Source organism: Humulus lupulus, chromosome 8, assembly GCF_963169125.1.
Source record: "Humulus lupulus chromosome 8, drHumLupu1.1, whole genome shotgun sequence".
Classification (NCBI taxonomy): domain Eukaryota; kingdom Viridiplantae; phylum Streptophyta; class Magnoliopsida; order Rosales; family Cannabaceae; genus Humulus; species Humulus lupulus.
The window spans coordinates 56,952,743-57,024,831 of record NC_084800.1 but is presented as its reverse complement, the minus strand read 5'-3'; the positions used below and the strand labels follow the sequence as shown (position 1 = coordinate 57,024,831).

General features: G+C 40.1%; 2 protein-coding genes across 2 annotated transcripts; one reads left to right on the top strand and one right to left on the bottom strand.

The window, feature by feature from the left end:
• Positions 1-22,729: 22,729 nt before the first annotated feature.
• LOC133797352 (sucrose synthase) lies at positions 22,730-28,857 on the top strand. Its single transcript, XM_062235231.1, has 14 exons — positions 22,730-22,883; positions 24,849-24,982; positions 25,134-25,260; positions 25,383-25,534; positions 25,655-25,847; positions 25,944-26,279; positions 26,379-26,474; positions 26,571-26,744; positions 26,842-26,958; positions 27,057-27,223; positions 27,334-27,558; positions 27,651-28,214; positions 28,322-28,460; positions 28,560-28,857. Exons 2-14 carry the CDS (start codon positions 24,885-24,887, stop codon positions 28,590-28,592), a joined length of 2,421 nt encoding a protein of 806 aa, XP_062091215.1. The 5' UTR covers positions 22,730-22,883; positions 24,849-24,884; the 3' UTR covers positions 28,593-28,857.
• Positions 28,858-30,591: 1,734 nt separating this feature from the next.
• On the bottom strand, positions 30,592-42,606 carry LOC133797351 (uncharacterized). Its single transcript, XM_062235229.1, has 11 exons — positions 41,492-42,606; positions 40,700-40,973; positions 40,393-40,578; positions 39,733-39,885; positions 38,561-39,028; positions 35,070-37,427; positions 34,606-34,802; positions 34,361-34,516; positions 34,019-34,253; positions 33,430-33,737; positions 30,592-31,328 (listed from the first exon to the last, which is right to left on the bottom strand). The coding sequence occupies exons 1-11, from the start codon at positions 42,253-42,255 to the stop codon at positions 31,022-31,024; spliced, it is 5,406 nt and encodes a 1,801-aa protein (XP_062091213.1). The 5' UTR covers positions 42,256-42,606; the 3' UTR covers positions 30,592-31,021.
• Positions 42,607-72,089: the final 29,483 nt, after the last annotated feature.

The following is a 72,089-nucleotide window of genomic DNA, read 5'->3' as shown; positions in this document are numbered from 1 at the left end:
GGAAGTTTATATTTTTGGGATCCCAATGTATATATTAAATGTTCTAGTGAAATGTTACATCCTAGCCAAAGTTTTTAATCCCTAAACCGCTAATCATACTTAGTTCACGATTTTGGCCAAATGACTCGATTAGCGAGTTTAGCACTGTTTACAAGGCACACCATAATGGTCCCAGGAGTTGGGGCGTTCCACCAAACAAGGTGGTGGAATCAAACCCCAACCCCTAGGTCAAAAACCCTTGCAAACAACCCTAAAATCCCCTTCAGAAGATAGGGTAGCGCTACAACGCTCATGGGAGGGCGCTACAGCGCTACAAACAGAAGCAAAATCCCCTCAGCAAGCTTGGCCTAGCGCTACAGCGCCCAAAGGCTAGCGCTATAGTGCTAGTCACAGGCAGGCTAACACCAGTTTTTCCCCCCTGCGATTTCCTCGAACCAACCTCAACCAAAACTCCTCCAAGTCTTTCCCAAACTCAAAAACAACCTTATGACCATACTCCACTCATCCCAAGCACCCCAAATACCTAGAACTCAAGCACATGCATCCCCAAACTCAAAATTCACCATAGCCACTTCTAGACAATGAAACTCAGCAGAAACCAGTTGAACATCAAAGTTAGAGCTTAGAATTTATACCTTTGATGGGATTTCGACCACAAGTTGCCTCTAGACTTCCTTGACTTGCTCCTCCTCAGCCTTAGGCCTGAATTCCCTAAAGTTTCCATCCAATTCAACTTAAGCACCATAGCTCAAAAACCAGAAACAGAAACTAAAGAACTCTAAGTCTTACCTTAAGTGTTAGTGACCCCTTGCTAAACCTCTGCCAATTCCTCAACCCTAGCTTAGGATCCTTGATGTTCAGTCTATCCCAGCTCTCCTCTGAGCTTTGCTCCAGAAATCCTCAAGAAATTGATGAAGGAAGCTTAAACCGACCTTAGAAAACTCTCTCTATTTTTCTCCCTTTCTTTTTCCTTCGTTTCTCTTCTTTTCTCTCTTTCAGACTTCTACACTTCTCTACACTTCCCACTAACATAAAGTCTCAGTAATTCCATCCTTAGAAAGCCAAATGACCCTAATGCCCTCCCCTTTATTCCTAACCCCTTTAATCCACTTAAGGGCATTCTAGTCATTTTACTCAATTCCCGCTAACTCCTCAAGTGTCTCTAATATTTCCCGCTTAATTCCCGATACCTAATTAATCACCAATAATATTCCTCAATGTCAAGATAGACTCCAGTATATTCGCCAAATTCCCATTTATACCTCTAAGCTCACCCCAAGCCGGGTATAAATCCCCGCCATGACTTTTTCGCTGCTTTGCTCACTAAGATCGTCTCGAGTCACAGATCACAGATATATCCACATAATAATGTGGTCTCGACAATTATCACATATATCAATACAGTTATGCCCATAATGGCCAAAATTACGATTATGCCCTTCTAACCTAATCAGGGCCTATATGCATACTAATACACATTGTCATGCATCTCAAATATTCAAATAGTCATATAACATGCTATAAATCATAATCATGCATCTTAATCATTAAAATCACACATAATTCCCATTACGCCCTCCAGGCACACTAATCAAGGCCCTTAAGCCTTATTAGCGAATTTGGGTAGTTACAAATGCACATTTTAAACTCACTTGGTAACAGCTCTAAGGAAGTAGGGCGTTACACCTGCGACAAATCCTTTCCTACACTGAAATCAATTAATCGAACCTCCTCCGCTTCATTAATAAATTTTTCACTACACCTGTAATGTCCCAAATTTCCTAATAAGGTTTAGGACCTTGATTAGGAGGTTGGGAGGGCCATAATTGATTTATTATAGTATTTAATGATTATATGCATGTTTACGTGACTTATATTATTATATGATGGTGAATGCATGCATATGGGAGAACTTATTATTGTGAGGGTACTCTGGTAATTTGGCCGCTGTGGGCGTAACTGTATATCTTGGGTGCATGATTGTGATTAATTAATATAGCCACATTATAAGGTGGATTGGTTCGAGCTAGTCGACATGAGACGATCATGAGATGCAAGAGTTCGGTCTGGTCATAACAGGTATAAGTTCGGGGCTCGGGGTGAGTCTCGGGGTGAATTTAATGATTAGAGCATTACCGGGAATTAAAGGGTAATGGGATGTGAGTTATTGGTATTTGGGAATACTAAGAATAGCGTTAATTGGAGGGTGTTATTTGTGATTAATGAAATAGGTGTGAAAGGACGGTTTTGCCCTTGGTGGTTGCTAAGGTTTTATTTTAGACCTAAGGGTATTTAGGTCTTTTTACCCTAAGATATATATCAGCTTTTAGGTGTTAGAAAGCTGTGGAAATTCAGGGGAAAAACAGAGCTTCTCTTCCTTTTCTCCCGATGGATTCTCTTCCTCTTTTCTCTTTGGATTTTCAAGCTCAGTTTGAGGAATTAAGCCAAGGAACCAAGCTTAGCCAAGCTAGGGTTGTGCTCCACCATTGAAGAGGGTGTGTTGCCAAGATTGAGGTGAGTTTCTAGCCACTAGAACTCTTGGTTTTGCTCTGTTTTCTATGTTAAGTTTCTGCTGGTTTTTTAGTTGGAAACTTGGGAATTGGTTGGAGTTTTGGCTAGGGTTCTTGGGGTTGTGGTCCTTAGGACATGTGGGGATGGTTTTTGGGTTCATTTGGCACCAAAAATGGGATTTGGAAGCATTGGAATCGAGTTAGAATTGAGGAAGTCGAAGAAGGAAGTTTCTGGGGTGGTGCTGTCTGGGGGTAGCGCTACAGCGCCCATCAGAGGGCGCTATAGCGCTACACAGGGTTTCAGTAGGGCGGTTGTGTTTCTGTCTTGAGCGCTGGGGCGCTAGAAGGGCAGCGCTGTAGCGCTACCCTGTTCCTTCAGAACCCTATTTTGGGTGTTTTTAAGGGTTTTTGACTTGGGGTTTCAATCTTTAAGGCCCGGGATCGAATCGACTCACTATGTGGGCATGTTTCGAGGTCCCGAGAGTGGGGTTTAGGTTAAGACCCTATTTTTGGTGATTTTCATTAATTGGAGATTGTTTTGGTTATGACTAGGTGACCGTCAAAGGATTGAGGATCGATCGTTCTCAGGGGTCGTTCTTACTCTAACTCTCACTCGAACCGGAGGTAAGAAAACTGCACCCTGTGTATATGTGACATGCATGGCTATTATGATGCATGTTGATTGTCTACTGGGCATGACATGCGTGGTTATTATAGATGCATGGCGGTTGATTACTATGTATGACATGCATGGCTATTCTTGATGCATGTTGGTTGGCTATTAAACGTGACATGCATGGCCGTTGTTGGTGCATGTTGGATTGTTGAATATGTTGCACATGATGCATAAGAAACATGTGATTAGGACATGCTTTATATACTGGGTATGATATTGTTCAGAGCTTGAGCCTCTGTGGTTGCGCATGGTCCTATTTGTACTGGTATCTGTTAGTAAGCATGCTAAATACCTTGTTTATGGATATTGGACATGTGATATGTGTTTGGTGGCATGGCTTACTTGTGTATGGCGCTGGCTTATTAGTCAGAATCGACAATAGTGTCAGATCCGTCTGTGAAGCTGTGACTTATTAGTTAAGTTCACCACGGGCTGAGCACTGTTCGTGCTTTACCCACCCAAGGGTCAGAGGTGGCAGTGCGTTGTGAACGCCGGGCCAAATAAAGATTAGATCTAATCGAGGTTGGCATTGAATGACTCATATGGGGTATTAATGCTGGACCGACCGGAAGGTCAATGAGAACTATAAGCGCTTGCCTGGTCTATGACCAGATGTTTGTGGCCAAGGTATATGACCCCGGTGACTGTTGTCACATGGCCAAGGGACGTTGTCCATTGCACGACTCTAGAGTCAGGAGGAAGGTTATGTTGGTGACCATTCACCATGCACCTGTCCTAACCAAACTTATGAAAGGATCACTTACCAGTTAAGCCCTGGTGACCCTATCGTCACATGGCTGGAAGGAGCAATGCTCATTATTGTGACTTTTGGCTATTGTCACCTATTTGCTTGGACTGATAGTCCTGAATGGTTATTATGATCGTTGTTGACATTATAGCATACTTTATTGGGTTTTCTTGCTGGGCTTCGGCTCACGGGTGCTACGTGGTGCAGGTAAAGGCAAGAGGAAGCTGGACCATCCTTGAGTTGGAGAGCTTAGGTGATGATGTGTACATATGCAGCTGCTCGTCCGCCACGGCCGAGGTTTAAAGTGGAACTAGGGTTGAACCCTGTTTTGCCGCTTAGAACGGCCTGTTGTAAATATTTTCTGTAATAAACTCTGAAACTTTATTTTCGGGATCCCAGTGTATATAGTAAACGTTCTAGTGAAACGTTACATCTTAACCAAAGTTTTTAATCCTCAAACCGCTAATCATACTTAGTTCACGGTTTTGGCCAAATGACTCGATTAGCGAGTTTAGCACTGTTTACAAGGCACACCGTAACGGTCCCTGGAGTTTGGGGCGTTACAACTTGGTATCAGAGCAAGCCAAGGTTTATGGTTCCTGAAGACAAGCTGGGCATGTACACTCATCACTGAAGATAGCTTCACTCAAGGACTGGTAACTATTGCTGTAGCTATGTGCATAGCTGTTTGAATAAAATGTGAATGCGTTACCTGCATATTGTATTAGGGAGCATGAGATTCTGATAGAGCCTGGCTCTTGACTATATGATTATATGCTCCGTGAATATATATGTATGTATGACTGTGATCATATGGTTACCTGCTCTGTGAATATATATAATTGTGTTATTGCATGCTGGGGTTAGAAGCATGGTTTGAGTATTGGAAGAGCAGGAGTTATGAGAATGTATGAATGCCATGGGCATGTTTGCAGCACCGCAAGTGGTTTATGATTGTGGTGTGGTAAGGTTTATCCCGTGGGGGAAAGCCCTTGATATGGGTATTGTGACTAATGGGTTAAGTTATTGACTGCAGATTGAATCAGCAGGTTTGTTCAAGGCAGATTATGAGGCCTGGTGATAGTTATACAGGGGTTGGGAGTTACAGCCAGGGTGTCAGTTCTTCGTCTGCATCTATGAATGTTCGGCAGACGCTTACAGATTTGCAATTAAGATTGCAGAGGCAGGAAGAAGAGATCAGGTATTTGAAGCAACATCGGAGTCTGTTGGGGAGTACCTCCTCCTTTCCTATGCCAGGGGTGGCATCAGTATCAGCTCAGCCTAGGGTTGAGAACAGATGGGAATTTCTCTGTGGAAGATTCTTGAGATTTTATCCTCCAATCTTTGAGGGAGGCCTAGATCCATTCAGAGCTGAGCAATGGATGGGCATGATCAGCTCCATTCTTGATAGTATGGGGTTGGTGGGTCACGATAGGGTGATCTGTGCTACATGTGTACTGCGGGATGATGCTCGGACATGGTGGGAGGTAGTATCCCAGACACGAGACACAGCTGTGATGGACTGGAAAGAATTTAGGCAGCTGTTTAATGAGAAGTATTATTGTGATGTAGTTAAGACTGCCAAGGTGAATGAGTTTCTGAGTCTTGCTCAGGGCAATGCATCAGTGACCGAGTATGTTACTAAATTTGATGAGTTGGCCAAGTTTGCCTTGGACATGGTACCCACAGATGTAGCTCGAAAGGAAAGGTTTATTCAGGGGTTGAATCCTGGAATAGCTCAGGGCATTGGAGTTGCCCCAGTGTATGAAGTCTCTACCTATGCTCAGGTGGTAGAGAAGGCTCTTGCTGTTGAGAATATAGTAGTTGGGCAGCGGAGTGCTGGAGAGCATGGAGCCCAGATAGTGGTACCTCCACTTATTGGAGCAAGCAAGAAGAAAAGCTGGAAACCTTACCCAGAGTGCGCTCGGTGCAAGAGGCATCATCTGGGAGAATGCCGAGCAAGGTCATGTTTTGCTTGTGGCATGGTTGGACATCTCAAGAGGGATTGCCCAAGTCGGGGGACAGAGTGTAAGCAAAGGGGGATTCCAACTCAAGTGTTTATTCCATGGCAATCAGAGTCTGAGACCGAGACCAGTTCCTCAGGGATGACAGGTCAGTTTTCTAGTTCTGAGTTCGGGTAATGTTATTTGGAATTGGTGCCATGTTATTCTTCTGTTGGTATGTTCATAGAGAAGGGTATATTGATGGTATATGTAGATCACATGGTTATGTTGTGATGGGAAAAGTAGTACGGTATTGGCAACTTAAGAGATAAGTTGAGTTATGGCAAGGACGTTCCATGAGTTAGTTATGACTGACTATGGTTGATCCAGGGTTGGGATTGGTTTAGTAACTAGAGAGCGGTCTTGAATGGCAAGGAAAGGATAGTAATTCTTGAGCTTGTGAGCGGAAAGTCTTGTGACAATTGGCACTGTGCATGGATTTGATATGTTTATGATACCAGATGTGAGGGCTAGAGTTTGTGCAGGGAGGTGCATGAAACTCTTAGCCAGTGTGGTAGATACCACTTAGACTGTACCGGTGAGATCAAGACAGACTGGATTAGTCTGTGGGTTCTGAGTATGGGTTACCAGATAGTCTGCCAGGCCTTCTTTTTATTAAAAGAAGATTAGATTGGTGATTGATATGGCACCAGAGATGGAATCAGATGTGGATATTGTTTTGAGTGGCTTAGTGTAGTTCAGTGAAGTTATAGGAATTAAAGAGTTAGTTGCTGAGTAAGATGGAATCTTTTAAGGAGGATCTTGGATCTGGTTAAGACCAGTTAGAGATCAAAGTGAGAAAATCAGGTAAAGGGTTGTGTTGGTATCACATTAGAGCACTGAGAGTGCTGAGCATATTTTGAGAATTGCTTGATGCTAAGTGTTTGTGAATAAGATGTATAGCGCATTCAAGGATTTATTTGGATGAGATTTGTGATCGTCTTGGACGATGGTATAGTGGTGTTTTCTCTGTGGAGAATTGCCAAGAGTGAAGAGTGCCTTGGGGACAGGAATGTCCATGGATAGTAAAGATGTTTCAGGTGCCTTGGGAAGAAAGTGGTGGGTCTTTATAGACCAGGATCAGTTTGAGGATTGTTATGATATCCTAGTGATAGAGAAAAGTGATTGCCTATGCAATATGTTGGTTAGAGAATTTGACCAGAGCTGAGGTAGAGTTTCTGGTAGGCCGGGTGGCCAGTTTAGTGTTTAAGATTATTATCTCAAGAAAGATAAAAGGAAAGATGGTTAAGTGAGCCACAGATGGGCAAGGTTGAACGGGAAGCTTTAGCTGGACTAGCTAAAGGTTGTTAAGTGACAAACATGAGTTTATGGTAATATAGAGATCGGACTTGGGATCCGATGGATATTAAGATTAACTAAGAGATTCTGGATGAATCTCATGTTGTTCTTTTGTTCGTTTCATTCAGGCATCGTAAAAGGGTAGCATGATATGGAAATTTTATGGTGATGGCCTGAAATGAAGAGACATATATCGAGGCATGTGTAAAGCTCTTAACCTGTTAACAGATTGAGACAGAATGTCAGCAAGGCCATTACAGCCTTTGGGTATTTCATAGTGGGAATAGGTGAGCATCGCGATGGGTTTCGCAGTGGGATTCCCAGGTTGATGGATCGGTATGAAATGGACATTAAGTCATTGGGGACGGGTAGTCCAAGAGAGTTTATTATATCAGTAAGGACAGGTGAATAGTACAGCTGATCTATAGTTGAGTTTCCTTGTGAGAAGGATAGAGAGCCTTCGTTAACTCAAGGTCTATCTTATCAGATTGTGACTTCCAGGTCTTGGAAGGGTTAGGAAGGCAATGAGTATGCAAATGGAACTCAGTGCAGATTGTTACTCTCAGACTGGTGGCAAATCAGAGAGAGAGGGTTATCCAATTATTATTGGAGGAGCATCTTATAAGATGAGTGAGGAAATATATGTATGTGTCTGGATCCTGAGGTGGTTCAGGGGAGTTGGGAGATTACCAGGAAGTGGAGCTTGGATGCTCACTTCTCAGAATAAATGGAACAGTGTTATCGAACTGGAAAGTAGGAATGTGGAATTCCAAGTAGGAGAATGTGTTCTCTCTAAGGTATTGTAATGCCCCGGATTCCCTATTATGGTTAATGGCTGGATTAGTAGGCCGGGAGGGCCATAACTGTTTAATTATGCCATTAAATGTGTTTATGCATGTTTATGAGAATTATATTATCATATGATGTTAAACGCATGTTTGTGAGTCCACATTTGTTTACAGGGGTATTATGGTAATTTGGCCCGTTGAGGGTATAATTGAATATTTGTTGTATGTTAATGATATATTGTGAGACCACATTATAATGTGGATTGGTTCGAGAACTTCGACATGAGACGATCGTTAAACATGATTTATTGGTTTAGTCATAACAGGTTTGAGCTCGGGGCTCGGGGTGAGTCTCGGGGTGATATTAAAGGCTATCGCGTTATCGGGGATTTTAGGGTAACGGGTTATGAAATATTGGTGTTTGAGGATATTGAGATTAGCGGGAATTGGGAAGCGTTAATTATAATTAACGGGTTAAGCTAGAAGTACCAATTTTACCCCTAGAGTAGTTTGAAAGGCTTTAGATGTCACAAGGGCATTTTGGTCTTTTTAGGGGAGGATATATATAGGGTTTAGTGGCTGAAGGCTGTGGAATAAAACAGTGTAAAAACAGAGTTTTGCCTCCTCCATTCCCGTTCATCACCCTCTTCATTACTCCTTTTGAGGTTTTGAGTTCTAGGAGTGGGATCAAGCTAAGGAAATTGAAAGGCAAGATTGGAGCACTTGTTTTAGCTGGTGTGGGAGGTTTAAAGCTAGTTCCAAGGTGAGTTTTTACTATATATCACAGCTGGTGCTCTGTTTTATCTTTGGTATTTAGTTCATGGTTTTTGATGTGGGAAGTGAGGATTAAAGGGAGTTCTTGGTGTTAGATGATTGGGTTTTGGTGAGGAGGTGTTATAGGTAAGGTTTGGGGGTTCAATTACATGTTTGGAGGAGGTTTTAAGATGATTCGAGGGACTGGTTTGAAGGGAAAAACGCAGGGTTAAATTCTGGTTCGTGTGTGGCCGACTTGCTGATCTGGGCTGGGCGCCGCGGCACAGCAGGGGTGCGCCGCGGCCCTTGGCGTTTGGCAGGCAGGGAGCCTCTCTGTCTGGAGGCGCGCCGCGGCGCAAAAGCAGGGAGGGCCGCGGCCCTTAGAGCCAATTTTGCTAAAATAAGGTTTTTAGCTTGGGGTTTCAAACCATAGGCCTCGGGGTTGGACCTAGTACCCGGTTGGGTAGTATTTGATGTCTCGGGGGCTGGGATTTGGTTTGGGAACCCTTGGTTATCATTTTTATTGATGAATCCTATATTTTGGTTATGCCCAGGTGACCGTCGAGAAATTTAAAGGTTGATCGTTCTCAGGGGTCGTTCATATTATAATACTCACTCGAACCAGAGGTAAGAAAACGGTGTTTTAGTACAGTTGCACCCTGTATAGATATATGGCATGCATGGTTTGATATTTGAGGCATGCTGGTTGATATATGTGGACATGGATTGCATATTAAGTGCTAGTGAACGCTGATTATCTGCTTAAGACACTGACTAGTCAGGGACCGACTCTAAAGTCGAGAATCATGCATTGAATGGCTCTATAGCATTAATGTCTGACCGACCCTAGGGTCGAGAAACTTATAAGCGCTTGCCTGGTCTACGACCAGATGATTATAGCCAAGGTATATGACCCCGGTGACCGTTTGTCACAAGGCTAAGGGACGTTGTCCATAGTTTCGACTCTAGAGTCGTGAGGAAGGTTATGTTGGTGACTAATCACCTTGCACCTGTCCTAAACAAACTTATAAATGAAACACTTATCGATTAAGCCCTGGTGACCCTATCGTCACATGGCTAGAGGGAGTGATGCTCATTATTGTGACTTTTGGCTATTGTCACCTATTCGTTGGACTGATAGTCCTGAATGAATAATTGTGATTATTGTTGATATTATATCATGCTATATTGTGTTTTCTTGCTGGGCCTCGGCTCATGGGTGCTATGTGGTGCAGGTAAAGAAAAGGAAAAGCTTTGCCAGCCTTGAGTGGAGAGCTTGGGCGATGTAATGTACATACAGGGCCGCTTGACCGCCACGGTCAAGGAGTTCTCAGAGGGACTAGGGGTTTACCCTATTTTTGCCGCTTAGGCCGGCGGAGTTTGTATATCTGGAACTGTAGCAACTCTTTTGTAACTTGAACTACTTGTAAACATTTTAAAAGGCTCATGAGCAGTTTATTTACTTAATGAAAAGTACATTTTCCTTTTTACTGGTTTTACACCTTAACCTGATAATAACACTTAGATCACGTTTTTAACCAAAGGACTCGGGTAGCGGGTCAAATTTCTGGTTCACCGTTCTCCGTAACTGTTCTGGGGTAGCCAGGGCGTTACAACTTGGTATCAGAGCAATGCCAAGGTTAGGGTTCCTGTAGACTGGCTGGGTTTGTACACACATCACCGAAGACAAGCTCGACTCATGGTTTGGTAACTATTTACGTGGTTATATGAATAATTGTTTAAACGTGATATATATGTGTTACCTGCGTGCATGAGATATTATGCTGAGCCTGTGCCCTGAAATATCATATCTTCAGCAAATGTGTACTGATTAGTACTGAGATTGCTGGCGCCTGCTTATTAGTATGGTTGTTTATGAGTTATTAAGTGATACATGTTGAGTGCTGAATGCCATGAACATGTATCTGATTGTGAATATTGAATGACTGTGGAATGTGACTATTATCTGTTTGTTCTTGGACCGTAAGGCGGCAAGAGGTTTAGTTATTACTACCTGACTGGCTGTATTGATTATTATTTCAGTAAGGTATCAGTGACAGAATGAACCCAGAACAGACAGGCACCTCAGCTGGCCAGAATGGTCAGGGTCAGAATAATGACAGTAGTCAGGGTCAAGTGAATGACCAATCTCAGGTTCCACAGCCAGCACCTGCAAACTGGCAGCAGTTGTTTAATGATTTGCAGGCTATAGTGTTAAAACAGGGAGAGGAGCTTCGTCTCCTAAGACAGCAACAAGTGCCAGTGGTAGCCAGTGTTGCAGAGGCACCTTCTGTGTCGGTGCCGGTTATTGGACCACTGCCTGGGGTTGAAAACAGATTGGAAACTCTTTATGAGCGGTTCAGGAAACAGCAACCTCCTGTGTTTGATGGCAGTGCTGATCCCACCAAAGCTGAACAGTGGATGAGCATGCTTACCACTATGCTTGACTTTATGAGGGTAGTTGGTAATGAGAGGGTGGCTTGTGCTGCCTATATGTTTCGGGAAGATGCCCGGATATGGTGGGAAGTGGTTGGCCAGACCAAGGATGTTAATCTCCTGAGCTGGGAGGAATTTCAGACCTTGTTCAATGAAAAGTATTACAATGACGCCATTAGAGCGGCGAAGGCTGATGAATTTATGAGGCTACTTCAGGGAAACTTATCAGTGACCGAGTATGCCTTAAGGTTTGACCGTTTGGCTAAGTTTGCCAAGGAGCTGGTGCCCACTGATGGGACCAGGAGAGAGCGTTTCCTACAGGGGCTACAGCCTAGGTTAGCCCGAGATGTGCGCATCACCACTGTGGCAGGAGTCACTACTTATGCACAGGCGGTGGAGAAGGCACTTACAGCTGAAACTGCAGAGATTAAGATCTGGCGTGAGAATGCAGCCAGAAGAGATTTCAGGAGGCCAGATCCTCCATTTATGGGTTCTGGTAGGGGTGTTGGCCCCAGTGATCAGAAGAGGAAGGTTCCTGATACCTTCCCAGTTCCAGGTCCTGACAGGAGACCTCGTGGTGTTACAATAGGTCGTCCTGGGGGCAGTGAAGCCTGGAAGTCCTATCCCGAGTGTCCTAGATGCAAGAGGCATCACTTGGGAGAGTGTAAGGCAAGGGCCTGCTTCTCTTGTGGAGCAGTGGGTCATTTGAAAAAGGATTTCCCTAAGTCAAGAAAGGAAGAACCCAGGAAGGCAGACAGTTCGGCCCCAGCGCGAGTGTTTGCATTGACTCAGGCAGAAGCTGAGGCTTCCCCCTCAGTTGTTACAGGTCAGCTTCTTAGTGCAGGAACTGTTTATAATGTATTGATTGACTCAGGTGCTACACATTCCTTTGTTGCGAGTAGTGTTATTGATAGATTGTGTAGACCTTGTGATTTCCATGCTGTGGGGTTTGGTACTTTGTTACCCACTGGGGAGCTGGTTGTATCCAGGAGGTGGGTCAGATCTTTGCCAGTGATAGTGGAGGGCAGAGAGTTGTCAGTGGATCTTATAGAGTTGGTTATGACTGACTTCGATATGATACTGGGTATGGATTGGTTGGCCAAGTATGGGGCAACCATTGATTGCAGAAGGAAGATGGTCACCTTTGAGCCTGAGGGTGAGGATCCTTTTGTATTTGTTGGTACTGTGCATGGACCCCGTATTCCTATGATTTCAGTATTGAGGGCTAGGGATTTATTGCAAGGAGGTTGCATTGGATTCTTAGCCAGTGTGGTTGATACCACCAAGGTCGTGCCAGTGAGACCAGAGGATACTAGACTTGTGTGTGAGTTTCTGGACGTGTTTCCAGAGGATTTGCCAGGGTTGCCACCACACAGAGAGATTGAGTTCGTTATAGAACTGGCCCCAGGGACGGAGCCAGTGTCTAGAGCACCATACAGAATGGCCCCAGCTGAGTTGAAAGAATTAAAGGTACAGCTGCAAGAGCTGTTGGATTTGGGTTTTATCAGACCTAGCTTTTCACCTTGGGGTGCGCCAGTTCTGTTTGTGAAGAAGAAGGATGGTTCTCTGAGGATGTGCATAGATTACAGGGAACTGAATAAGTTGACAATTAAGAACCGGTATCCTTTGCCAAGGATAGATGATTTGTTTGATCAATTGCAGGGTAAGACGGTATTCTCTAAGATCGACCTTCGTTCTGGTTATCATCAGTTGAGGGTCAAGGAGGGAGACATACCGAAGACCGCTTTTCGCACTAGGTATGGGCATTATGAGTTTCTAGTTATGTCATTTGGGTTGACTAATGCCCCTGCCGCTTTCATGGATATGATGAACAGAGTGTTCAAGTATTATTTAGACCAGTTTGTGATCGTCTTTATCGATGATATTCTGGTGTATTCTCAGACTGAGTCAGAACATGAGCAACATCTGAGGTTGGTTCTGCAGAGGTTGAGAGAACACAGATTGTTTGCAAAGTTCAAGAAATGTGAATTCTGGTTGTCTCAGGTGTCCTTCCTTGGGCACATTGTCAGTAAGGAGGGGATTACAGTGGATCCATCAAAGATTGAAGCAGTTAGAGATTGGCCAAGGCCAAAGAATGCTTCTGAGATTAGGAGTTTCCTTGGATTGGCAGGGTATTACAGACGGTTTGTGGAGGGGTTATCAAAGATTACTACTTCGTTGACTGAGCTGACACGCAAGGGTCAGAAGTTTGTGTGGTCAGAAAAATGTGAGAACAGCTTCCAAGAGTTGAAACAAACATTGATTACAGCTCCAGTTCTGAGTCTCCCTACAGACCAGGAGAAGTTTGTGATATACTGTGATGCTTCTCAACAGGGTTTGGGCTGTGTTTTGATGCAATCAGAGAGAGTTATAGCTTATGCTTCTCGTCAGTTGAAGGAGTACGAGAAGAGGTATCCTACCCATGACTTAGAGTTGGCAGCGGTGGTTTTCGCTTTAAAGATTTGGAGGCACTATCTCTATGGAGAGAAGTGTGAGATTTATACAGACCACAAGAGCCTGAAGTATTTCTTTACTCAGAAAGACTTGAACATGAGGCAAAGGCGTTGGCTGGAACTAGTGAAAGATTATGATTGTGAGATTCTGTATCACCCAGGGAAAGCCAACGTGGTAGCTGATGCTTTAAGCCGGAAGGGTCCGGGACAGATTCATGGTATTAGACTGATAGCCAGGGAATTAGCTGATGATATGACCAGAGCTGGTATAGAGTTGCTGGTAGGCCAGTTGGCCAATGTTACGCTACAGTCTACGCTGTTAGAGAGGATTAAAGAGGGTCAGTCGAGTGATCCACAGCTGATCAAGATTAGAGAGGATGTTCTGGCTGGAGCATCCAGGGATTATACAGTGTCTGATTTGGGGTTATTGAGATACAAGGGACGGATATGTGTTCCGTTAGACACTGCGTTGAGGCGGGAGATTCTGGACGAATCTCATACTACACCTTACTCTTTGCATCCGGGCACCACGAAGATGTACCAGGATGTAAGATCATTGTACTGGTGGCCAGGGATGAAGAGAGATGTAGTAGAGTATGTGGCTAAGTGCTTGACATGTCAGCAGGTCAAGGCTGAGCATCAGAGGCCGGCAGGGTTATTGCAGCCTCTGGATATCCCAGAGTGGAAGTGGGAAGACATCACAATGGACTTTGTGGTGGGCTTGCCCAGGACAGTTGGTCAGCATGATTCCATTTGGGTGATAGTGGATCGTTATACCAAGTCAGCTCACTTTCTACCGGTGAGGACTACCTATACTGTTGACCAGTATGCAGATCTCTATGTGAGAGAGATCGTGCGCCTCCATGGAGCTCCTAGGTCGATCGTGTCTGATCGGGACCCTACATTCACTTCCAAGTTTTGGAAGAGTTTACAGACAGCCATGGGTACACGACTGAAGTTCAGTACAGCTTATCATCCTCAGACAGATGGGCAATCTGAGAGGACGATCCAGATATTAGAAGACATGTTGAGGGCATGTGTGCTGGACTTTGGTGGATCGTGGAGTAAGTATCTGCCTTTGATAGAGTTCTCCTATAATAACAGTTACCAGTCTACCATTGGTGTTGCACCTTATGAGATGTTGTATGGTAGGAAGTGTAGATCTCCCATTCATTGGGATGAGACAGGTGAAAGGAGATACTTAGGTCCTGAGGCGGTTCAGAGGACCAGTGAGGCTATTGATAAGATTAGAGCTAGAATGCTTGCTTCTCAGAGCAGACAGAAGAGCTATGCAGATCCCAAACGCAGGAACGTGGAGTTCCAGGTAGGAGACTATGTCTTCCTTAGAGTCTCGCCGTGGAAAGGGGTGAGAAGGTTTGGGAAGAAAGGCAAGCTGAGTCCTAGATTTGTAGGTCCATTTGAGATCCTGGAGAGGATAGGTCAAGTGGCTTACAGGTTGGCTTTGCCTCCGGCGTTGTCTGCCGTGCATAATGTGTTTCATGTATCAGCTCTTCGGAGGTATGTATCTGATGTGGGCCATATTCTGAGTTATGAAGATCTGGAGCTTGAGCCAGATCTCTCCTTTGAGGAGCAGCCAGTTCAGATACTTGATAGAAAGGACAAGGTCCTCAGGAATAAGACAATACCTTTGGTTAAGATATTGTGGAGGAACAGCAAGGTCGAGGAGGCGACCTGGGAGCTGGAGTCGGATATGCAGAGTCAGTATCCCGAGCTGTTCAGGTAAATTTCGGGGACGAAATTTCAGTAAGGAGGGGATAGTTGTAATGCCCCGAATTCCCCGATGAGTTTAACGGCATGAATAGTAGGCCGGGAGGGCCATACTTGCTTAATTATTTTATTAGTCGATTAAATGCATGTATATGTTGATTATATTATGATATGATGTGAAATGCATGCATATGAGTCCATATTTACAATTACAGGGGTATGATGATAATTTGGCCCGTTGAGGGTAATTTGTGTATTTGGGTGCATGATGTGATTTGTGAATGAGATTCCATTATTATGGAGATATATTCGAGCTAAGCAACATGAGATGGTTATTTTTAGTGGATTAGCGGTTTTACCATAATGGGGTCAATTTTGGGGTAATAGAAATGTTCATTTGATGATAAATTGGGAATATTTGAGATCAGGGTGAAATTTTGGAGGTTTTGACTATAATGTCCCCGGGGGTGTTTTCGGGACCCCGAGCATTAGGTTTTATTTGAGGTTACTTAAGATTGAAGTAGCTTATCAGATAGAACATACGATAGAAAACCTTCTGTTCTCCCTTTTCAAAGTTCGTTTTACCGTTTGAGCCTTTTTGACGAAATCTTGAGTTCTAGGAGTCGGAATCGAGTGAGGATCGAGGCATAGCGATCCTAGGGAAGATTAGAAGTTTCTTAACCGAAGGATTCGACAGAAAACAACCCAATTGAAGGTAATCGAAGTTTAAGTTTTGAGTTTTTCCGAGTTTCTAAGCTTTGAATTGATTTTGTGAATTGTTGAGTTTTCGGTTCGTTCGAGCCTTGGGTTTTGAGGGTTTTGATGCATGGGGAAGCTTGGGAACTTTGTCTTGATGATTGGGGAATGTTTAGGGATGATTTTGGAGGCTTTGGAGTGTTAGAAACGCGGTTGGGAATGGTCCAGGGTGGAGTGCCGCGGCCCTGTTCTTGAGGCGCCGCGGCCCTTCTTTGAAGAAGTAGGTAGAGGCCTTGTGCCTGCTGGGCGCCGCGGCCCTTGATGAAGGGCGCCGCGGCCCTAGCCTCTGGGAACCCTGGGGGCCACGGCCCAAGGTGCTAGGGCCGCAGCCCTTGCCCTGTTTTCGCCCCGTTTGCTCGTTTTGACCCCGGAAAGCTAGTTTTAGGCCTCGGGAGTGTCCTTGCTACTTGGATTAGCTTGGATTGATCTCTTGGAGGTTAGATAATGGTTTGAAACCCTTGATTATCTTGATTATTAATGGTACCCCAAATGTGTTGTGATTAGGTAACCGCTAAAGGACTAAAAGCTAAACTGTTCTCAGAGGTTGTTCTTTTGCTCATTCTAGCTCGAATCAAAGGTAAGAAAACTGCACCCAAAGTGTGACATGCATGGATATTTGTGAGGCATGTTGATTGTATAAATATGGACATGGTTTGAATACAGAATCGACAAAAGTGTTAGTATCAGCTGTGAGGCTGTGACTTACTTGTCAGGCTCGGCAGTGTTACTGGACACAGGTCAGGAAGCGCTGACTTACTTGTCAGAACGGCCTTAGCGTGAATCACGCAAGCCAAGAGAGATTAGATCTAATCGACCATTAGCATTGAATGACTCAAGGAGCATTAATGCCTGACCGACCCTGAGGGTCGATGAGCAAACAGAGCCTGGAGGCTAGTGGCTTACCTATCAGCCACTCTCCCGCTACAAAACAGAGCTTGAAGGCTAGTGGCTTTCCTATCAGCCACTCTCTTGCTAGAAAACAGAGCTTGGAGGCTGGTGGCTTACCTAGCAGCCACTCTCCCGCTAGAAAAGAGAGCTTGGAGGCTAGTGGCTTACTTAACAGCCACTCTCCTGCTTAAATCATGTGATGTTCATTTGCTTGTTTGAAAGCTTTATGTTCAGTATGATTATAATGATAATCATTTGAAAATGTTTATGAGAAATGTTATGTTTTCTTGCTGGGCTTTGGCTCATGGGTGCTATGTGGTGCAGGTAAAGGGAAAGAAAAGCTCACCTAGCCTTGAGTGGAGAGCTGATGTGGTGTTGTGTACACATGCGGCCGCTTGACCACCACGGCCAAGGCGTTCTCAGAGGAACTAGGGGGTTTACCCTATTTTTGCCGCTTAGGTCGGCGGGATTGTAAATTTCAAACACTAGTGGCCATTTTGTACTGAGAACCTCTTGTAAATGTTTTGTTTAGCTCTGCAGAGCAGTTTGTAATAAAATCTCCATTTCCTTTTTATTGGTTTTGTACCTTAACCTGTTAATCATACTTAGAGCACGTTTTTGACCAAAGGACTCAGGCAATGAGTCAAATTTCCGGTCCACCGTTCACCGTAACTGTTCTGGGGTAGCCAGGGCGTTACAGTATATGACCCCGGTGACTGTTGTCACATGGCCAAGGGACGCTGTCCATTGCACGACTCTAGAGTCGGGAGGAAGGTTATGTTGGTGACCATTCACCATGCACCTGTCCTAACCAAACTTATGAAAGGATCACTTACCAGTTAAGCCCTGGTGACCCTATCGTCACATGGCTGGAAGGAGCAATGCTCATTATTGTGACTTTTGGCTATTGTCACCTATTTGCTTGGACTGATAGTCCTGAATGGTTATTATGATCGTTGTTGACATTATAGCATACTTTATTGGGTTTTCTTGCTGGGCTTCAGCTCACGGGTGCTACGTGGTGCAGGTAAAGGCAAGAGGAAGCTGGACCATCCTTGAGTTGGAGAGCTTAGGTGATGATGTGTACATATGCAGCTGCTCGTCCGCCACGGCCGAGGTTTAAAGTGGAACTAGGGTTGAACCCTGTTTTGCCGCTTAGAACGGCCTGTTGTAAATATTTTCTGTAATAAACTCTGAAACTTTATTTTCGGGATCCCAGTGTATATAGTAAACGTTCTAGTGAAACATTACATCTTAACCAAAGTTTTTAATCCTCAAACCGCTAATCATACTTAGTTCACGGTTTTGGCCAAATGACTCGATTAGCGAGTTTAGCACTGTTTACAAAGCACACCGTAACGGTCCCTGGAGTTTGGGGCGTTACAACACCTATTCAATTCATTACTCAAACGAGATGCCTCCTCAATTTTTTTTAACAACTTCCCCTCCTCATCCTCTCAAACCTCATTTGTGCTTAAACGAGATAGACCGTGTCTAAGAAATGAAACCTCACACTTCAATTCTTGTACTTCACTCTCCCGTGCTTTCGATGCAAACATAATCTCATGGAATGTTTTATTATCCATACTTACCTAAACCGCGCAAATTGAAAACCAATAAACAAAACTATGAAGAACCTAGGTTTACAAATAACACATAAATTTAATATCAAATTAACAATAATCTATACATTTAACTAAAATAGAATGTGTTAAACTAACTACTCTAAATTTCAAAACTTTATCATCAATGATCACAAATTTAGAAAATTAAACAAAACAAAAACACAATATAAATACTTTATCCATTATTATAGCCATAATCGTCATTCAATCATCTATAGATGATCTACTAATGAGACGGGTGTAAATTACCATTTTACCCATCATTAGTATTTTATCCTTAACTCCCACTAAGTTCCTTGTAAATGATATTTCCGTAAATTTAATTGCAGAAATGAGTACTATATCATTTAACACTTGAACCAAGCTTTAAGGAAATCATCGTTTCACTTCTTAAACATAAGCTATAGATTTCATATCTATGATAAATACTTTCACTCAATTATATTACTAAATCTTCAATATGTAGGTAAGAGTTAGTCCGTAAGGTAAGCTGGTAACGAACAAATCAAAAGACTTGAATAATACAATTAGTAGAGTATTAATCACTCAGAATTAAGATTTAATTGACTCATGGTCAACGTTGTAATATGATTAAATTAGATAATAACGATACTTACTTATATTGTTAATAATCAATATCGGTATAGTCCAATGTAACAAAATACATCCGATCTTATCTACTTGGTCAATGTTTTGGATATGCAATCACACCATATGTGTAAGTAGATCTTATTGTAGATTACCCAATCAATAAAAATTCAATGTACTGATTTAATCTTAGGACAAAATATTTTTGAACATATAATTACAAATATAATCCACTATAACCGAGTCACTATAATTGTAACTATACATATTTTCATGATTTTATAAACGTTTGTATTAATAATAATTAAGCATGTAATCAAATATGTAAACAACGCAATTTGATTAAACAACTTGATTTCTACTACTTTATTGATAATGAATGAATTACATAAGAAATGTAGTTTTATAAGGGCATAAAACTCAACAGTATCGAATGAACCTATTTCTTATTTCCAGGTGATGCTTCAAATAAATGCTGAAATTCGTGATAGAAACATTTATCGCACGTATGGTCTAAATTTGGAAATCATTTTGATTATATATATTTTTAAAATTATGTTAGATTGATTAATATTATGTAATTTTATGAGCTACTTTAAATTTGGTATAACTTAAATATTATGCAATATTTATATTAATTTATGAATTTTAAAAATTTAGTGTGAGAATATTTATAATTAAAAAATCATAATATATAAAAATTATATGTGGGACCATGGTGGACAACTTTTGGAGTTGTCTACCATTGCCAAAATTGATGTTGAAAATAAAAATATATTTTAAATTAGGTTTTGTACTTTTGGCAATCAATAAGGTTGCTAGCATTGGAGATGCTCTAAGGCCAAGTCCAATGAGATTGCAAAACACCAATTTGGTGTTGATCCTCCCTTATATACCAACTCCAATCATGAAATGTATTTTGGTGTTGAACCAACATCAAAATGATGTAATTTTAGCACCATATTTTTTTCCATTCCAACTACAACACTAAAATTTACACTAAAAAGTATATTCTATATTATTTTATTTTATTGTTTTATTTTATATATAAAACAATATACATATATATATTTATTACTAAATACTAATATAAAAAGCAAAAAACTAAAGAATTTTTTTTGCCGTTGTTACAGTACTCCACCATATTTAGTGGGGTGCTCTTTTTATCTGTTTCCTTTCGAATCCATATTTGGTCGGGTACTGGGTACTGTGTAGCTTAACAACATAATAGTGGGAGAAATGCAATTAGGTTGGATTTGCTTTTGTGCCTTTTTAGCATTAGCTGTTTTGCAGTCCAGTTGAAGCTGTCCTGAGATTGCAAATGACACAACAAAATTGTGGAAATGAACAGTGCCACAACAATATTGATGTGGTACTGTTCATCACGGTAATATTTTTTTTGTGTTTTATATTAATATTTTATAAATATAAATATATATTATTTAATTTATAAGATAAAATAATATAAAAATGTGATATGAATTTTGTGGGAAATATAATCATGTATGTTAAATTTTTAGTGTTGAAAAAAATATATAGGGTTAAAATTACTTCATTTTGATGTTACTTCAATAATATTGTGATGTTAATGGTTGTCCTTGCCTTCAGAAGAATATATATAATTTCATGCCACCCAACACGTGATGTACCCACAAAACCAGATAAAATCCGTGTCCCACAAAACCACTGATCCCATAAAACCACCTATCACCATAACCAATGGACTTTCTTGAGCCACCTTGTTGTACTCCAAAAAAAAAAAAGCTCTTTTTAATTTTGGGATTTGAATAATAAATGAATATCCCAAAAAGCACAGTTTAGAAACTATTTCATACCGTATATGCTTTGGTCCTAACCAAATCCCAAAGATTAGGTTTTTGAATGGTTTTGTCGGCGTGTGCTGCCACGTCAGACTTCGAAGGAAGTAGCTTCTGTCTTTTTTCAATGAAAGTTTTCCACCAATTTTATTGGCTGGGACCCACTATCACCCATTACTTTGTTTAGCTTTGCTACTGGCCCACTTCCTCCAGGGACCTAATATTAATATAATAATCTTATAATATCAAAGATCATGGCACTGATTGGCAATGAGGTCACCCAATTAAAAAATTACACGTCATCTCTGAACAGAAGATCTTAGACTTTGTTTTGCTTCATTTTATTGACAAAAGGTCCCCCGCACCGTACGTACCGAGACTCCTGGCGCGCCATGGCTGTCGTTTCGAGAGCATAGCCGTTTCTTTTTTCTTCTTACGACAAAAATATTTAATGGACTTTATTTCAGCAGAAACAAAAAAAAAAGAGAAAATTTGAGTTTTAGCTCAATGTGCGTGGATTTGACAAAAATGCCGCTGATTATGGTGACGTGGCGGGAGTTAACAGGTTTGGAATTTTAGATGTCGGGAAATGAAAAAAAAATAGTATAATACGAGTCCTTCAAATAACAATAATTTTTTTTAGATAATTTAATTGAATAATAAGGAAGTGGGACATAAAAGAATGCCAAATAGTAAGCGAGCGTTTTGTATAAGGAGTTGAAAATTATTTAACTAATAAGAATACTGAAGAGTAGAATATAATTGTTTGAAAATTAATAAATTATGTTTGGTTGTGCATGAAAATATTTGATTACATTCTTCATAATTAATTAAATTATATTATTTGGTTGAACACAAAAATTTTGTACATACATTATTTTTTTTTAAATTTAATAAAAAAATAATATAACATATCATAATATATATTAAACTAAATATTTTAATTTAATTATTTTTAAAACTAATTATACGTGTAACCCATTGTATTATGATTAATGAGATGTTTGAAATCCACATTTTAGAAAAATATAAAAATAATCTCTCATACAATAATTTGATTACCGCTGTCTTATAATTCTAGGATTTAAAAACATAAACACCTTATACCAAACACAAATTTTTTGAAGATTAGCTTTCATTTGTAAAGATTAAAACTCTTACCAAACAAGTCCTTGTTAGTCAAACGATAAGCAGAGCCGTAGAAAAAAACTAGGAGCCGTTTTTAAATATTCATTAATGAATTGAAGAATAATAAAGTGGAGAGAGAGAGAGAGAGAGAGAGAGAGAGAGAGAGAGAGAGAGAGAGGACAGGTGTCTTAATTTGAATATGCAGCAATAAATATCAAACAGTATAAATAAAAACAAGTAGCATATACGTACGTGGATTATAAAATGAAATATGAAGAAAAAGTGGATAAGGAGAAATTTTTAAAGCGGTTTAGTGAAAACCAACAAAACCGCAGGAAGGTAAGAGTGGTGGTAATGATTATTATTTTAGAGAGAGAGAGGCATTATCAATAAAAAAAATAAAAATAAAAGATGTATATAGGCCACTAGTCTAAATAATAAAGAGTAAAAGAGGAAGGTGGAGTGGAACATGTGAAAGAGGGTCAAATTTCCACCTCTCATTCTCATATAAAAAGGGTCTCAGGCCATTGCTCTCTTCACCTCATTCATTTCCTTTCATTTCATTCCATTCTTTCCTTCATTGCGTTCAATCCGTTTTTGGAAATTATCCTTAATTTCTTTCTTTCATTTCTCTTCTCAACACTAAAGCGATCGCCATATTTTCCTTCTTTCTTTTTTCTTCCTAAGGTAAACACTTCTCTTTCTCGTCATCTCCTCCACTGAATAGAATTTTAGTGCAAAATGTTTTTCTTTGTTATTTTTATATATTGCTCCATTCAATATTATAATGCATAATGCATTTGCTTTCCTAGACTTGGAACTTGGGTAGTTTAATATTTTCTGTCCAATTCACACAGAGGAATCTTCCTCTGGGTGACCGAATATTGATATTTAAATAATAATTTTATTTATTATAAGGCCAAAAGCATTTCTTTCAAGAGTCATTGTAGTTTATTTTTTATTTTTATTTTTATTTCAGTCATCCTCATTTTTATTATATAGTACTTCTATTTTTCTTAGGTAGTGTATTATGGTGGAATAATGATGCCACGTACAAACTAATGTATACATACATAGGACATATAGACAACAATATTTTGTACATACCAAAGATCATTAAGTACATCATTTTTTTTTTAACTTTTGGCTTGAAGAAGATAAACATGAAATCCTAGCTAGTACTAAAGGTAGGGTTTTTTCATCTTTGTAACTATGGCCCCACACCATCAAAAAGTCCAAACCAAACCGTAATTTGATTCCTATTTCCTTTTTCTTTTTGAATAAAACATAAATACTAAAATCCATTATGTAATATGTTGACAAAAAAAAAAATCCATTATGTAATATTACTCCCAAAAAAAAAAATCATTGTGTTAAGAGATGTTATAAATTGCATTTACGGGTACATTTACTAAATTACCATCTAGAAAAATAGTATAGACTACAATGTTTTTATTCATAATAAATAAAAAAAATTAAAATAATGATATGTGTTTAAATTATGTATTAAAATATTACACTAACATGTGGTGACACTATTTTTAAAACAGTAGATCCACTTAAATTAAATTTGATTGCATAATTTTGGGGCAGAGTAATTCTAAATCGACAATTGAATGAGGAAAAAAAATACATAAAAGATAATTTTTTTTTTGTTTCTTTTTGGTGTATCATTTACCCTTTTTGTCAAAAGAAAAAAAAAAAAGTCGTTTTGGCTCTATAAATGTCACCAGAAACCAAGCCTTTGCAAACCACTTCTCTGTGTTAGTTCCTTTTACTCGTTCTTTGTGTTATTATTAGTTAGGTACTGTTAATGTGCCCTTCTTCTAGTGTCTTCCATTTAACTTTGTGTTGTCTTTGTTTCTGTTCTTCTGCTTTAATTTTAAAAAGCTTAAGTTTTTTCTCTGGTTTTAATGGCGGACCCTGTCTAAGTTATGTGATCATTATATTCTGAATGGTGTTCAAAGTCGTATTTTTATGTCAAAGTTCCTAGTTAGATCTCACGTTTAACTGGCAAGGTGCTGTCTTTGGTCAGACTCTGCTCTGCTGCAATATTTTGAAAAGTAACATAAATTTTTCTTTTGATTTTTCTTCCTATATCTCTTCTTTTTGGGTGGAAGAATCATTACACGTTATGTTCTCTCTGGTCAAAGCTGCTCTTTTCTGTCAACTTCGCCTTAAATGTAGTTTTATTTTTTCTTCATTAGTTTGTAGATAAACATTATCAATGCTATGATTAACTTGGTTAAGCGTTATTTTAATTTTTTTAAGCCAAATAATTAATGATGGCGTTAAACTTTCAATCTGTCATCCACTCTCAAAGTGTTGGTTTTTGATATTTTTTGTACTTATCGTTGGATCTAATTGTTTAAACATCAAAAACAGAGGTTATGCTGCGAAGGGTCATTAGGAATAATCACTATAGTTCTAATCCACATTGGGATAGAACTCTAATTAATAATTGTATATTGTGGGGGTTGTTGGAAGCGGTAGGCTTTTGGTTTAGAAAGAAACTTAAGCACTTCAGAATATTAAATTCGTTTACGTAAAAGTGTTGACTTTAATATGATTATCCATTGTTTCTTATCGTAAGTAAGTCTTTGAATTACCTGAGATCTTGTTATACCAACAATTCTGTGATTTTTTCTACAGTTTAAGGTTATCTGATCTTACTGAGCTAGCTTAGCCATGCCTGAGCGTGTTCTGACCCGTGTCCACAGCCTCAGGGAGAGGTTGGACGAGACTCTCTCTGCTCACAGAAATGAAATCGTAGCCCTTCTTTCTAGGTACTTGGTTTTGATCCTTGTAGTAAAACTTCAAAAAAAAATATGGAGTCATTTTTTTTTATATTTTTATGAAACTTTTACACTTACATGTAAAGTTATTTCTGGTACAAAAGTTTTTTCTTTTGCTCATGAACTATGGATGCTGTTGTAGGATCGAGGCCAAAGGCAAAGGCTTCCTTCAACCACACCAGATCATTGCTGAGTTTGAATCCATCCCAGAAGAGAACAGACAGAAACTTTTGGATGGAGCATTTGGTGACGTTCTGAGATCCACCCAGGTAACTTGGATCTTTACTGACTTCACTCATTCTTATCAGGGTATTGCTGGAATAAAGTTTTTGGGTTCTTTTTACTAAAATTTTGACAATTTTCTCAACCCTTTTTTGGTTCTGTAACTCAGGAAGCCATATGCTTACCTCCATGGGTTGCTCTTGCTGTGCGTCCAAGGCCCGGTGTGTGGGAATACATTCGAGTGAACGTCTATGCTCTTGTCATTGAAGAGTTGCAGGTTTCTGAGTACTTGCACTTCAAGGAAGAGCTTGTTGATGGAAGGTAATTTTTATATTGATCGTTTCTTGGGATTGTTATTACGAGTTTTTGTTTGATCTTAAGGTTTTCCTGTTTAATCTGTTTACTGTCTTCTTGACAATGTTTGTTTTGAATCATATTCAGCGTCAATGGAAACTTTGTGCTTGAATTGGACTTTGAGCCATTCAATGCCTCTTTCCCTCGTCCAACTCTTTCCAAGTCCATTGGAAATGGTGTGGAGTTTCTCAATCGCCACCTTTCTGCAAAACTTTTCCATGACAAGGAGAGCATGCATCCACTTCTGGAGTTCCTCCGAGTTCACTGCTATAAGGGAAAGGTAATAGAAAAAAAAATCATGGCTGAAATCTGTTTTTTTTTCTCTCTTGTAAAAGATTTCTCATGTTATTTTTTTCTGTGGTGTCGTTTTTTGCAGAATATGATGGTGAACGACAGAATTCATAACCTGAATGCACTCCAACATGTCCTAAGGAAGTCAGAGGAGTACCTGACCAGTCTTGCCCCTGAGACACCATACTCTGAGTTCGAACACAGGTTCCAGGAGATTGGTTTGGAGAGAGGGTGGGGTGACAACGCTCAGCGTGTGTTGGAGATGATTCAGCTTCTCTTGGATCTTCTTGAGGCACCTGACCCTTGCACTCTTGAGACGTTCCTTGGTAGAATCCCAATGGTCTTCAACGTTGTTATTCTTTCTCCTCATGGCTACTTCGCCCAAGACAATGTTTTGGGGTACCCTGACACTGGAGGCCAGGTTAGCTAAAACAGATTAACTCTTGTCTTTTAAGGTTGCTGCTACTTGTTTCAACAAGCTTACTGAATCTAAATTTCTGTACTCCTTCACTTCGACTAGGTTGTTTACATCTTGGATCAAGTCCGTGCCTTGGAGGATGAGATGCTTCATCGGATTAAGCAACAAGGACTTGACATTAAACCTCGCATTCTCATTGTAAGTTCTCAAAAGAAAAAAGTCTTAAGAGTTTCCAGCTTTCTTTCATGTAATTTGTTTGTTCTAAATGGTTGATTCTGGTGTTTTGTACCACAGATCACTAGGCTCCTCCCTGATGCTGTAGGAACCACATGTGGTCAACGTTTAGAGAAAGTTTTCGGTACAGAACACACACACATTCTCCGAGTTCCCTTCAGGGACGAGAAAGGAATGGTCCGCAAGTGGATCTCAAGATTTGAAGTCTGGCCCTACCTAGAGACCTACACAGAGGTAGATAAAAGAGTTTTTTGTGAACAAAATTGTCCTGTTTGGCCTTGAATGAGCACTAGATTTTGAGAGACTAAGAGTACTTTGGTTTGTTGTTTAGGATGTTGCACATGAGCTTGCCACGGAGATGCAGGGCAAGCCTGATCTTATCATTGGAAACTACAGTGATGGAAACATCGTTGCCTCCCTTCTTGCCCACAAACTGGGAGTCACACAGGTTTGTCACCACTCATTTAAACTAGCTTTTATCTTTACATGTTTCCATGACTTCAAATGGCTGAACATTTTCTCTTGACTCTCATTTGTTGTGTCCAGTGTACCATAGCCCATGCCCTTGAGAAAACCAAGTACCCAGATTCAGATATTTACTGGAAAACGTTGGAAGATAAATATCATTTCTCTTGCCAGTTCACTGCTGATCTCATTGCCATGAACCACACTGATTTCATCATCACCAGTACCTTCCAAGAGATTGCTGGAAGGTGATAGATCTATCTCCTCTAGTTTCTTTCATTCATGCATGATTTGCTTGTTTTGTTGATCCCAGAAACTAAATCAGTCCTTTCATTTTTCTTTTTTCAATCTTCTTCAGCAAGGACACTGTGGGACAGTACGAGAGCCACACTGCCTTCACTCTTCCTGGACTCTACAGAGTCGTTCATGGTATTGATGTTTTTGACCCAAAGTTCAACATTGTCTCTCCTGGAGCTGACATGAGCATCTACTTCCCTTACACCGAGAAGGAAAAGAGGCTCACCTCCTTCCACAATGAAATCGAAGAGCTTCTCTACAGCGATGTCGAGAACGAGGAGCACATGTGAGTTTTCTATACCAAGTCCCATGTTGGATTCCCCATGTTTGATCACGTTATGATGTAACTCACCTTTGGTTAATATTGTTATCAAACAGATGTGTGTTGAAGGACCGCAACAAGCCCATTATCTTCACCATGGCTAGGTTGGACCGTGTCAAGAACATCACCGGTCTAGTGGAGTGGTACGGCAAGAACAAGAAGCTCAGAGAGCTAGTCAACCTCGTAGTGGTGGCTGGGGACAGGAGAAAGGAGTCGAAGGACATTGAAGAGAAGGCCGAGATGGCAAAGATGTATGGTCTGATCGAGACATACAAGCTGAATGGACAGTTCAGATGGATTTCTTCACAGATGAACAGAGTGAGGAACGGTGAGCTCTACAGGTACATCTGTGATACCAGGGGAGCTTTCGTCCAGCCTGCTGTGTATGAAGCCTTTGGATTGACTGTCGTTGAGGCCATGACCTGTGGTTTGCCGACTTTCGCTACCTGCAACGGTGGCCCTGCTGAGATCATTGTACATGGCAAATCAGGCTACCACATTGATCCTTATCACGGTGATAGGGCGGCTGAGACTCTTGTTGAGTTTTTCGAGAAGAGCAAGGCTGACCCTTCTCACTGGGACAAAATCTCCGATGGAGGGTTACAACGTATCTACGAGAAGTAAGCAAAAAGACCAAAGTTGATTCCTTCACGTTTGTTATTTGGAGTGCTTTGATGGGGTTTTAAGCTTTTTTTGTCGTTTGTTTTGATTACTTTTCTTTGCATAGGTACACATGGAAAATTTACTCTGAGAGGCTACTGACTTTGACCGGAGTTTATGGCTTCTGGAAACATGTTTCTAACCTTGACCACCGCGAGAGCCGTCGTTACCTTGAAATGTTCTATGGCCTCAAGTACCGTAAGTTGGTAAGTTTGCAAGTCTTTCTGTGCTCGGTAATAAGTTCAATTATTTATGTATAATATAAGTTTATATATATTTCTGATTGTGATGTCTGTTGTGATTAGGCCGAGTCTGTTCCCCTTGCTGCGGACGACTAAGCGAAGGGTGATGAGTAAATAAGAGGCGGAAGCAAGTTTGGTTGGCAAAGTGGAGTTTTTACCTTGAGGAATAATTGTTTTCTCGATTGTGATTACATCAAGGCTTTACTTTACCCTTTATTTTCGATCTTGTTGAGTTTTTTATATTTGTTTGTTTGTATCTTTTTTGTTTTTTTTTGTATTATTTCATTTCCGGGTTTGCAAATGTTTGAACTTGGGTGTTTAACCCATTCATTCAATTGAATGTCAGCTTTGCTTTGCCTTCTATCGTGTCTCCTCCAATTCTCTCCCTCTCTTTCTCTGGTGAAATAGTAACTTAATAAACCACAAATTCATTAATTTAAAAAAAAAACATTAATACTATATGCCCTATACTAACCAAATTTCGACCAACATACCAAAATTATTAGCAAGATGATCTAATTTAATCCAAACTTTTTACATATAATCAATCCAATCTAATTAAACTTCAACATTCATTCATTAAGGCTTTTTTAGTTGGTCTTTAATCTTTCACTTGATTTTTAACATCAAAGACAAGGGAAAAACACATACATACAATAATATTAACTGTCTTAATTAAACCATAAACAAACATCATCATTGAATTGTAATACACCAAAGAGGAGTGGAGTGCTAATGAGACTATTACTCTCTTTTGCATTTTCTCTTTAATTTAATAACATGTGTCACTTTTTAATTAATGTCCATTTTTTGCAAAATAATAGATCATGATATTTTAATTTAATTACAATTATGTCTTCATTAAACACAATTTCATTTATAGAAATCAAAGTAACTATATGAACAAAAATATACAATAACGTTAAATACATGATTCTCAAAAAATACAATATTAAAAGAACAATAAATAATATATAACTAACTAATAGATATCCATTAATAAAAAAAAAGTTTTCACTACAATAAAATGGGTCAAAATAATGATCGAAACACTGTACACATTTCAATAATAAAATGGAAACACTTTTTTATAAATATATAAATAAGAAAAATAAAATATTTATATGAATTTATTTTAAAGAAATAACAACGAATTGTATATTGTTTGTATTTTTCATAATATATTTAAAAATTTGAAGAAAATCAATATGCATACTTGAAATCCTCTCTTATGGTTGAACTCTTCATCAATAGATTATGAATTCAAAGAAAGAAGCAAAGCTTCACATAATATTTTGTTAAATTGAACGTGTTCTTCTTTAAAATATGTTAATGAGTAATGAATATGATAAAAAGTTCATCTTTTTATAAAAAAGAAAAATAAAATAAGTATTTAATGGTGGCATAATTATAATAAAATTAAAATATCATGACTCATTATTGTGTAAAAATAAATATTGTTTAAAAGATGATACATGTCATTAAATTAAAGAGAAAATGCAAAAGAAGATAGCCTAGGGAATCTCTTTGTCACTCCTCAAACTAAAATGCAAGTCACAATACAACAATAACCAAATTTACTAAAGTAACTTACACAATCATTAAAGTGTAAAACTAAAATAAAAATCTCAATACAATCCTCAAAACAACAGTAATGAGATCTCTAATCCCACAAAATCTTTGTGATAGTGTGATAACGTGTACAATAAACTTAATTAATAACTTGTACAAATTAAATATATTTATAAATAAGTTAGATAAATACGGTTTGTGAGAGTTTGGTAAGGTGTACAATAAACCTAATTAACAACTCATACAAATTAATTGAGGTTGAATTTTGATAGGTATATTCATCAACTAAACTAATCCAAGTTTTAATTGGATATCTATTTTTTTATATTTGAATTGATAAATTGATTTGGATTAGTTGGACTTAATTTAATTGGTTTAGATTATGAGCACCGTAAACATTATTATCAGTGTGAAACGTGGTCCTTTATGCAACGTCAGTCACGCCCAAAAAATAATTTAATGGAAAAGCTACTTTTCCTTTGTTCAGATGCAAATACATTGACAGATAATAAGGACAAAAGAATAACTAATTAACTTTTCATTTGCTTTTGGAATCTAACTGTACAATAATAAGATCTATCACTATACTACAAGACACTATGCACTATACAGCATCATGTGACGACGAGCTTGTACAGGAGTCAAAGCAGAGACAATTTGCACCATCCACCAAGACATTCATCATAAACTCTCCTCAGTCTCCCACTTTCAAATATTTGGCCTCGAGAAATTCGAGATTTTGGCCAACTAGAGAGTGCGATAATTCCCTTGTTGAGATACCAGAACTATATCCGAACAACTCCCTTGCAGAAACCAATAACCATACTTCCTCTGCCTGTATTTGTCAATCTACTAATCTCATTTTGCAATATATTTTCCGTGGAAGAAACAAAGATCAACTTAACAGGGATTGAGGCCAATTTATACACATGCTACTATTCAAAATTTGATGTTTACTCTAGAGTTTGAAGCTTTAAACTCTTAGTTTGCATAGGTTGTCTAGGATATAAAATTAGGGCCATCAATAAAGAAATTGCAAAACCGGATAACCCACTGAAGGGTTGGAATGGTTGAGTCCCAGTGAGCCAAAGTGAGAAGTTAGGCTTGTAAGTCAGAAAACCACCTGTCTGCAAGACGAAACTTGAAGCCAATATTCCGGCCCTTATCCCAATTGGCACAGAGAGGCACCCTTGGGCTTTTTGTCGAACTCCACTTAAACTCAAAGATAGAAGCCATAGCCCCGGTACTGCCCACGGAGACCTGAAATCCCATCACAAATTGAAGCATATATCAATACAGATATGATAGAAGGCAGAAAGTAGTCCCTCTAAACCAAATCACATATGCAAATGCAATGTGTGTAATTTTTGGATTTTTTTTTTCAATCAAATCACGAAGGAGAAAATACTTTGGTCATACGAACTATTAACAGCACAGAACATCAAACCGTGGGTGATATTTTTTTTTAAAGAGTACAGAAGAAAAAAAAAATTCCTTAACCACCACCAATTAAAATAATCATATTAACCACAGCTCATTAAAACCACAAGTATAATACTTACTAAATTATATAAGGGGGGCTAGAACTCAAAAATAATAACTTAAAGAATTAATATTTGAGACACATATTTAAGATTCATAATTTGGAATATAATGTTCGAGATAACGTGCATAACAAGGACACCCTTTATAAAAAATAGAAAATCCAACACGACAACCTTGTATACGACATTACATTTTGGAAAAGGGTATATACCATTTGACTGTTTAATTTAAATACTCACTTATATTTTACTAATACTCTATTGAACTCAGTTTTCAACATAAATAATTTTAGACTTTTTGATACTAAAACCCCCTAAAATCAGCTAATACGACGTTCAGTCTCCTAAAATCAATTAATTCTAAGAATTCTCACAAAATCATATCAATATTGTATCATTATAAAAATAAGGTGTTTATTTATTTGTACATTGTAGAAATTTCATAAAATAATATTATTTTTTAATAAAAAATAAGTCATTTCTTTTTTATAATAGAATAATCTTGTTTAATTGGAACATTATTATAATTTTTTTATAATGTAACTTCATATTTTTTCCTTGTGTTTAAACGGATGCAATTTTTTTTAATAAATTATTTGCTTAGAAAAAATTTAATTTAAGCTTGATGTTATTTAAGAGTATATTTTTATTATTTTCAAATAATATTAATATATATTAACAATTCACATGCATTTAAAAAATTGAAAAGAAAAAAAATTACAAAATTTTCGAATAGTGCTATAATTATAAAAAATGATCACATCTTAAAAACCAAAGGACTTTATATTTATATTCATTATAAAATAAAATTATCATTGTGCAAAAAATGTGTTATTTAGGAGGTATATTAGAATTCTTTGATTTATCAAGAATTTTTTTATATAATAAATATAACTTAAAAGAGTTTTGGTACAAAACAAATATAGAATATTTATGGAATACCAAATTTACCTTTTTGTTGCATAAGAAAATAAAAACCATTAATTACTTTTGTAACAATAAAAGTAGTAAATATAATAATATGACTTTAAAGAATTTTTCAAGAATTAATTAATTGATTTCAGAAAATTATTTATCATACTGTTTAATTCAGAAAAAGTCTTAATTTTAATCAAACAATAATACCCTCCTTTTATATACCTTAAAATTAATTTTCTATTTATAATATTTTATAAAAATAAACAAAAAATATTTTAAAATATAGTTATTTCACTTTTGAAATAAAAATTTATTCAAAAATCGTTTTAAATTATTAAAACCAAATATTTTTTTAACAAATAATTTTATAATAAAGTTTTGAATATTTTATGTTTTATTTAAATAAAATGATTAAAAAAATATAATTAATCTTAAATAAATAAAATAAGGTATTTTCATCTTATTAAAATTAATTTTGATTAAAACTAAGTTGAGTATTTTGTGCTTAGTAAATTAAGGTAAATAATATATTTTCTTTGGAAAACTAGTGTATAAACATTGTGTTCTGTTCAATTTTGATGAGAAATCATGTACGTAATCAAAAGAACACTTGAAGAATACACTAACAAAAAAACCCCTTAACATTTAACCACTTATATACAAAGAAATTCGTAAAATGACAATTTACCTTTAATAAAATATATCCAAACACTAAGCTTACGAAATTTAAAATGTAATAAAATGAAAGGGGGAAAATGAAAAACTAAGTTAAGAAAGTGGGAGACGTTTGTGGTTTTCCATTTTATTTTATAATTCATATTTTATGCAGTAACTTCCCTAAGTTCCCTTAAAGTTTTAGAAATTTAAACAAGTACTTAGTAATTACTAAACATGCGTACCTTTGTAATAAGGAAAACACAAGCCCTGATATTATATATCCTCTATGGTGTCCAAGATCAGCAGCTATTTCTTCAGGTAACCACGACCTGAAAAGCAATTCTTCCACAAGGGCAATACAAGTTGCCGTTACAATGCCTTTACCAACCATCGTAAGCATATGACCGTACACTTTGAGCCATGTCATCACATCAAAGGAAGATGGAGGATAAGGCCAAGAAAGACTCACACAGCCAAGTGCTGCGTTCACAGCTTGTATTGATAATACAAGCATAATTCCTCCAACCAAGCCTTTTAAAAAGTTTAGAATCTGCAAGCAGAAGGAATAACTGTATTTGAGCAAAGAAGGTGAGTATAATATATATCCATATCAAGACGTTAAATTAGCATTTAAATGGTTCCACCAATAATTTGCCTCTCACAGCACGCAAACTTTAAGCCTATCAAGTTTCTTTCTTATAACTACTAGCTTGTCACATTTGCAGGAGACAATCATTGTGTAGAAAAATTCAAAGTGCAGTTATATCAGAAGTTCACAATGATTGAGAAAAATAGATGTGATCAGATATGAAGAATTTATCCAATCCATACCTGTGACAGTGATGTCAAATTCAGGCCATACTGCTCAAATGGATTCTCGTACCCACGTATTCTTTTTCCCCATAGCATAACAAGTATCATAATAGCAAGGTAGAGCCCAATTACGCAAGCAAGCTCAGCAATTCTTATGGGGTTTTTTGTAGTCCAACCCTGGACAAGAGTTGGAAGCAGTGGAACAACAACTGGTGACCATAAAACAAGCACCATACACACAAACCCAAGAACCCTAAACAAGAAAAAAAAAACAGGTAAAGAAGTCTTAAAATGCAGGTAGTTCAAATGAACTTGAACAATGTTCTCTAACATTGCTGCAACATTAGACATTGACTTCACCTTTGGATCAAGGGACGCTCAGCTATGTGAAAAACCGAAATAAGCTTATTAGTCAAACTCATGGCACCACGTATACCACCCCATAACAAAGCAAGCTTTCCTACAAGCCTCAGAATGCCACCTCTCTGACTTAAATCTCCCAACATTGAGACCAGCCTGTTCAAAACATTACACCATATTAATTTAAAGATGAAAGAATGGAAAAGCCTATATATCTTAGAAATGTACTAGTAATGCAGTAAGACCTTTCTTGATCCACTCCACCATCTTCCTTTGTGGGTACCACTGGACTAGCAACTGACATGGCTTTCTCAGCTAGACTGGTTACTAGGTTACTTTGCTGTTTTTCTGACATCGTATTCTTTTGATTGTCAGCATTCACGTTTGAGGACTTGGATGAATCAACTTCGTTTCCATTAGATTCAAAAAGATCCTGTACGTTCTAATCAATAATAGAATAGAAAAAATGGTAGAAACAAAAATTGTCAGTTGAATATCTGTATAGTGACATGAAGGAAATAAACACTCTTCTTTAAAGAGATGTTCACACGAACAAACATTTAATGTTTATGTCAGCATAAAGCAAATAAACAAGTACAGCTAATTAAAAATCTGGTATAAGCAAAGATTTTATTCAGCATGTGGCACAATAAGTAAGGCAGATGGCCCCAAGGTACATATACATAATTCTAAGAGATTTAACCATTACCTGTTGTTGCACTAGTAAGGCAGATGCCCCCAAGGCAGCAGTAACAGCACCAACCATGACAGACGCATTGTTTCCATTGTTTGGTTCATCATTTTCCTCCTCCTCGGGGACCAAATCCTCAGACAGGCAATTACTCTTAGTTTTTTCCAAAGGCATATGCTGAGCCTCAGCAACTTTAATCTTATCAAGATACTTTTCTCCCATGTTTTCAGCTTCATCAAAATTCAGAGTGTTGTCATCATGCAGTGTAGCAACATTGAATTTTTTTCTCAATGCAGCCAAACTAGAACCGACGATGACACCAACTGGCATTACTTTTCTCAAGTAACTGGTCTCCTGAATAGCAGAAGATATGGCCCCAATAATATGCTCTCCATTAAGTGTATCAACTTTTTCCAAAATACTATCAACACTAAGGTATTTACCGTCCGAAACCAAAGCATGCTTCAAATCATATCTAACAGATAGTGCCACAGAATTTGCCACTTGTTCCAAATCTCTAGCAAGATCGGGTTCAAATTCATCCGTACCTGCTGCACCTAGCTTGCGACCAACTTCAACCTTCAAGGCATCCAATATTATCTTCTCTACAAATAGCATAAACTCCACTAATACGTTCTCATCAATTTCAATCTTTTCTTCTTTGTAATTTGTTTCAAACTCTTCTACTGGTTCTTGTTGCGTTTCCGTATCTAATATGACATACGATGGTTCAATAACTTTATCATCTCCTTTGGTAGGTGAGCTGGTTTGAGCTTCTTTTTCAACATTCCCAGCAGGAGTTCCATTATTTCCTGGTTGTTCTAGGAGTTTCCACTGACCTTCTTCTGGAATATACTCGAGCAAAAGAGCAGTAGTTGCATCTGAATCTAGTGATTCTGCAGGCATCTCCGAGGGATGATATTTATGCAAATTCTCATTATAGTAAGAGCTAGCATAGGTATTTGAAGTAATGTGCGATAGAATTTTATCTACCTTTTCTATTTTTTCTGAACTTTTAAGAAGAAGATTGCTACCAACTAATTGACCCTTCTGTCGATTTCCATCCTTATCCACATGACTAGCTGTATCTCTATCTTTCAGAACTTTCTTATCAATCCCATTAAATGAAAGTGGGCGTTGATTGGATTCCTCGGCATTCCTAGGGTGCCTAAAAACAGCAGAATCACTTAGTTTATCAGGTTGTACACTTCCGTCAATAGGGGTGGCATCTGAATTTTGTGGCTCCTTATTGTCAATTGGATTATCGTTTTTCTCTTCCTTACCTTCATCTTCATGTTCTGAATCATGTATTCTATCAGATTGTAAACTTCGGTCAATGGGAGCGGCATCTGAATTTTGTGGTCCATCATTCTCGATTGGGTTATCGTTTTTCTCTTCATTAGCTTTATCCTCATGCTCTGGATCTACATCTAGTTGTGATATCACATCCTCTATCACACCAAAAATACTATTAACTGCCACTTGAGTGGAATCATCCATCCCAGTAATGGCATCGAAGGCCTGAGAAACACTAAAAGTTGGAGCAGTAGACTCTGGAGCTGACTGAGATGGATCCGGAGCAAGCTTAATATCCTTCTTCTGAGTATCACTCTCTTCCTTTTCCATTGACTGGGACTCAGAAGAAGATACTGAAGGTGAAACATTTTCACTTACCACTCCAGATGTGGTCGTCTTATTTTGATCAGGCTCTGATTTCTCTTCAGTTTTGGCATTATTATCCTCTTTTTCATCTACCAAAACAGTTTTCGCATTTTGGTCCTTGTGATCTTCAGAATTTGCTTCTTCAGTTTGCTTTTCAGCATGGTTGGAACTATTAGCCATTGGGTCTGTTTCTAATTCCTTCCCAACAATCTCAGAACTTACAACACCTTGTCCTGTGGAAGAATCTTCACCAATGTCACTTTTTCCAGAATCACTAGTTTCCTTCTTGAGAGAACCATTAGTATTGTTTCCATCACTGCCCACTGATTGAGATTGGTCTAAATTGACAGACTTTTGAGAGCCATCTGACTGAAGAAGCTCTGATTCCATTCCACCTGACGGTGCCTGTGAGCCTGGTTGATTGTTAGCGGAGCTATCTAACAGAGTGTCTACCTTTTTCGTCTGATTTGATGAAAGATGATCCTCTGACAAACCTTCTCCGTTTGATGTTGATGTTTCATCCATGTTTGGCTTCAATCCTGACGACGCACTGGGACTCCGAGAAACATTCAGGAGATCAGTTAGTTTTTGTTGTGTGCCTTGGGTATGCAAAATTCCAGACACAGCAGCTGTAAGCTTTTCACGAACATCTTCAGGCACAGCACCTTGCAAAGCAGTCATCATTGTCTCTCCTCGACCAATGGCAGTTATGACCTGCACACATTTGATAGATAATACCAGTGTTTAAATCAAAGCAAACACTTGCGAAAAAAAATTAAAGCAAACACTGCAGTTAATAAATGGCAGTTTTGACCTGCACGCACGTCTATTTGAATTTATTAATTTTTTGAAGGAATGTTCATTTGAAATTTTAGAAAGTTAGTTCACATAAAATATATCAATTTTTTTTTTGACAATATAAATTATATCAAATTTAAAATACAAATACTAAGGAATAAAATCATATAATAATAATAATGTAAAAACACTAAAGCATTAAACTATAAAAAACTAGCGTGTAGAGCATTATAGTTAAATAATAATGATACATGCACTCTCAATTTGCACACTCATAGTTAAAATGCATGTCACAAACTTACTATAATTTTAAAAAATATATATATATATAGTCATCGAATTAAATACCAGCTTTCATACAAGTTTTATGTTTTAGTGCGAAGGTTTGGTAGTTTTGTGTTTTTGAGGATTTAAGAAATGGTCATGAAATTAAATTTCAACTTAAATGGCAAATTATCTAGTCATTAAATTAAATATCAATTTGTTTTAATATAAAGAAAAGCAAAATCTAGAAATAAAACTATTAATAGTATATACATGAAAAACCATGTGGTCAAAACAAAATACTACACATGATATTTTTCAATAAAATCTATTTGCAGAACAGATATTCAAATATCAATTTTTATACATTATCTTATAAACTAAAAGGTGTATATTTCAATTAATAATGAAAGGTGGTTTGATGATTTTTAGTGGGTGGTTCAGTGGTTTAATTTTTTTTTGATGATTTGAGAAATGGATAACCCAAAACTAAATCATAATGTGCAGTTTAGACGGTGTGGGTTGGACAGTTTGTGTGAGTTTGTGGTTTGCTTGTTCACCAAAAAAATAATAATAATAAATAAATATATAAGTTTTTTTTTAAGAAATAAATAAATAAGTTTCTCCAATAACAAAACATAAAGTCTGTCCCAAAAAAAAATGCAGTCAGAAACAAGTACTAATGGCTAAACAAGTACTTGTTAAGAAACAAGCCATTAGTGCTACAAAAAAAAATGTACAGCCAATAGGATTAGGAACATAAAATTTTGGCAAGTGGTACGTACCTTTTTCTTCTTTTCTTCTGTTAGAGTACCAGGCATGGTTACATCAAGCATATTCATAATGACTTGTGCTGTTTGTAATACTTCACCATTTTCAATATCTATTGAACTGACTTCCTCATGTTCAACCGTATCTGCCTTGACAGAGCTAGTCCGCTCCAATGCTCCATTTTCCACATTCTGCAATCCCTTATCTTCAACTTCATGCTTTTTCTGCAATTCCTTTTTGGGTCTTAAGATCATGCTGGCAGCAGTATTCCCTTCTTCAACTATTTCATGAATAGGATTTGTGTTATAACTGTTTAAAGAATTTGAAGGACTAAGATCCAAAATCTTGGCAACTTTCTTAGTATTTTTGGTTGCTTTTCCTTCCTTAAAATTTAACCCTTTTGAAAGGTTAATGGTAATGTCCACATCTTCAAGAAGAGGATGACGACCCTTCAGAAGTCCAAGCTCCACAGCTGTGAGCCACTGAAACAACATAATCATGCTTATCAGAATACATGGTTCAAGTTATCAAATTTTCAAGCCCCCCCACCCCCAACCTGCAGACCCTTCCAGAAAAGAAGATGAATCAAACAAGAATTTGGCATGCAACTTCCAACCCAAATAGATATCAGAATATAGACTTGTAATTGTAGATATGCCCAAGATCACATGACGTGGCATCTTATGTGTTGCTCAACTTAATTGTTTTTAATGTTCTAAATTATCCTTTTCCCCTTGTGGCTCTTGCAACCATGCCAAACATTACCCTGAAAGCTTCCTCGTCTTACTAGTTTTCTACTTTTTTTATTTTTTACAACAAGTTTTGCAATGTAATGGTGATTGGCTTTCAAAACCAAGAGATTTGGTGTAGATGTGGACAGGATTCAATTCTCTTTGAAACCCATACAGCATACTCAGACCAGAGACCTCATTGTTATGCACCACTTAGAAGAGTGTAAATTCTTTCAATTACACTGTAAATTTATCCCTGCATGTTCGTAAATCATTTGTATCAAATTAAAAAATGAAATATTTGTGTGCGCATAGATATATGAATATGCCCAAACCTACTTTTCTCATAGCAATACCAAGTCATAGGTACAATGATTTTATATGTTAAATATTTATATACAAGGTATAGTATGATTGTGAGGTGAATTAGCAATTAAAAAATCAAATCTCATTACCTCAATTGTAAGTTGCTGGCACCAAGTTATAGCGGACCTACCGCCATAGATTCCAAAAGAAGGCAAACAAGAGCACAAGAGCAGGCTGGTAAATGGATTTTCAGCTATCGAACTGCGTGGAATTGAGAAGAGTGGTGATGAACCATTGTCGTTCTGATAAAGAATATGTTAGTAAGAGCCTTTCAGTTATGCTTAGGAACCAAGAAAGTACTGTATTTAGCTACATCTAGCAACTCATGCCCAAAGAAGAATACAATAGGTGAATGTGAAAGGCCATCAAGGACATAAAAGTTCATGCACACAGGAATTTGAAAATTTCAATTCTGGCATCCTTGGTACTTGGCACCCAAGTCAAACGCCATCTTTGAGGTGTTTCCATGTAGAACGGAGATGAAGTGGGGGGAAGTATTTAGTCATGTAAATCTTTAAGCTGCATTGAGCCACAGTTTGCTGAAATGCTTAAGTTTCTAGTTCTAAAAATTCTCCCAATGTGAGAATCATCTCGTCCATGGAACATTTCTCGTGGAAATGCTTACCACTTCAGGAGAGAAGATGGGGAAGCTTGGTAGGTAATGTTTCTTAAAAAATATAAACAATGACAGCTGTAATTTCATAAAAACTTGAAGGAGAGACACTTATTAATAAAAATTAACAAAATACCTGTATGAAAAGAACAGGAATCTTCACATCTCCAATCAAATTTCTTGTACTAGAATCCGAATAAAAATCTTCAATGGCTTCAAAACCATAAGAAACCATAGAAATTGCCTTTTCAAAATCACGAACTGATTTTGCTGATAGAGCCTTCTCAACATTAAACCCTTTAGATCTTCCTTGAAATATTGCCTACATAATCAAGCAGATAAGTTACAGGTACCAATAGAAAGACTCGTGCAAGTTGGTAGGCATAAAAAAAGATCCAACATTAGGACTTCTGCTCATAAACTTTCAAGATTCCATTGTCCACCTTATTAGATCTCAGAATATCTATCAGTCCAGTAGTCAGATTGTTATCAACAGCCATGTGATGAGAGGACCTTGTGGCTTCCTCTAAGTCAAATGGATTATCTATGCATGCTGCAGCAGTGAGCGGCGTCCCCTCTCCAACTTCTGCCAGATACTTTGTCAACATGTTTGCGCCATAACCACAGCCAACCCCCATCAATGTAGTCCACGGCCTTGCTTTATTTATGTATTGTATAGCTGTGGAGATATCATCGCTGTCAGCAGCTGTAAATAACCTACACAACATAAAGTGGTTTAAGAACTAGCAGATGAATGACTTTCCAAAAATGAAATGCCACATACACGTGAAGAGAAGAGATCTACCCGCTTCAGAAAGGAAGGATAAAAAATTTTCAAGCATATAAAAAATATTAAAATACAAGAGTGGACCTCAATAAATAATAGAAATGATAATGTAATGTAAATGTTCTGTGCAACCCCCATTCATACTCTTCACGTATGAAAAAAAAAAAGCACCCGCATAGCCAATTCTCATTCGGGTAAAACCACGTACGAGGACAGAATCGACGAACAAACGTACTATTATTCTAAATTATCACATGTTTCCCAATTTAATGGTGTACAATCTCCACATATATGTTCAGCAGAATCAGCTCAGTTAAGTAGGGTTTTTTTTTGACAAAAGCTCAGTTAAGTAGTTATTAATAAGCACTTCCAACGTAAGCCAATCAATATGTACGAAATAAATTAATAAAGAACCTCAGAATTCAGTTATAACGAAGCAAGATCTTACCTTGCAGTTGTGAGAGGTGAACCAGCACAACCCCTGGGATTCATGACTATGGGAAAGCAACCACGCTTCAAAGCGTCGCAAACGAAGGACCGAATGTTGATATCCATGCTACCTTGAGCCGAGCCCGGAATCAGCAACAGAGTCGTATCCAATCCATGCTCCTCTTTGAGATCCAAATTCGCAGGCCAATCCAACGAAATCACTCCCCCATCATCCGTACTCAAACACACTCTCTGATACTCCAATTTCTCCTCCAAGCCACGGCCACCGCCATGCACCAAAACCCGCCCACTATCGAGCTTCACATAGTGCCTATCTTCCTTCACAAGCTTCTCATTCACATCCTCCAACAACTCACTCCCTTCAAACGATATCGACGGGCACCGCAGCAACACAAACCGGTTAAACGGCGTCGGACTGGTGAACAGAATCCACTCCCCGATATCGGTACCTTCCGGAACCCTCCCATAACCAAAACGGGAAGCATAAAGAGCAACACCGGACGCTAATCCGATCACCGGGGCCAAAAACTCCAGCGTCTTCGGCGACGGAAGCTGCGCAGTCAATGTCAGAAACAAATCGTCGATGGGCCCCAATTGGCTTCGCTGCAAAAAATTCCGGCAGCGTTTGAGTCTCCGGCGACGGAATACTCGAAATTCACGAAATTGGAGAGGATTTAGGGGAAAGAAGGAGGGAAAGTAGTACGGATCACAGCGATTGAAGTTGATTACGGAGCCAAGATTTGAATTGGAACTTAGGGTCATAATTTAGGGATTTTGGTGGGTTTGGATTTGGATTTGGATTTGAATTTGAGTTTGAGATGAGAAGTCGTGTCGGTCTGTAATTTTAGTTGAGTTGGGTTGAGTTGCAGACGGAAGAAGAAGAAGAGCGCGAAAGCTCTGGAACTAGGAGTGAATGGGTGAGAATTGAATAGTGGAAAAAGGTAGTATCGGTGGGACCCACCCCAGTCGGTGGGGTCGAAATGGGAAGTGGTTGTGGCCGCTTTTGCCCGGGAAGAGTTCGTATGGATGTTGCAGCAACGGTCCTTATTTTCTTTTTTATTTTCCTTTTTCGGCTTTTTTTTATCTATTTAATATTTTTCTTTTTTTTTTAAGGATTTTCTTTAATATTTAATTTGTCGTTTTTCATAATCTATTAGAAAAGTCTCACCGCTCATTCATACCAAATAATATATAGTATATATTGGACTCTATTTACAAACTTTGTTTTTGCATGAAATATTAAGTTCAACTCTCTTTTTAAATTCTTAGTTAACTTTTGTCTTTAACAATACATACTAGAGTAATTTTTTTTTACGGTCACAATATCTTTTTTTAATTTTAAAAAAATTATGAATGATTTATGGTGCCGAAAATAGAATTTATGATATTTTTTTATATTTCAGTTATTTGAAAAAAATACAAATTTATTTTTGATAGTATAAACTATTTATAATTTTTCAAAAACTTTATAGAATATATACTGCAACTACAACTAATACAACTATAAATAAATTAAAAAAAATACTTCATTATATATTTTCAGAAATGAAAGTTGACAAAAAAACTTAAAATAGGATGTTGTTGTTGTTAGCGGTCCTCTTGTTTTTGTTTATAGAAGAAGAGCTCTCATGATAGGTGTTGGAAAGTAAGGACTTCGAGGCCAACGAAAATATAATGTCAACTTAGAAAATATAGTGTTTGTTTTTCTAATACAAAAATTACAAAGAGAAAAATAATAAGTTGGAATATTAACGGTGATAATACTAATACATAAATCTATAATTTCGGTACAATCGTTAGTACCCATCGTTAACTTGCCGTTAAGTATCTACGTGGCACATTTTTACACTCATAAATTTAGGTATTAAAGTGTAACTTTATAAATAATTGTGGTAATATCGCTTCTAATATTCTTAAATTCTGTAAATACTATAAAAATCATTTTAAAATTTAAAAAATCTAAAAGATTATTAAAAACTAATTAATAAAACTACAATTTGCAAATTTGAAACAGCCTAAATTAAAATTGAAACTCAAAATCATTCCAAAATTCATATTATTAATTAGTTTTTAATAATATCTTATATTTTTTAATTTTTAAAATAATTTTTATAATATTTAAATAATTTAGTCTAAAATCATCCCAAAATTCATGTGTCACGTGAATACTTAACGGACAGTTAACGGTGATTATTAACAGTTGCACCAAAATTGTGAATTTAGGTATTCTCGCAAAAAAAAAAGAGTTTTACTGTGTAACTTTTGAAAATATTTAGGTATTATCGACGCCAATTAGACTAATAAAAATATGCTACGTAGATATTTAACGGGCAGTTAACAGTGAATGCTAACGATTCACAAAAATTGTAGATTTAAATATTATTACCGCCAAAAAATTTTTTGAGTATTAAAGTGTAACTTAAAAAAAAAATTTAGGTATTATCGCCGCCAATATCCCTAATAAGTTTATTCTTATTCAAAATAAAAATAAATCTAAAACTAAAACATAATGAAAAGTTTAAGCTAAATTGAAGAATAAGTTATGGGAAAATAATCCTTTTCTAAACCTTCCCTTACAATTAACTTTCAGTTATAGTTGACTAATAATTCCTCATAATCTACCACAAAATTCTCACTGCGCATTCATATAAATTTTTTTATAATATGTATTTGGAATCTAATAATATCCCCATCATATGATATACGTGTTAGAAAGCCACGATACCGACATAGTGTGTGTAGGTGTTGTATTATTAAACAAAAAATATGCAAAACAAATTTATAATAGAAGAATTAACAAGTTTTTCTTTATTAAAAAAAAGTATAAAACTAATAAATATAGTCATGTTGCGACTAAAATATATAAAAGTTGAAGCTAATTGAAGATTCATTTAAAAAAAAAAAACAAAATACAGCTAAATTTAGGATTAAGTTATGGGAAAGTAACTCTTATTTATACCCTTCCCTTCTATTCAACTCTTAGATACAGTTGAATAATAATAGTAATAAGAGCCTTTTCTATTCATACTCATCTTTTTTCTCTCCATATGCTTTTTTAATTATTTCTAAATATATATTTTATAAAGTTACATCTAATTTGCAGAAAAAAATTTCAATCCAACCCACCTTTTACACTTAGCTCTCCACCCTCAAATCTTTTACATTAAATCCCTAACTTTTTAAAAACTTAGCACCGCTAGTCTATTTCACCTTTTTATCTAATTTTTATAATTAAATAGCTAAGATTTTATGGCAAAAATCTCTAATCTATATACATCCTTTTGCACTTAGATTCTTAACTTTAAATTTTGGCTTTTTTCTTCTTCTTTAAAACATATATAACTTCAAATTTATTAAAAAATATATATTTCATATTATTTTAAATTCATATCTCTTCTATATAAAAATCGTTAAGATAATAGAAATTCTTGGTTTTAACGGAATATTATATATTTAAATAAATATACATTTAAAACTGTTGACGCGGTTCTTCGGCAACAGATAATTAACAGAGTAAAGAGCGGGATTAGTGCTAAATAATGAATCGTAATAGATGAATGATCTCAAAATAAACTGATAACACCAATACTTTTTTAGGTGGTTCAAAGGTTAAAATCCTTCTAGTCCACCAGTCACTATTATTGATATCTTTCTGATATTCTTTACAGGGTATTTCGTCACAGATTCGATTCCAACCCTTTGCAACTCCTAGGGTCTCCATATTTATAGGGAGAGGGCACCTGGGGGTTGCCAAGGGAGGTCATCTCGTGACCTTTTTACTCATCATGTCACTTCTGTGACATTCATGATTAATTCCTAAAACCTGACAATGAAATGTGGTCTAATCAATAGGTAAGGGGAATAATGGGCCGCACGGCCCAACCCAGTCGCGGGTGCCTAAACACGCACGTTTATGCTGCGTGTCCGAGAATTCAGGGATGGATCAGACACGTGATGTCTGATATATGCATGTTTACATTGCGTGGTTGACTTTATAAGGGGTCAGAGGTGCCAACTCAAGCTCGTACCTCGAGCTTGATGTACTCTCAGCTTGTGATGCCCATACTTCCGACCCGACTCCTTAGTAATCTCATTAAGCCTTTGGTCTCCTCGAGCTAAAGAGGTAGGACCTGGTAACAACAGCTCCAGGTACGTGACATCCACGTGGCTGATATAATTATGTCGTTTCTCAGCTCGCTAATAGCTCGTGGCATACGACGTCACCTGGGGCCACAGTGGGGGCTTTTAGGCTTCTGTGTGGACTCTTCACATTCCGCCCATTACGCTGGCTTCGAGTACGTGGAGCATCGTGGTTGGTGACGGTACGTCTTCCAAGAACCGCATTAAATGGCCTAACCTATACTCGGCCGTCGTTTCGTCTTTCGAGTAGTGATTCTCGTATCCTACATCAAGGCGATCCAACGGCCCTCCTCCTTTGGCCTTTTACGTATATAAAAGGGTTGGCCACCTTTCGCATGGGCTACCCGTTCATTTGAAAATTTTCTCATTTTCTCATCTTCTTCTTTCTTCTCAGTCTCAAAACCCTCTCTTTCTTCCGGTCACTGTTCCCAGCGTTCCAGAAATTCAGGCATGAGAGCTCCTTCGAGACTTCGGTACGAGCAATCCCAGCAGGAATCCGACCCAGACGACCCTTTTAGTCTCACCTCAACAAAACATTTCTGTAAGTCCTCCGTTTGTGCATGTTTTAAATTTTTTCCTTCATTGTTGCTTAGGTAAATTGTCTCTGTAATCACATGCAGTATGTTACTGGTTTTTGGCTGGTATTTTAGGCGTAGGTTTTTATCCTAAGGGCATCGGCCGTAGGAAAAACCATTTAGAAGCATGACAAATAGGGTACACTTTCTGGGGAGATTTTCTAGGTAAAATTTTTGTATGCCTGTTTGGAATAACCAGTTCTTAGGGTGAAAAAACTGGGTAGCTTAGGGGACACGCTTCACAGGAGGTTTTGCACTGTTTGCCTACTGAAACTTTCCTTCCAAGGGAAACTTTTACTCTGACCCTCCTGACACACGGATTCCGAGTAATCGGGGACCCGTTGGGAGCACAGGTGCGTGTTCATAAAACCGCGTGGTCTCACTCTCCACGAGCTGAGGTAATACCTCAGCCCGTGTAAAGGAAACACTTCGCGCTAGAATCTTTCTTATGCTTAGGTCGCCCTTGCGACTGTCCACAAACAGGAACAGGACGCCAAAAACGCCCTGGCCACCGTGCGGGCTGAGCTGGACACATCTCGACCTAAGCTGCTGGAGGCCAAGTCCACCAAGGTCGCCCTGGATGCTGCGAGGGTGGAACTTGAAGAAGCTAAGGCCGCCCTTGCAGCGGAGAAGGCTGCACTTGCGGCGGAGAAGGCGACCTCCACCACCTCCATGGAGAACATGTTGTACCATTCCTGGGCCTTCAACCCAGATGGTGACTTTTCCTTCTTGGGGACGGAAGCGTGGGAGTCCTTCCTCGGGAAGTTCAAAGCTCGCCTCCAACAAGAGGCGCCCTTCGAGACCGGGGAAACTCCGACCGCAACCGAGCAGGACGGCGAGGTGGTGACTTCAACAGAGCGACCCGGCGGGGCCTAGGAATTTTCTCCTCCTTTATTGTTTATTGATTTTTTGTAACTTTATGTGATGAGGTTTTTTAACCTCGAGACAATTGGTTTCTTTAACTTTATTTTTAATTGATTTACATCTTTTTGCCTCTATCTCATTTCTCTTCTATGCATTTGGTAATACTCTTAGTTTCTGTTGGTGTTGTGATTGGCCTCTTACGCTTTTCAAAAAACATTTGTTAACCAACTTGAACCAACATCTAAGAGTTAAGTCCTGGTTGCATCCAGGACGTTAATTTGAAAACTTAGTTCGCGTTAATCCTTTATTAATATCTCGTGCTTTTTAAGAAAAATATCGATCAATCAATTTGAATTAACTTCTAAGTTTTAGGACTTGGTTATATCCAGGACGTTAATTTGAAAACTTAGTTCGCCTTAATCCTTTATTAATATCTTGTGCTTTTTAAGAAAAATATCGATCAATCAATTTGAATTAACTTCTAAGTTTTAGGACCTGGTTATATCCAGGACGTTAATTTGAAAACTTAGTTATGTTAATCCTTTTATCGATATCTCGTGCTTTTTAAGAAAAACATCGATCAATCAATTTGAATCAACTTCTAAGTCTTAGGACCTGGTTATATCCAAGACGTTAATTTGAAAACTTAGTTATGTTAATCCTTTTATCGATATCTTGTGCTTTTTAAGAAAAACATCGATCAATCAATTTGAATCAACTTTTAAGTTTTAGGACCTGGTTGTATCCAGGACGTTAATTTGAACACTTAGTTATGTTAATCCTTTTATCGATATCTTGTGCTTTTTAAGAAAAACATCGATCAATCAATTTGAATTAACTTCTAAGTTTTTAGGCCGACCTGGTTATATCCAGGACATATGCCCCCCCCCCCCCCCAAGTAATTAGGAAAGGGTCTTTCGTGGTTACTTGACATTACACCCACAAATATACACAATAATGTACAAAGACTTAATTCTCATTACTTGGTAAACAAAAGATGGCTTTTCTGATTAAGCCTTACAAAGGTATTACTAATAATATTTCTTCAAATGGATAGCATTCCAAGTTCGTGGGGTTGCTTCTCCATTAAGCCAAGCTAACTTGTAGATTCCTTCTTTTATGAACTCGGTTATTTGGTAGGGTCCTTCCGAGTTTGGCTCCAATACTCCGTCTTTGGAATCTTTACTGGCTAAGAAGACTCTTCTGAGGACCAGGTCGCCAATGCTAAAGGCGCGTTTTCAGACCTTAGAGTTGAAATAACGAGTGATCTTTTGCTGATAATGCGCGAGCTGTAGCTGTGAATCTTCTCGTCTTTCGTCAATCAAGTCGAGGGACGCATAGAGCAATTCGTGATTGCGGTCCTGGTCAAATGCCTAGACTCTAAGCGAGGCTACCTTTACTTCGACAGGAAGGACTACCTCACTCCCGAAAGCCAGGGAGAAAGGAGTATGACCCGTCGACGTTCGATGTGAGGTCCGGTATGCCCACAGTACCTGGGGGAGCTGTTCTGACCAAACTCTCTTGGCTTCGTCAAGTCTTTTCTTAAGGCTTGCCTTTAGCATATTATTGACAGCCTCGACCTGCCCATTCGCCTGGGGATAGGTCACGGAGGATAAGCTTTTTACAATTTCGTGCCTCTCACAGAACTCGGTGAAGAGGTCGCTGTCGAACTGCGTTCCATTATCTGATACGATCTTCTTTGGCAAACCAAATCGGCAGATAATGCTTTTAACCACGAAGTCGAGGACTCTCTTTGAAGTGATGGTTGCTAGGGGCTCTGCTTCTGCCCACTTGGTGAAGTAATCGATAGCCACTACCGCATGATGGACCCCTCCCTTTCCGGTGGGGAGGGCGCCAACCAAGTCGATTCCCCAGACCGCGAATGGCCACGGGGACGAGATCATCTTCAGCTCGACTGGGGGAGCTCGGGCAATTATGGCGAATCACTGGCACTTTTCACATTTTTTGATGTAGGAGATCGAGTCCTTTGACAGAGTGGGCCAATAATATCCTTGCCTTAAGATCTTCATGGCCAAGCTTTGCCCCCCAGTGTGATCTCCGCAAAAACCTTCGTGCACTTCCTGCAAAATGGTCTTCGCTTCGCCTAGTAGAACACATCATAGGAGAGGTAGAGAGTGTCCATGTAACGCCCTGGCTACCCCAGAACAGTTACGGTGAACGGTGGACCGAAAATTTGACTCGTTACCCGAGTCCTTTGGTCAAAAACGTGCTCTAAGTGTAATTAACAGGTTAAGGTATAAAACCAATAAAAAGGAAATGGAGATTTTATTACAAACTGCTCTGCAGAGCTAAACAAAACATTTAAATTTACAATCCCGCCGACCTAAGCGGCAAAAATAGGGCAAACCCCCTAGTTCCTCTGAGAACACCATGACCGTGACGGTCAAGCGGCCGCATATGTACACACGACCACATCAGCTCTCCACTCAAGGCTAGGTGAGCTTTTCTTTCCCTTTACCTGCATCATATAGCACCCATGAGCCAAAGCCCAGCAAGAAAACATAACATTTTTCAATAACATTATCAAATGATTATCATTATAATCATACTGAACATAAGGCTTTCAACAAGCAAATGAACATCACATGACTTTAGCGGGAGAGTGGCTGTTAAGTAAGCCACTAGCCTCCAAGCTCTGTTTGTTCATCGACCCTCAGGGTCGGTCAGGCATTAATGCTCCTTGAGTCATTCAATGCTAATAATCGATTAGATCTAATCTCTATTGGCTTGCGTGAACCACGCCAAGTCCATCCTTGACTAATAAGTCAGCGCTAAGTGACCAGTGCCCAATATCACTGCCGAACCTGACTAATAAGTCACAGCTTCACAGCTGACACTAACACCTTTGCCAATTTTGACTGACAAGTCAGTGCAACGTGACCAGTGCCCAGTACCACTGCCGAACCTGACTAATCAGTCACAGCTTCACAGTTGATACTAGCACCTTTGCCAAACCTGACTAATTAGTCAGTGCTATGCACAAGCGAACAACATACGCTAAGCATCCATATTCAATCCGTGTCCATATTACACAATCAACATGCCTTACAAATATCCATGCATGTCACACTTGCGGTGCAGTTTTCTTACCTCCGGTTCGAGCAAGAACAAATAATAGAGTGACCCTGAGAACGATCGACTTTTTGGTCCTTTAGCGATTACCTGGTCATAACCAAATTATGGGATTCCATCAATAAAATGAATAATAAAAGGTTCCCAAACCAAAACTTAACCTCCGGGACCTCAAACACTACTCAACCGGGTAGTAGGTTCAATCCTGAGGCCTTAGGCTTGAATCCCCATGCTTAAAAGTTCACTTTGCCCAAAAATGCCTTAAGGGCCGCGGCCCTCCTTGGCCATGCCGCGGCCCGCCCCTCAGACAGAGGCGCCTAAACCCAGCAGCCACCAAGGGCCGCGGCTCACCCCTGCCATGCCGCGGCGCAACACCCAGTTCAGCCAAAAACCCTGTTTTTCTTCCTCTACGATTTCTCTTAGAACCAACCCTTCAAACCCAGTTTAAACACCACCCAAACCTCTTTCAAACACCCATCTAACCACCAAACATAACCCATAGCTATCCCTCATCATAACCCAAGTAAAACATCCCAAGAACTCCCCTTAATTCCAACTTTCCACACCTAAATTAAAAGCTGAAATCCATGAACGAAAACAGAGCAAAACCAGTAAAACAATGGATAAAACTCACCTCAAACCTGAAATAGAACCCTCTCCAATGGCTGAACCAAGTCTATAGCTTAAGCCCCTTGATTTCCTAGCTTAGTTCCACCCCTTGAGCTCAAAATCTCCAAAGAGGAAGCAAAGAAAATGAAGGGAAGGGAAGGTACGGGAAGGATGAAGCAAACTCTGTTTTACAGCCTTCCACACATCATATATATCCATATACCAAAAGACCATTATACCCCTAAGCATAATAAAGCTTCTAAAACCACTCAAGGGCAATTTTGACATTTTCCACCTACACTGTCAATCATAATTAACGCTTCCCAATTCCCACTAATCTCAATATCCTCAAACACCAATATTTCACATCCCGTTACCCTTTAATACCCGGTAACACTCTAAACATTAAAAGCACCCCGAGACTCACCCCGAGCCCCGAGCTTAAGCCCGTTATGACCAAACTGATATTTAACATTCCTTGATCGTCTCATGCCAAATAGCTCGAACAAACCCACATTATAATGTGGTCTCAAATTATATCACCAACATGTGAATAAATAATCAATTTACCCTCAACGGGTCAAATTACCATCACACCCATGTATAAAGAAATATGGACACATATGCATGCATTTCACATCATATCATAATATAATCAACATATACATGCATTTAATCAACTAATAGCATAATTAAACAAGTATGGCCCTCCCGGCCTACTGTTCACGCCGTTAAATACATCGGAGAATTCGGGGCATTACAACTATCCCCTCCTTACTGAAATTTCGTCCCCGAAATTTACCTGAACAGCTCGGGATACTGACTCCGCATATCTGACTCCAGCTCCCAGGTCGCCTCCTCGACCTTGCTGTTCCTCCACAACACCTTAACCAAAGGTATTGTCTTATTCCTGAGGGCCTTGTCCTTTCTATCAAGTATCTGAACTGGCTGTTCCTCAAATGAGAGATCTGGCTCAAGCTCCAGATCTTCATAACTCAGAATATGGCCCACATCAGACACATATCTCCGAAGAGCTGATACATGAAACACATTATGCACGGCAGACAACGCCGGAGGCAAAGCCAATCTGTAAGCCACCTGACCAATCCTCTCCAGGATCTCAAATGGACCTACAAATCTAGGACTCAGCTTGCCTTTCTTCCCAAACCTTCTCACCCCTTTCCATGGTGAGACTCTGAGGAAAACATAGTCTCCTACCTGGAACTCCACGTTCTTGCGCTTGGGATCAGCATAGCTCTTCTGTCTACTCTGAGAAGCAAGCATTCTAGCTCTAATCTTCTCTATAGCCTCACTGGTCCTCTGAACTGCATCAGGACCTAAGTACCTCCTTTCTCCTGTCTCATCCCAATGGATGGGAGATCTGCACTTCCTACCATATAGCATCTCATAAGGTGCTACTCCAATGGTAGACTGATAGCTGTTGTTGTAGGAGAATTCTATCAAAGGCAAATACTTACTCCAAGAACCACCGAAATCCAGTACGCATGCTCTCAGCATGTCCTCCAAAATCTGAATCGTCCTCTCAGATTGCCCATCTGTCTGAGGATGATAAGTTGTACTGAACTTCAACTATGTCCCCATGGCCGTCTGTAAACTCTTCCAAAACTTGGAAGTAAAAGTGGGGTCCCGATCTGACACGATCGACCTAGGTGCACCATGGAGCCGCACGATCTCTCTCACATAGAGATCTGCATACTGATCAACTGTATATGTAGTCCTCACTGGCAAGAAGTGAGCTGACTTGGTATAGCGATCCACTATCACCCAAATAGAATCATGCTGACCAGAAGTCCTGGGCAAGCCCACCACAAAATCCATCGTGATGTCTTCCCACTTCCACTCAGGAATATCCAGAGGCTGCAGTGACCCTGCCGGCCTCTGATGCTCAGCCTTGACTTGTTGACATGTCAAGCACTTAGCCACATACTCTACTACATCTCTCTTCATCCCCGGCCACCAATATAACGATCTCACATCCTGGTACATCTTCGTGGTGCCTGGATGTAAAGAGTAAGGTGTAGTATGAGATTCATCCAGAATCTCTCACCTCATTGCAGTGTCTAACGGAACACATATCCGCCCTTTGTATCTCAACAAGCCAACCTCAGACACTGTATAATCCCTGGATGCTCCAGCCAGAACATCCTCTCTAATCCTGATCAGCTGTGGATCACTCAGCTGACCCTCTTTGATCCTCTCTAACAGTGTAGACTATAGCGTATTGTTAGCCAACTGGCCCACCAGCAACTCTATACCAGCTCTGGTCATATCATCTGCTAACTCTCTGGCTATCAGCCTCATACCATGAATCTGCCCCGGACCCTTCTGGCTCAAGGCATCAGCTACCACGTTGGCTTTCCCTGGGTGATACAAAATCTCACAATCATAGTCCTTCACTAACTCCAGCCAACGCCTTTGCCTCATATTCAAGTCTTTCTGGGTGAAGAAGTACTCTAGGCTCTTGTGGTCTGTAAAGATCTCACATTTCTCTCCATAGAGATAATGCCTCCATATCTTTAAAGTAAAAACCACCGCTGCCAACTCCAGATCATGAGTAGGATGCCTCTTTTCATACTCCTTCAGCTGACGAGAAGCATAGGCAATAACCCTCTCTGATTGCATCAAAACACAGCCCAACCCCTGATGAGAAGCGTCACAGTAAATCACAAACTTCCCCTGGTCTGTAGGAAGACTCAGAATCGGTGCTGTAATCAACCTCTGCTTCAGTTCCTGGAAGTTGTTCTCACACTTATCTGACCACACAAACTTCTGGCTCTTGCGTGTCAGCTCAGTCAAAGCACTAGCAATCTTTGAGAACCCTTCCACGAACCGTCTGTAATAACCTGCCAATCCAAGGAAACTTCTAACCTCAGAAGCATTCTTTGGCCTTGGCCAATCTCTGACCGCTTCGATCTTTGCTGGATCTACCTTAATCCCCTCCTTACTGACAATGTGTCCAAGAAAGGATACCTGAGACAACCAGAACTCACACTTCTTGAATTTAGCAAACAATCTATGTTCTCTCAGTCTCCGCAGAACCAACCTCAGATGATGCTCATGTTCCAACTCAGTCTGAGAATACACCAGAATATCATCGATGAAGACGATTACAAACTGGTCTAAGTAATCCTTGAACACTCTGTTCATCATATCCATGAAAGCGGCAGGAGCATTAGTCAACCCAAATGACATAACCAGAAACTCATAATGCCCATACCTGGTACGAAAAGCAGTCTTCGGTATATCTCCCTCCTTGACCCTCAACTGATGATAACCAGAACGAAGGTCGATCTTAGAGAATACCTTCATACCCTGCAACTGATCGAACAGGTCGTCTATCCTTGGCAAAGGATACCGGTTCTTAATTGTCAACTTATTCAGTTCCCTGTAATCTATACACATTCTCAGAGAACCATCTTTCTTCTTTACAAACAGAACTGGCGCACCCCAGGGTGAGAAACTAGGTCTAATGAAACCCATATCCAGCAGCTCTTGCAACTGCACTTTCAATTCTTTCAACTCAGCTGGGGCCATTCTATACGGTGCTCTAGACACTGGCTCCGTCCCTGGTGCCAGTTCTATAACGAACTCAATCTCTCTGTGTGGTGGCAACCCTGGCAAATCCTCTGGAAACACATTCAGAAACTCACATACAAGTCTAGTATCCTCTGGTCCCACTGGCATGACCTGGGTGGTATCAACCACACTGGCTAAGAATCCAATGCATCCTCTCTGCAAAAGATCCCTGGCCCTCAACACAGAAATCATAGGTACATGAAGTCCATGCACAGTACCAACAAACACAAAAGGATCCTCACCTTCAGGCTCGAAGGTGACCATCTTCCTTCTGCAGTCAATAGTTGCCCCATACTTTGCCAACCAATCCATACCCAGTATCATATCAAAGTCAGTCATAACTAACTCTATCAGATCCACTGACAACTCTCTGCCCTCTACCGTCACTGGCAAAGATCTGACCCACCTTCTGGATACCACTATCTCTCCAGTGGGTAACAAAGTACCAAACCCCACAGCATAGAAATCACAAGGTCTACACAACCTATCAATAATGCTACTAGCAACAAAGGAATGCGTAGCACCAGAATCAATTAACACATGATAAAGGGTTCCTGCACTAAGAAGCTGACCTGTAACAACTGAGGGGGAAGCCTCAGCTTCTGCTTGAGTCAACGTGAACACTCGAGTTGGGGCCGAGCTGTCCACCTTTCTGGGTTCCTCTTTCCCTAACTGAGGGCAATCTTTCTTAAGGTGACCCACTACCCCACACAGAAAGCAGGCCTTTGCCCTACACTCTCCCAAATGGCGCCTCTTGCACCTAGGGCATTCAGGACGAGTCTTCCAGGCTTCATTGCTCCCAGGACGACCTATTGTAACACCACGAGGTCTCCTGTCAGGACCTGGAACTGGGAAGGTATCAGGAACCTTCCTCTTCTGATTACTGGGGCCAACACCCCTACCAGAACTAACAAATGAAGGACCTGGCCTCCTGAAATCCCTTCTGGCTGCATTGTCACGCCAGATCTTAATCTCTGCACTCTCAGCTGTGAGTGCCTTCTCCACCACCTGTGCATAAGTAGTGACTCCTGCCACAGTGGTGATGCGAACGTCACGAGCTAACCTGGGCTGTAGCCCCTGGAGGAATCTCTCTCTCCTGGTCCCATCAGTGGGCACCAGCTCTTTGGCAAACTTTGCCAAACGGTCAAACCTTAAGGCATACTCAGTAATTGATAAGCTTCCCTGAAGTAGCCTCATAAACTCATCGGCCTTCGCCGCTCTTATAGCATCATTATAGTACTTCTCATTAAACAAGGTCTGAAACTCCTCCCAGCTCAGGAGATTAACATCTTTGGTCTGACCAACCACTTCCCACCATATCCGGGCATCTTCCCAAAACATATAGGCAGCACAGGCCACCCTCTCACTACCCACTACCTTCATAAAGTCAAGGATAGTGTTAAGCATGCTCATCCATTGTTCAGCTTTAATAGGATCAGCGCTGCCTTCAAAAACAGGAGGTTGCTGTTTCCTGAACCGCTCATAAAGAGGTTCCAATCTGTTTTCAACCCCAGGCTGCTGCCCAATAACTGGCACTGACACAGAAGGTGCCTCTGGTACATTAACCACTGCAGGCACTTGTTGCTGCCTCAGGAGACGAAGCTCCTCCCCTTGTTTCAACACTATAGCCTGCAAATCATTAAACAACTGTTGCCAGTTTGCAGGTGCTGGTTGTGGAATCTGGGAATGGTCATTCTCTTGACCCTGGCTGTTGTCATTATTCTGACCCTGACCACTCTGGCCAGCTGTAGTGTCTGTCTGTTCTGGGTTCATCCTGTCACTGATACCTTACTGAAACAATAATAACCAATACGGCCAGTCAGGTAGTAATAACTAAACCTCTTGCCGCCTCACGGTCCAAGAACAAGCAGACAATTATCATATTCCACAGTCATTCAATATGCATAAACAGATACATGTTTATGGCACTCAGCACTCAACATGTATCATATAACAGTTCATGATATCTCACACATACAGGTAAAGCATTTGCACCACATTTAGGCAATTATGCACATAACTACATAAAGAGTTACCAAACCAAGAGTCGAGCTTGACTTCAGTGATGTGTGTACATGCCCAGCCAGTCTACAAGAAGCTTAACCTTGGCATTGCTCTGATACCAAGTTGTAACGCCCTGGCTGCCCCAGAACAGTTACGGTGAACGGTGGACCGGAAATTTGACTCGTTACCCGAGTCCTTTGGTCAAAAACGTGCTCTAAGTGTAATTAACAGGTTAAGGTATAAAACCAATAAAAAGGAAATGGAGATTTTATTACAAACTGCTCTGCAGAGCTAAACAAAACATTTACAAGTGGTTCTCAATTCAAAATGGTCATTATAATTTTAAATTTACAATCCCGCCGACCTAAGCGGCAAAAATAGGGCAAACCCCCTAGTTCCTCTGAGAACACCATGACCGTGGCGGTCAAGCGGCCGCATATGTACACACGACCACATCAGCTCTCCACTCAAGGCTAGGTGAGCTTTTCTTTCCCTTTACCTGCATCATATAGCACCCATGAGCCAAGGCCCAGCAAGAAAACATAACATTTTTCAATAACATTATCAAATGATTATCATTATAATCATACTGAACATAAGGCTTTCAACAAGCAAATGAACATCACATGACTTTAGCGGGAGAGTGGCTGTTAAGTAAGCCACTAGCCTCCAAGCTCTGTTTGTTCATCGACCCTCAGGGTCGGTCAGGCATTAATGCTCCTTGAGTCATTCAATGCTAATAATCGATTAGATCTAATCTCTATTGGCTTGCGTGAACCACGCCAAGTCCATCCTTGACTAATAAGTCAGCGCTAAGTGACCAGTGCCCAGTATCACCGCCGAACCTGACTAATAAGTCACAGCTTCACAGCTGACACTAACACCTTTGCCAATTCTGACTGACAAGTCAGTGCAACGTGACCAGTGCCCAGTACCACTGCCGAACCTGACTAATCAGTCACAGCTTCACAGTTGATACTAGCACCTTTGCCAAACCTGACTAATTAGTCAGTGCTATGCACAAGCGAACAACATACGCTAAGCATCCATATTCAATCCGTGTCCATATTACACAATCAACATGCCTTACAAATATCCATGCGTGTCACACTTGCGGTGCAGTTTTCTTACCTCCGGTTCGAGTAAGAACAAATAATAGAGTGACCCTGAGAATGATCGACTTTTTGGTCCTTTAGCGATTACCTGGTCATAACCAAATTATGGGATTCCATCAATAAAATGAATAATAAAAGGTTCCCAAACCAAAACCTAACCTCCGGGACCTCAAACACTACTCAACCGGGTAGTAGGTTCAATCCCGAGGCCTTAGGCTTGAATCCCCATGCTTAAAAGTTCACTTTGCCCAAAAATGCCTTAAGGGCCGCGGCCCTCCTTGGCCATGCCGCGGCCCGCCCCTCAGACAGAGGCGCCTAAACCCAGCAGCCACCAAGGGCCGCGGCTCACCCCTGCCATGCCGCGGCGCAACACCCAGTTCAGCCAAAAACCCTGTTTTTCTTCCTCTACGATTTCTCTTAGAACCAATCCTTCAAACCCAGTTTAAACACCACCCAAACCTCTTTCAAACACCCATCTAACCACCAAACATCACCCATAGCTATCCCTCATCATAACCCAAGTAAAACATCCCAAGAACTCCCCTTAATTCCAACTTTCCACACCTAAATTAAGAGCTGAAATCCATGAACGAAAACAGAGCAAAACCAGTAAAACAATGGATAAAACTCACCTCAAACCTGAAATAGAACCCTCTCCAATGGCTGAACCAAGTCTATAGCTTAAGCCCCTTGATTTCCTAGCTTAGTTCCACCCCTTGAGCTCAAAATCTCCAAAGAGGAAGCAAAGAAAATGAAGGGAAGGGAAGGTACGGGAAGGATGAAGCAAACTCTGTTTTACAGCCTTCCACACATCATATATATCCATATACCAAAAAACCATTATACCCCTAAGCATACTAAAGCTTCTAAAACCACTCAAGGGCAATTTTGACATTTTCCACCTACACTGTCAATCATAATTAACGCTTCCCAATTCCCGCTAATCTCAATATCCTCAAACACCAATATTTCACATCCCGTTACCCTTTAATACCCGGTAACACTCTAAACATTAAAAGCACCCCGAGACTCACCCCGAGCCCCGAGCTTAAGCCCGTTATGACCAAACTGATATTTAACATTCCTTGATCGTCTCATGCCAAATAGCTCGAACAAACCCACATTATAATGTGGTCTCAAATTATATCACCAACATGTGAATAAATAATCAATTTACCCTCAACAGGTCAAATTACCATCACACCCCTGTATAAAGAAATATGGACACATATGCATGCATTTCACATCATATCATAATATAATCAACATATACATGCATTTAATCAACTAATAGCATAATTAAACAAGTATGGCCCTCCCGGCCTACTATTCACGCCGTTAAATACATCGGAGAATTCGGGGCATTACCGTCCACGTCGGTATAATATCCCATCTACCACTGTATACCTTGGAGCCTGGTAAAGTACCTGCCTTGCGTCATTACGCTCTTCATGTAACTTTCCTGCTGTGAGATATTCGAGGATGATGGTCATCCAGGTCAGTCTGGCGTCAATCATCTCGACCTTCGCCGTGAATTCCTCTATGCTTGGTTTTTCCAAGAACTCTACCGGTACTAACCCATGAGTTTCTACTTATCCTGAGGTAGCAATCTTTGCGAGTGCGTCCGCGTTGGCATTCTGCTCCCGGGGTATCTGCTCGATTGAGCCCCGTTCAAATGCAGACAACTCGAATTTCACCTTGGCCAGGTAAGCAGCCATCTTGGTTTCCCGTGCTTGGTATTCACCTAGTACTTGGTTTACCACGAGCTGGGAATCGCTGTAACACTACACGAAGCTGGCCTTCAGCTCCTGGGCCACCCTTAGTCCGGCCAGTAAAGCTTCGTATTCAACCTCGTTGTTGGATGCCTTGAATCCGAATCTCAATGGCGAGTGGAATCTATGTCCTTCTGGGGATATCAAAATGATTCCGGCCCCGGAGCCATTCTCGTTAGATGAGCCATCTACGAAGACCTTCCATGAGGCCTGGACTAAGGAGTCCTGGGGTGAATCTTCCACAAGATCTTCTCGGAATCCTGTGCATTCTGCCACAAAATCAGCCAGGGCCTGGCTTTTTATTGCAGTTCACGGAGTGTACAAAATCTTGAACTGGCTGAGCTCAATAGCCCACTTCAACAGACGTCCTGATGCTTCAGGTTTTTGCAAAACCTGCCTTAAAGGTTAATCGGTTATGACATGTATTGAGTGGGACTGGAAATACGGCCTGAGCTTTCAAGAGGCCGTAATGAGACAGAAAGCCATCTTTTTCCATCAACGGGTACTGGGACTCAGCTCCGAGAAGCCTCTTCCTGATATAATAGACTAGCTTCTGAGACCGGTCTTCTTCTTGGACTAATACTGTAATGCCCCAAATTTCCTAAAAAGGTGTAGGACCTTGGTTAGGAGGCCGGGGGGCCATAATTGCTATATTATGTTATTAAATGATAATATGCATGTTTAGGTGTATTAAATATGCATGTGAACCCATTTCTGAGTAATTGGGTGATTTTCATATTTTGGCCATTTCGGGCATATTTGGCATATATGTGATATGTGTGTAGTGCTTTATTATTATTTGGTTATGCCAGGGTTACCCAGCACAAGACGATCTTAGGAGGTAAGCTAGTGGGAAAGTCACAACGGGATTTAAGCTTGGCTTGGGGTAAGTCAAGGGGTATTTAGAGCATTATCGGGTTATTGGGTAATGAGAATTAATATTTGGTGATAAATTGGGAGTTAGTAAGATCAGGAGGAAATTCTGGAAGTTTTGACTATAATATCCCCGGGGGTGTTTTCGGGACCTCGAGCACTAGGTTTTATTGGAAGCTACTTAAGCTTGAAGTAACCTTTTAAAAGAATAAAAAGAACGTTCGGTACGTTCTCTCTCCCTAAAAGTTCTCTTTTCGTCTCCCGATCGCGTTTTCAAAGATAACTTGAGTTCTAGGACTCAGATTCAAGCAAGGATCGAGGCATAGCAATCCTAAGGAAAATTAGAAGATTATTAGCCAGAGGATTTAGTTGAAAACAACTCAATCAGAGGTAATTCAAGTTTTAAGTTCTAAGTTTTTAAATTTTTTAAGCTTGAATTGGACTTTGTGTTTTGATGAGTTTTTGGGTGATTTGAGACTTGGTTTTTGTTGGTTTTGGATGATGGGGATGTTTGGGAACTTTGATTTTTGAGTTTGGAGATGTTTGGATATGTTTTTGGGAGGTTTTAAAAGGTTGGAAACAGGGAAAAATGGCTGGTTCGAGGTAAGGCCGCGGCCCAGGCTTGAAGAAGCAGGTGGACGTTCTGTTTTGCCTAAGGGCCACGGCGCTTGCCGGGAGGGCCGCGGCGCTTGTTGTCATTTTTGGGCAAATTAATGTTTTGAGCATGGGAACTTAACTCTAAGGGCCTGGGATCGATCCTACTACCTAGTTGAGTGGGATTTGTTGTCCCAGAGGCTTGGGCTGGGCTTGGAAGTATTTATTCACCCATTTTGATGAGGTTTTATATTATGGTTGTGACTAGGTTATCACTAGAGACTTGGAATCAGGGTCGTGCTTGTGGCTCGTTTATTGGTAACCTATGCTTGGACCAAAGGTAAGAAAACTGCACCCTGTGTATATGTGACATGCATGGCTATTCTTGGTGCATGTTGGATTGTTAAATATAATGCATATGATGCACGAGAAACATGTGATTAGGACATGCTTTGTTTACTGAGTATGATATTGTTCAGAGCTTGAGCCTCTATGTTCGTGCATGGTCCTAATTGTGCTAGTACTTGTTAAGTAAGCATGCTGAATGCCTTGTATATGGATATTGGATATGTGATATATGTTTGGTGGCATGGCTTACTTGTGTGTGGCACTGACTTATTAGTCAGAACCGGCAATGGTGTTAGATCCATCTGTGAAGCTGTGATTTACTAGTCAAGTTCACAATGGGTTGAACACTGGTCGTGTTATACTGACCTGAGAGTTAGAAATGGCATAGCGTCATGAACGCCGAGCCAAATGAAGATTAGATCTAATCGATATCAGCGTTGAATGACTCATATGGGGTATTAATGTTGGACCGACCTGAAGGTCGATGAAAATTATAAGTGCTTGCCTAGTCTAAGACTAGTTATTCAGAGCCAGGGCATATGGCCCCGGTGACTATTTGTCACATGGCTAGGAGGGTATGGGACCTCCGAGATGGACTTATTAGTCATCTAATCGGGATGGACTTATCAGTCATCTGACCGGGATAGACTTATCAGTCATCTGATCGAGATGGACTTATCAGTCATCTGACCGAGATGGACTTATCAGTCATCTATCTTTTATTCAGGGCTATTAGCCTAGTATCGTTACCGGAGCCACCAGTGTTAAATCACTTATCTGATTGAGATTGACTTGATAGTCATCCACTCAGGAGGGTAGGATTTCTACCCTGGATACCCATCATTACATGGATTTGCTTGCCTGCTTGGCTAGGGCTATATCTGCTAGGCGTGTGCCTTATGATTTGATGACATGTTATTACTGTTCATGAGCATATTGAGTTTTCTTGCTGGGCTTCGGCTCACGGGTGCTATGTGGTGCAGGTAAAGGCAAAAGAAAGTTGGACCATCCTTGAGTTGGATAGCTTAGGTGACGATGTGTACATATGCAGCTGCTCGACCACCACGGCCGAGGTTTGAAGAGGAACTAGGGTTTAACCCTGTTTTGCTGCTTAGATCGGCCTGTTGTAAATATTTTCTTGTAATAGACTATGAAATTATATTTGGGATCCCAATGTATAAAGTAAACATTCTAATGAAACGTTATATCTTAACCAAAATTTTTAATCCCTAAACCGATAATCATACTTAGTTACACAATTTTGGCCAAATGACTCGATTAGCGAATTTAGCACTGTTTACAAGGCACACCGTAATGGTCCCTGGAGTTGGGCCGTTACAGATACGGCACTAGCTGCATCTTCTGTGATGGCTAGGTAAAGGAAAAGAGGCTCACCTGCCGTTGGTTTGGACAATACGGGTGGCTCGGCTAAATGTGCTTTCAGGTTGAGGAAGGCACACTCGCACTCTTCGGTCCATTCGAACTTTTTATTCCCCCGAAGCAGGTTGTAGAATGGCAGACACTTGTCGGTAGATTTAGAGATAAACCGATTGAGGGCCGCCACCCTCCCTGTCAAGCCTTGAACGTCATTTCGTGACCGAGGTGAGGGCATCTCGAGCAACGACCTGATCTTATCGGGGTTTGCCTCGATTCCCCTGGTATTGACAATGAAACCAAGGAATTTCCCTGATGCGACCCCGAAAGTGCACTTCTGCGGGTTAAGCCTCATGTCGTATTCTCTCAGTATCTTAAAGCATTCCTCCAGGTCAGAAACATGGTTATCAGCAGTTCTCGATTTGACTAGCATTTCGTCAACGTACACTTCCATGTTCTTCCCGATCTGGTTGGCAAACATCCTATTTACCAATCTTTGGTATGTAGCTCCAGCGTTCTTCAGCCTGAATGGCATGACCTTGTAACAATAAACGTTAGTTGGGGTCATGAAGCTAGTGTGCTCCTGGTCCGCTGGATTCATGGTGATCTGATTATAGCCCGAGTACGCATCCATAAAGGACATGAGCTCGTGCCCCGCCGTGGCGTCTACCAATTGGTCGATCCTTGGCAAGGGGAAACAGTCTTTGGGGCAAGCTTTGTTCAGGTCAGAGAAGTTGATGCAGGTCCGCCATTTCCCGTTGGGCTTCGAGACCAACACAGGATTGGCGACCCAGACTGGGAACTTAGCTTCGCGGATAAAGCTGCACTTTAATAGTCGGGCTACTTATTCTTCTAGGACTTCAGCTCAGGTTGTTCCTAGGCACCTCTGTTTCTGGGACTTCGCAAGCACGCTTTTATCCAAATGGAGGGTGTGCATGATGACGCTCGGACTAATCCGCACCATGTCCTCATGAGACCATGCGAACAAGTCCAGGTTTTCCTGCAGGAACTTAATCAGCTCCGCCTTCCTTTCACCACATAGATTTTTCTCGAGCTTTACCATCCGCGAGGGATTCTATGGATCGATATTTACCTCCTCGAGCTCTTCGATAACTTGGAGCTCGAATTTATCCTCGCCTATTCTGGGGTCAATATCATCACCTAAGATGATATTTTCCCCTTCGGCACTCTGAGGTTTTTCAATCTCAGGATTAGGCACGAGTTCCTGAGATTCCTCATTTCCACCTTGGACGGTCATTGTTAACTGCCCGGGTTTTAATTTTCCCTTCATAGAAATGCTGCAGCATTCCCTGGTAGCAAGTTGATCGCCACGGACCGTGCATATCCCCGTGGAAGAGGGGAATTAGTGTAGGTCGACCCAAAATGGCATTGTATGCGGCGGGACAATCGATGACCACAAACTTGAGGAGTTTCGAGACTGGTCGAGGTCCCTCTCCCAAGGTGATCACCAGTTCAATTGTTCCTATTGTCACCGATCCTTCTCCAGAGAATCCGTAGAGCATCATGGAGGTGGCCTTCAGCTCGGTGACAGACATGCCCATCTTTTCCAGTGTGGACCGGAACAGGAGGTTTACTGAACTCCCATTGTCGACCAGCACTCTCCTTACCCTCCGATTAGCGAGCTGAACGGCTACGACCAGAGGGTCGTTATGAGGGAACTGGACGTGGCTGGCATCTTCTTCAGTAAATATGATTGGTTTCCTCTCCAATCGTTGCTGTTTTGGGAGATGCTGCTCAGGGATGAAATCCACTCCCTTATGAGCCTTAAGTTCGTTGAGGTATCTCTTTTAGGCACCTCTACTCGTGCTAGCCAGATGTGGACCTCCAGAGATCGTGGAGATCTCTCCTCCTATCACGGGAGGAGGGACGTCCTGATCTACCCGAGACCCGGGCGGGCTGACTGACCGGGACTTCCGGAGCTGGATGGCCTACGGGAACTCTATTCCGCGCATACTGAGCCAAGGGTCTGGCTCTGATGAGAGTTTCGATCTCATCTTTCAGGTGTCTACAACCATCGGTATTGTGGTCGATGTTGTTGTGGAACCGATAAAACTTGGAAGGTCTCGCCTACCCTTCTGGTGCTTTAACGGTTCTGGCTTCTTCCAGGGGAGGCGAGCAGAATTGGCTAGGAAGATATTCTCCCTAGAGTGGGTGAGCTCAGTATAAGTCGTGTAGACTGGCTTAAATTTTTCTACGGACTTCTTCTTCTTTGGGCCGTGCTGGTTGCCCTCGTTGCTCCCCTTTCTCTTGCCTCCACCGAACTGGTTATTTTGTGTAACGGTCTGGGTCGCTGTCACGACCTCCGTTCCCACTCCAGCGGGCTATTCAGGGGCCTGGCTGGTTCCCGCAGCTGAGGCTTGCGCCTCCTCCAGGTCGATCCATCCCTGGGCCCTATTTAGGAATTTATTTACGGTGCTGACTCCCTTCCTTTGTATCTCTTTCCAGAGTCCTCCCCCAACGAGGATCCTCGTTCTCAAAGCCATGAGCTTGGAGCTGTCATCTGCGTCTCTGGCCCAAGTAGCGACTTCACGAATCTGCTCAGGTAAGCCTTCAAAGGCTCATCGGGGTGCTGCCTTACGTTTGCCAGGGTGTCGGCCTTGACACGGGCAGCCTGGGAAGCTCGGAATGCTCTCTTGAAGTCAACAGAGAAAGTTTTCCACGAGCTGATTGACTGCTTCTTGTTCTGTTTGAACCATTGTCTGGCCGGCCCAGTCAAGGTGGAAAGAAATATTAAGCACCTCAGCTCGGGGCCAATGTTGTGGGCCATCATCATGGTATTGAACATGCCCAGATGATCTGACGGGTCCCCGTCTCTGTTGAACTTGGACAAGTGAGGCATACGGAAACCAGGTGGATACACCGTTGCTACTATGCTAGGGGCGAAGAGCTCAAGTTTGTCCCCTGAATCATATTCATCTTTTTCTTTTTCTGATAAGAGTTTCCTCATCAGATCCTCCATCTGAACCAGACTCTCAAGGGTTTTGTCCTGACTTCCTTGGTTGTTTCGGGGCTGTTCAACAGCTCCGGATCCATTGTACGCGTTTGGCAGGTTATTGTCCCCCTATCTTGAGATAGGTTATATGGGACGTTCCCGCTATCTCGTACTTCGGATAGGTCTTCCCTTTGGCGAGCGCGGCTACCATTTCCAACTGGGTCTCCTCTTTGAGAATTTAGGCGATCTCGGAGGTCGTCTCTAGGGGCGGCCTGAGGACTTTGCGCCGAGCTCAAGCGCTGGCGCAAGTCTCCGCCGGATAGATCACTTCGACGGCTTCCGATCCAATAGCTTCCATTTGAGAAGATCAAGGCCCACCGTTGAGGACGAGGATCCAGGGCTTTTCTACGCGCCCGGCTACGATGTGAAGGCCCGACAGAAGGAGGATTTCTCCTGCTGCTCCCATGAGCCGGAATGTCTCGGACTGGCCGGGGAGGAGATGGGTATCTTATTGGTGAAGGAGGATACCTGACCGGAGATGCGATCCTAGTTCCGTCAGGATGGATCAAGTTAGGCTGCGGCTGCTCCGCTCTATCATCCTCCGCGTCGCGTGCCCGGCGGTCTGAGCGGGGCACAGAACAGCTGGCCGGGGCGGGCTGTCGTCGCGAGCCCTCTCCGGATCTTTTTTGCGACCTTCCTTGAGCCCTCCTGGGTGCGCTTGAGGGCGGAAGTGAGCTGGGAGTTGAGGTTCAGACCGATCGGCTGTACTGTTGCTCGGCCCTATTGTTAGGAGTGTGTCCTAAAAGCATGTAAATACATTTGTTTTTTCTGTGAATAAATAAATACAATGGTTTATTATTATTGTTATATTTATATTGTTAAATTATTGTTTGAATAATTTTGTAAATATAAAAAAAAAATCATATTCATTATTGAGGGTGTGATCTTGTATTAGTACGAGAAAATTAAGATCACATGAATGAATAAAAATAGTCAACAACAACAAATTAAAGTTATGGAATTCTTTAATTGGAGTTGTAAGTACGGTTTACGGAGTATCATAATGATACAAATAATCTAGATTCAGATTATTGATGTGGAAAGACATCTCGGTAAAGGTGCTTTATATAATATGATTATATATGACATGGACCGATATGAATTAGAGTCTTTATCCAAAAACCATTTAACAATAAAGACTTGTAATTCATATCATAACTGATGATCATTTATAGATCAACCTAAATCCTGAGTGTTCATGAACTCCTGTTCATGTTTATTAAATCTTTTGATTCATTCGTTAAGGTCTCTTCAAAGAATGAGGCTAATGACTTTTGTTTTGGAGATTTAATATCATGAATGGCTGGGAACATGTATCAACAATACAGAATCTAATCTTTCCTAAAGGATCGTATATTAGTTCCCTTAAGGGTTAATTCTGGAACTGAATGATTTTGAGCTCAAATCTATAATTAGATTATAGATTAATTATTCACTAGTGAATTAATAGTACTTAAGGAATAAGAAGTAAATTAGAAAGGTTAAATGGTAATTCTTCCATTCTAATTTATGAACTAATTAATTAGAGGGTTGAACTATTGTAAGATGGTTATATTAATTGACGACTTAAGAAAAAGATTTATGTAAAAGTATATCTATAACATAAAGAGTGCAATTCTGAATTTATATTGGAGTAATATCAGAATTATTAAATTAACTATTATAATTAAAGAATTTAATTATTTAGTTTCAATTTATTGGAGTTTAATGTTATAGGTCCATGGTCCCCAAAATGGCTCAAACAAACACCGTCAAAGGCAAATACAAAAAATGGGCAAAAATGACTTATGTGATAAGTAAAATATTTTTCTATGTATCAAACATAATTATTGTTTAATTATGTGTAATTAATTAATTATTTGATTTTAAAAAAATATAATTAATTTTGAATTAATTTATTTTTGGGATTTTTTGTATTTAAATAATAATAAAAATTGAGAAAAATCACATGCCATCACAGGCATGTGGTACACGTGTGGCACAGTGCACATGCACTGTGCTACACGCATAAGAGATGTACTCAGTCTCTTGATTCCACAATTTTAGTTATTTAAATATTAAATAAATAATGAGATATTTTAATATGATTAAAATATTATTATTTAAACAAAAATCTGATAATTGATCAGTTATTTTGAATTTGTTTAAAATAACAAATATTTTAATATATTGGATATATTAAATATTGCATATCAGTTTTCACAGAACGTAACTTTTCAGGGATAGAAAAATATCTAGGAATCTCTCTCAGAGAAAGAGAATAGTGACAAAAACTAAAGTCATTGTTCTTCACAAAAACCTAGGTCCAAACTTTATCAGATCTCATGTGTTGAGAACATCTGATAAATAGTTTATTGCCTATTATTTGTATAGCGAGCCCACACTCGTTCTTTGTGTGCCTGAGAACATTTTGGAAGATCTTGGTGTGAGATCTCGAGGATTTAGCCATACGAAAAGATAGCAGCAAGGAAGGGCCTGAGGTAATTTTTCTGTTCATGTCCTTGATTCAATATATATATGCATGTGAAGAAGTAGATCTAGAAATCTTATGGGATTAATCTAACAATTTGATTGTTGTTCCGCTGCGTATAATCTCTGATTTGATCAATAAAAACCAACACCGAGGTGGTTCCTCAAAAGTGGTTTCCCGGTGGTGCGATGTGGGAGTAGAGTTTAATGTCGGGGGTCTGACCGACTGGCTGGGCTTGGACCGATTACCCCGGCGGGACTTATGAGTCTCGCTTGCCTCTTTCCGATGTTAGCGTCGGTTGTAAGAGGGGGTAGTCGGGCCAAAACCTCTTGAATTTGCTGGTTAGCTTTCGCCAGCTGACTTCTCAACTGTGCATTTTCCATTTCCACCGCTGTGTAAAAATCTGGGTTCGGATTGGGCAGTCAGGGAGCCGAACTTCCGGTGTCGTCTTGGCCTATTGGTTGCTTGCCCAGGCGCTGCTGAACCTCAGCGTTCTGACCATCGGACATGGCGGTATGATGGGCCTCCTGCCCATCACGTTGGTCCGCCTCGTTACCATGTCTTGAGCGAGTGACTGCCATGGTTGAGTATTTGCGATAGCACCAATCTAACAGGCTCTCAATGAAAGCACCAAACTGTTGACGCGGTTCTTCGGCAACAGATAATTAACAAAGTAAAGAGCGGGATTAGTGCTAAATAATGAACCGTAATAGATGAATGATCTCAAAATAAACTGATAACACCAATACTTTTTTAGGTAGTTCAAAGGTTAAAATCCTTCTAGTCCACCAGCCACTATTATTGATATCTTTATGATATTCTTTACAGGGTATTTTGTTACAGATTCGATTCCAACCCTTTGTAACTCCCAGGGTCTCCATATTTATAGGGAGAGGGCACCTGGGGGTTGCCAAGGGAGGTCATCAAATGAAAATGGAGCGGGGGCAGGGGTCATTTTGGTTACCTCCGTAGGGAGCAGATTTCATTATGCCTTAAGATTTGGCTTCAAAGCGTCGAATAATGAGGCCGAATACAAGGCTTTACTTGCGGGACTTCGTATAGAAAAAGGAGCTCAAAGCTAGAGCTATACATTGCTACAGTGACTCCCAGCTCGTGGTTAATCAAATCCTGGGAGAATACCAGGCTCGCGGCACGAGAATGGCAGCTTATTTGGAGAAGGCAAAATCCGCATTAGAGTGTTTCGAATTTTATACAATCGAACAGGTTCCCCGCGAGTGGAACTCAAATGCAGATGCCTTAGCTCGGCTCGCCACATCCGCTGAAAAATGAAGAACTGAACGTCGTGCCCATAGAACACCTTTCGGCACCTAGCATTAATGAGCCAGAGGAGGAAGATGTATGTATGATCGACACAGAGCCTACCTGGATGACCCCAATAGTTGAATATCTCGAAGACGGAGTCCTTCTTAGAGACCGGAACCAGGCTCGAAAGTTGATGTATCAAATTCCCCGCTACACCATTTTGGACGGGAAGCTGTACAGGAGGGGATATTCCATGCCGTTACTTAGGTGCGTAACCCCTCCCGAAGCTAAGAAAATCCTTGAAGAAATTCATGAAGGGTTCTGCGGAGATCACACCGGGGGGCATAACCTATCCAAGAAGATCATACGCCAAGGATATTTCTGGCCAACCATTAAAACGGATTCTTTCGAGTACGTGAAGAAATGCGACAAATGCCAGAGATTCGCCACGATACCCCGAGCTCCACCATCCGAGCTGACCATGTTGACTTCCCCATGGCCTTTCGCGGTATGGGGCATCGACCTCTTAGGCTCTCTCCCGACTGGCAAAGGCGGAGTAAAATATGCTGTAGTCGCCGTGGATTACTTCACGAAATGGACAGAAGCTGAACCATTGGCAACTATAACTTCAAAAAAGATCCTTGATTTCGTAGTAAAAAGCATCATGTGTCGATATGGGGTGCCGAGGAAGATCGTATCCGACAACGAAACCCAGTTCGGGACTTGTTCACCAACTTTTATGAAAAGAACGGCATAATAAAGAGTTTTTCATCAGTAGCTCACCCTCAAGCGAATGGCCAGGTTGAAGCTGTGAACAAAACTCTCAAAACTTCTCTGAAGAAAAAGTTGGAGGAGGCGAAGGGACGGTGGCCCGAAGAATTGCCCCAAGTCCTATGGGGATATAGGACCATAGCTCGAACTTCAACAGGACATACCCCGTTCTCTCTAGCATACGGTTGCGAGGCAATGTTGCCCATTGAGGTCGAAATCCCAATGATCCGAACTCAGATTTACGATCAAAGTTCAAACCACACTCAGCTCGAGGAAACCTTAGACTTGATTGAAGAAAAGAGGGAAGAGGCTCAGCTGAGAAACGTTGCTTACCAGCAACGAACTACCAGGTATTTCAACAAGAGGGTTTGAGATCGAAAGTTTGGAATGGGAGATCTGGTGTTGAGACGCGTATTTTTGGCAACACAAGATCCAACAGCGGGAGTGCTCGGGCCGAATTGGGAAGGACCGTACCAGATAGAATCAGTCATCCGTCCCGGTGTGTACAAACTTGCGAGATTGGATGGGAGCCTGGTACCGTGAGCATGGAATGGCGAACACCTTAGACCTTACTATCAGTAGTGTAGGAAAAGTGTTGCCTGTAACCATGACTTTCTATTTGTATTAGTTTGTTTGCTTTTGAATTCCATCAAATAAAGATCTATTTCGTTCAATATATTATCCCTTTTTATTTTTGCAATCTCTCTTAATTTAATAACCTATGGTCACACTCATAGGATATTAAGGGGGCATCATCGATATATATACCATTGATTTAAAAAATAAAAATAAAGTATTTGGATGTAACCAGATATGCGAGCTTAGATAGTTTGGACAACCGAATTATCAAAAACATAAAGTATTTGGATGTAACCAGATATGTGAGCTTAGATAGTTTGGACATAACCGAATTATCAAAAACATAAAGTATTTGGATGTAACCAGATATGCGAGCTTAGATAGTTTGGACAACCGAATTATCAAAAACATAAAGTATTTGGATGTAACCAGATATGTGAGCTTAGATAGTTTGGACATAACCGAATTATCAAAAACATAAAGTATTTGGATGTAACCAGATTCGCGAGCTTAGATTGTTTGGACATAACCGAATTATCAAAAAACATAAGTATTTGGATTTAACCAGATACGCGAGCTTAGATAGTTTGGACGCAACCGAACTATCAAAAGATAATAACGTTTGGATTTAACCAGATGTGCAAACTTAATAGGTTTGGAGCAAACCAGCCAAAAAACTAATCGACGATAAGTAGGAACATAAACCTACTCCGAGATAAGTTAAGATCGAGGCTGGAATATCTTAAAGAAAAATAGTTTCGAACTCATAACCTCGGAGTAAAAACCGAGGACGAGAAAAAAGTAACTAAGCAAAAAGATACAACTAAACCATTCACATTACATACCATATAAGTACATTCGGGTTCGTGGTTAAAGTAATATCCGACCTTGATAAATAACGAGATTGGAAGCGGATAATTCGAGCAAACGATGCATGAATGCATCGAGTCTCGAGCCTAAATCCACACTATGTTTGTATGAATAAATAAACATAAATGATTCATCAATATAAAATGTGCAAAATATTTCGAGCTGAGAAATGTAAAGCATATATAGGTCAATAATAAAAGAAATTGTATCAGCCCTGTGGGCATAAATTAAAGTAATTACAAGAAATAAGGGGACGCATCCCCAAGATAAGATTTCCCCGAGATCAGATTCAAGAAGGAGGAGTCTCCTTGGCTTTCTCAGCATCAGCAGCACCGGACTCCTCAGGACGAATAGCATGACTATCCTTTTGGGCTCCCTCCGAAACGGCCTCCCGAGCAGCCTCTTCCGCCTCAAGCCGAGCATTCCACTTGTCAAGAAGCTTCACCTCGAGAAGACCTAAGAAGCTGGTGTCCAGGTCTTCGTTGTTGGCCCACATTCTGTACATGGCCGAATCAACCGCCTGGTCCTTCTTCTCCTTATACTCAGCAAGGAGACGAGCCTTTTCACCCTCAATGATATCAAAGGTGGCGGCCTTTTCCTCTTCAAGCTTCTTGTTGGCCTCCTGGAGCCGAGCGTTCTCCTTCTTAAGATCTTCGAGCTCGGCATTCTCCT

Bases quoted from the DNA above. Each gene is read 5' to 3' on its own strand.
- LOC133797352 (XM_062235231.1), top strand. From the start codon at position 24,885: ATGCCTGAGCGTGTTCTGACCCGTGTCCACAGCCTCAGGGAGAGGTTG. The intron at 25,848-25,943 runs GTAATAGAAAAA...CGTTTTTTGCAG, and splicing joins TTCACTGCTATAAGGGAAAG to AATATGATGGTGAACGACAG. The intron at 28,461-28,559 runs GTAAGTTTGCAA...TGTTGTGATTAG, and splicing joins GCCTCAAGTACCGTAAGTTG to GCCGAGTCTGTTCCCCTTGC.
- LOC133797351 (XM_062235229.1), bottom strand. From the start codon at position 42,255: ATGACCCTAAGTTCCAATTCAAATCTTGGCTCCGTAATCAACTTCAAT. The intron at 39,886-40,392 runs GTATTTTGTTAA...ATTCTTTATCAG, and splicing joins TTCCTGTTCTTTTCATACAG to AACGACAATGGTTCATCACC. The intron at 31,329-33,429 runs GTACGCATGTTT...ATGGGATTTCAG, and splicing joins GTGTTTTCCTTATTACAAAG to GTCTCCGTGGGCAGTACCGG.